The 72089-nt window shown below is 42.9% G+C and overlaps 1 long non-coding RNA gene across 5 annotated transcripts; it reads left to right on the top strand.

Moving 5' to 3' along the window:
* Positions 1-20858: 20858 nt before the first annotated feature.
* LOC148222307 (uncharacterized) lies at positions 20859-64134 on the top strand. 5 transcript variants are annotated; one of them, XR_015806182.1, is made up of 8 exons: positions 22907-23024; positions 49456-49567; positions 51494-51586; positions 52789-52859; positions 54252-54314; positions 55144-55294; positions 58603-58670; positions 61754-64134. It is a non-coding gene; the product is annotated as an uncharacterized LOC148222307 (long non-coding RNA). The 5 variants fall into 5 exon arrangements; XR_015806181.1 differs by having other exon boundaries at positions 59737-64134; XR_015806180.1 differs by lacking the exon at positions 22907-23024 and adding an exon at positions 20859-21205 and having other exon boundaries at positions 58603-64134.
* The last annotated feature ends 7955 nt before the right edge of the window (positions 64135-72089 follow it).

Genomic DNA, 72089 nt, shown 5'->3' with positions numbered 1-72089 from the left:
TGTGGAAGTAAAAAGCATGATACAGGTCTCATTATTGGAAAGCAAAGGTCTTTCCTTTCTCCTCAAACTCAGATGGATAAAAATCAATCTTCAGCAGGACTTGTCCTGCAGCACTGAGGGACAGCTGTGAGAATCTAATAGGGCTTCTGGGCTGAGGGAAGGCAAGAAGATGTACTCCTCCATCAAAAGGGAGATAAAATCTTCCCAGCTGCTTGTTTCAATCTGCCATTGATACCCTGGTCTTGCCTGGATTTAGTACAAGACAACCAGCAGTAAGCTGGGTATAGTCTGGATCTGTTGCTGCCTTGTACATGCAATTTCAGCCAGTTAAAAATGTGAGGCTTCCAGAATTTAATTCCTTTTAATGGCCCTAGTGAAAACACATGTGATGTGAGTGGCTCCATCTATTTCAGCACAGGACAAGTGGTAGATGCAGCAGTAATATTTCATGGTATCATAGGAGCAGTGGATGTTCCCTTCTGTCACTCTTGGGTATCCCTGACTCAGATTTCCTGCACCCTGTAATTTTGTGTCAGGTGTGAACCTGGGAGAGGCACTGCAGTGCTGGTCCAAGCAACACTTGGTTTTTGGCAACAGAAAAAGATTTGGAGAGCACACTGATCCTTCTTTATGCAGATCTGAGCATGGCTGCTAAGCAGAATTGTGCTTTATATCTGGATTTTGAGCATGCTGATAGCAGGGGTCTTTAGGTGTCTCTTGTTTATATTCCCTATTAAAGTGCTTCAGGTATGAAAATCAGAAAATAATTCTGATATCAACATTTGAATTGAAGATCCACAGACCATATATTTCAATCCATCTTTGCTCATATTTTTCTTGTTATTGTCACAATTCCCACATTTCTTCTCTAAGTACTTTTAGAAGACCCACAGCTTCTCTTGATTCAGCAAGAAGCCACTTACTCATCTCATGAGCATCACAGATTCTCACTGTGTTTGTTTATCAGTGTGTTTTCAGTGTCTCTTGATCCTTTTGGCTGTCCAAATGTTTGTTTGGAATTATTCATAACATTAGGGAGTCAGTCTGCTTCATTCCAGTTCTAGGACATAAAATCGCTCTGGTCAAGACCCCTTCAGGACTGGGAGCTGCATTCAGGCTGCAGCTCATCAAAGCACAGGGATGCACTGAAATTTCCTTGCTCCATTGGTCCTCCAGTTCAGGGAAATTGTTAAATTGGAATGAGAATTGTTATCAAATAAAAGAGACTACCAGTGATGAAACCCAGAAGGGTTTCTTTAAATGCAGTTCTAGCAAACTGATAATTCAAGCTTCTAATTGTTAGCAAAACAATAGGAAGTCTATAAGCTGGATATTTGCCAGCAGGGGCCACTTCTGGAAACTCTTTGCTTTCTACCCTTCATCTTCTGCATTGAGATGAGGGAGAGAGTTATGTCAACATTTGGAGATAATCTTTTTATATGGGTTTACATAAGAGGATAAGAAAAAGTCTGAGAAAATTGTTCCCTTTTGTAGGTGTTGTACTGAAAAAAAGTAAAAATATGGAAAGTTAATATTTGAGAATAATAAAACAATAAAGGAAATAGACTTAAAAGGAAGGGCACAGAACCTGGAAAAGCACTGCCCACACAGGAGCAGTTTATGTTGTGCCACTCCTGTATGAATGCACAGGTTTGTGGAGTACTTCTCTTCAGCCAAATGTGGGAGAAACATCAGCAACCAATCTCAAAAGGAGCAGACTTAACAAACATTATTAAACTTGAATTGCAAGGAGCACCAGGGCAGAGTTTAATCACTCCTGTATTTCTGATAAATAAGTGTGCACTAATTGCTTTGGAGGTGGATCTGAATGGTGCCCTGTGCCCATGGGGTTGTGTCTGTGTGGGCAGGACGGGCAGGGCAGTGGGGCAGGGCAGCAGTTGCTGCCATCCTGCTGCTCCGGGTGCCCCAGGAACAGAATTTGGCAAAAGAAGAGTTCCCTGTTGGGTTAGTGAGCCTCTGCAGGTGGCAGGGCTGCAGCAAGGACTGGGATGGTGCCCAGAAGAGCCGGGAGGGCACATCTGGGGCTATGGGCTGTGACACCAACACCAACACCTGAGGTCCCAGCCCATGAGGCCTGCCCCACACAGGTCATTTCACACTCTCTTCTTGGATTACTTTGCAATCACTTGTGGGTTTTTTCCCTGATTTCATAGTAAAAGAGTTATTTTAACTCACTATTTCCTCAGTTATGACTCACTGTTGTTCTCCCATGGCTTCCCCTATTTGCATTTTACAGTTCTTACTCTGATTACAATTTGAACCTTGCAGAAGTGCTTTAAGCAGTATCTGTTTTACTCATGGTGTTTCACAGTGCTGCAGACATTCAGGTATCTTCTGCTGACTTTAGCAAACGTCCTGTGTGGTTTACCTTTGCCTAAAAACTGAATAGAATCAGTGCTCATTCTTTGCCTTCCCCTCCCTCAAAGCTCTAGCAGATGATGGTTAAATTATTGCAAATCTTTCAGTCTGGTAGCCCAAGGCACAGGACAGCAAATGAAAAGGCCAAGAAAGTATCTGTGAATAGATTTTCTAGTTTAAATTTTCAACCAAGAGCTGCAGTGAATTTTTCAAACTATCTTTAATATTGTAGACTTCTGTCATATTTTTGCCATCCCGACATTGTAAATTGACGTATTTTATTGGCCTGACACAACAATAAATAATACAATTCAGTTTTATTTAATGATTTCTGGTTTCAGTGGTAGAGAAGCTTTGCCAATTTTAAATTATGTCTTGGAGTAAATTTAAAATTAATGAAATTTAAAGCTGTGATTTGTTTAAGGATCCAGAACATTCATTCTTTCATCTATTCATCAAGCTCTTTAATTACCTAGTATGCATGAAACCTGTATTATGTCTTATTATTGAGAGATTAATTTTATGAAAACCTCAGAGTGATACATCATTAGAGTGACTCTTGGATAATGTATAGTCTAACCTTTTCTGTTAATCCCACCACAGAAGAAGAGAGGGAAGCTGACAACTCCTCTGCAGTGTTTTATTCCTCCTGTTCCCCTGCAGTATTATCAGCTGCTGGCAGAGTGTCTCTGCTTCCCTGCTCATTTGCAGCCCTCACTGGTGTGCAGCTGCCAGTCACACTCAGCTCGGGTCCAGGGATGTGCCAGGGGTGTGGGAGCAGATCCTGGGGGTGTTTGCTGCTGCAGAGGATGGGGCAAGGCTGGGGGAGACTGCCCCAGGGATTGGGAGTGTGTGCTCCTGGGGCTGAGGCACGGCAGAGGCTGGAGTCTGTCCTGTGGGGAGGGGAGAGCAATTCCCTGCACTCAGCAAGTCCTGCTGAGAGCTCCAGGAGCCACGAGGCAGCTCTCACAGGGGTGAGGCTGGAAATGTTTCCCTTGGAGGTCAGAAATTCCACTCTGTGCCCCCTCTCTGCTGCAAAGAATTCCTGCCTGGCAGCTGCAGTTGTCCAAGCGCAGGTGGGCGAGAGCCACAGGATCCAAAGACAGAGCAGTGAGCCCACGGCAGGCTGGACACCCTCCCTTGTCATGCCTTGGCTCCTGCTCAGTGCCTCAGTCCCAGGAGGGTCTCCTGCTGTGCCCACACCTGGCCGGGGACAGGGACAGGGACAGGGACAGGGACAGTGAGCAGAGCAGGCCTGCATTGACCCTGCAGCCCCTTCAGGGCACCAGCTGAGCCCTGTCCTGTCCATGGCTGTGTGAGCTCTGTCCTGTCCATGGCTGTGTGAGCCCTGTCCTGTCCTGTCCTGTCCATGGCTGTGTGAGCTCTGTCCTGTCCATGGCTGTGTGGGCTCTGTCCTGTCCATGGCTGTGTGAGCCCTGTCCTGTCCATGGCTGTGTGAGCCCTGTCCTGCCCATGGCTGTGTGAGCCCTGTCCTGCCCATGGCTGTGTGGGCTCTGTCCTGTCCATGGCTGTGTGAGCCCTGTCCTGTCCTGTCCATGGCTGTGTGGGCTCTGTCCTGTCCATGGCTGTGTGAACTCTGTCCTGTCCTGTCCATGCTGTGTGAACTCTGTCCTGTCCTGTCCATGGCTGTGTGAGCCCTGTCCTGTCCTGTCCATGGCTGTGTGGGCTCTGTCCTGTCCATGGCTGTGTGAACTCTGTCCTGTCCTGTCCATGCTGTGTGAACTCTGTCCTGTCCTGTCCATGGTGTGTGAGCCCTGTCCTGTCCATGGCTGTGTGAGCCCTGTCCTGTCCATGGCTGTGTGAGCTCTGTCCTGTCCTGTCCTGTCCATGGCTGTGTGGGCTCTGTCCTGTCCTGTCCTGTCCTGTCCATGGCAGTGTGAGCTCTGTCCTGTCCTGTCCTGTCCATGGCTGTGTGAGCCCTGTCCTGTCCATGGCTGTGTGGGCTCTGTCCTGTCCTGTCCTGTCCATGGCTGTGTGGGCTCTGTCCTGTCCTGTCCATGGCTGTGTGAACTCTGTCCTGTCCATGGCTGTGTGGGCTCTGTCCTGTCCTGTCCTGTCCATGGCTGTGTGAGCTCTGTCCTGTCCATGGCTGTGTGAGCTCTGTCCTGTCCATGGCTGTGTGGGCTCTCTCCTGTCCTGTCCATGGCTGTGTGAGCCCTGTCCTGTCCATGGCTGTGTGGGCTCTCTCCTGTCCTGTCCATGGCTGTGTGAGCTCTGTCCTGTCCATGGCTGTGTGAGCCTTGTCTGGCTTGGCTGGGACTCCTCAGGAACTCCAGAGGGGCAGGGCTGTGGGCACAAGGGCAAAGAAGGATGTTCTGCTGTTGCAAGAAATTATCATGAAATTGTGTCCAATAATTTGTATTCCTCAGGTATGTTTTACCTTCTCATGCTGTGACCTCTTTTCATTGCTGCCAAAAAGAAATTATTTTTCCATTTTTTTTCCCAGTGCTTCCATGCCAGGCTAATTCTCTGTTCACTTGAAAGCTAATATATCCACTTTTCGTATTAATATTTGTGAGAGTAATATTAGGAATGTTTTATTTCATTATCTCACAGCTGAGGACTGTAGTCACACTGGGTTATAAAGCAGCTAATTACAGAGTTAGTGACTTTACAGTGTGCCATGCCTGCAGTGCAGTTTGTCAGAGTTTCTGAGAATTTCTAACAAGAAAATAGTTTGCAGGGTACTTTGTGAATCTAGTCTGAGAAATGTTGCATATGCAGCATCTTTGCAATGCTCTACATCTCCTAATCAAAACTCTTTCACCTCTAAGGGCATTTGAATTTCATGGAGAACTTGATAAATTCAGATTATTTGACATATGTACTTTTCCCTGTCGTTGCTTGTTAAATCAAAAATATTTAGGATACTGCAGAGTAACAGAATATTTGAGTGTAGTGATCCCTTCTGCTACTCCTCCTCTGGGTTTGAAGTTATCGCTACCTCATAGTAATTGTGGAGTTGTGAAGCTATAATTAAAGCTTCAGATGAGGAACAATGAATAAAAGGGACAGCTCTTTCCCCTATTCAGCCTGCATTAAAATAATTTGAATTAATGAGAAAGAAAAAAGGGGGGAAATGCCCAATCCATATGCACGTGTGCAGCCTTTTAGCTGTAATGTTCTCCAAAACCTGGTCTCTGCTCAGAAGGAACTTGTAACAGCAGCTTTGGTTTGGGATTTACAGAAAGCTCCCTCTGGGCAGTGTGGCATTGCATGGAGCACGCTTTCCATTTCAGACACAAATCTATATTTTAGAGACCACAGGTGGCAATGGATTCAGTTTCAGTGCCTGGATTAACCAGCTCTGCAGAGGTCTGGAGCCCACTTACCTGGCAGAACTTGGAGAGTTTTAGCGTTTTGATAAAACTCTCTCTGGCCACTTAAGCAGCATACAGACTGAAAGCAGCTCAGAGGATTTCCCTGCACTCAGGAAGTCCTGTGGGTAACTTCAGCAGCTACCAGGCAGCTCTCACAGGCATCAGCTTGGAAATGGTTCTCTTAGAGTTCAGAAACTGCACTCTGTGTCCCCCCTGTGAAAGGAATTCCTGATCCCCTCCTGGCTTTGTCCTGGAGGTTATGGATAGAAAACACTCCATGTGCACATGAGGCCAAACGTGGTTTCTGTCCTGCACAGAAATTCCCACCGTGTGCTGTGTCACTGTGTTTCCCTGCTGGAGCTTTGTTTTATTGGTGGAAATGGATTTACATCCCCTGTGTTTCTCACCTGAGTGGGGTCCCTGCAGTTCTGGAACCTGGAGGATCCCTCAGGCAGTGGGAATTTCCAGCAGTCACTCCCCTCCTGGAGTTTCCCATCCCAAAGGGCAGGGCAGGGGGCACAGGAGGGAAGTGATTTCCCTTTGGGCATGTAGCTCAGGTTAGAATTAAATCCACACTTTTCCAGCCCCATCCCTTACCTTGCTCACTCCAGACCTTCCCTGAGGTTCATGAGCTGAACTTGTGCATTACAACTGTCTGCTCTTCACCATTAATGAGCGTGCTCTTAAAGGGATCAGGAAAAAACACTTCTAGCAATAAATAAATCTTGCACAGATAATACACAAACACACACACATATATATATTTTGATATCTCACATTCTTTTAAATAACACATACTTTATTTTTCACTCAAGAAAAAAAGTCTTTTAGCATTATTAGGAAAAGCACTTTTTTTTTTCCTCCCCAGTGATTACAGGAGATGGGTGAGCCTGGAGTGATTCTGTTTTATTGAATCTTCCCAGTACCTGTCAGCAGTGGAAATGCCTGATTTAATGGGTCAGAATTGGCTCCAGCAGAAATTTTTGCATTGTGCATGTTTGAAAAATACCAGAGCCAGAAGTAACTTTAAAAATCTGTAGTTTGTGCTGGTTTTAACCTGTGAGTGAGGAGATGTGTCCAGCCACCTAACATCGTGGGAAGGGCAGGGTTTGTGAATACAGGGTTTGTATTCTAGCACATTCCATTTTATTAAACAAAATTGTACTTTCTGTCTACCCAGAAATGCCTCCCAGGAGATGCTATAGAGAAAATCTGTAATTCAAAGTGACTGTTTCATGTTATTCTCTTTCAGCACTTTTTCTCCTTATAAATTGTCAGCAACCAATATATGCTTTTTATTTTTCTCTGAATCATGTCAACTAACAAATCTTAATCTGCATCTGCAAATTAAAGGCAGAAGAAATCATTTACAAGTGCTTGGTTTACCTAAATTGAATTGCACTAGGTCTTTTGATTGAGCTTATAAAGTCGTGGTTGGCGTTCCAAGACCATAAAACTTCTTAGCTGACTTCCATCATTAATATCTGGTGTTTCTGAATTATGATTTTTTTTTTTGCAAGTGCTCTAGTATTTAATCAAAATTTTCAGTTTCTGTAGACATTTCGTTGGCAGATTTGTTTCTTAGAGCATTCATGAGATGTAAATGCAAGAGAGGTGAGCCTAGACTGCCTAAATGCAATTCAGGCTTCAAAGAAATATCACCAGACTCTTTTCCCCCTTTTCATCCATAATTTGCAGTTTGGGCAGTGAAAGGCAGGAGCCTCAGGTGCCGTGTGCTGCTCACATCTCCCAAGCCTGGGTCACCATCCTGGCACTGGCACTGCCCTGAGCTGGCTGATGTCACAGTGCCGTGTGCCAGGCTGATGGCTCAGCCCTGTGCCTGCGCTGTTGGCAGAGCCCACAGGTCACAAATTCGGGCTGTGTGTTGGTTTGCAGGGAAACATTCCAGGGTTTGGTTTCCTCCGTGCCCGAGGTCCGTGGCACAGCCCATGCAGTGCTGGCTCTTTTGGGAGCTCCCCTGCCCTGCTCTGGCTCCACACCTGCCTTTGTCTGTGCTGCCTCTTTGTGCACCTTCCTTTAAATCGAGATTTGGAGGTCGCCTTTATGCAGATGAACAAAATGAGAAAGGAAAAGGTTACTCTGCAGGGAAGGGTTTGCTGCAGTCAGTAAGGGAGGTTTTTTCAGCTCCCAAAATACACTGAAGTCTGAGGGAGGATGGTGCAAAACAATTTAACATCAGAGGATTTTCAGAGATAGTTCAGCTAAAGCACTCTTGAGGTACAATTGTAAAGGGGATGATGCAGTGCTAAATATACAAAATGCAACATTCTATTTTTGTTATAATTAACTGTAACCAGTTCTTATTTAAATCAGCCTGCCAGTCATAATTAGCCAGTACTTTAAATGTTTTGCTCAATGCTGTAGAGCAGAAACAATTTTTATACTAAAATAATAATGAAAGTTCTGTAGGAAGGTAGACCATACCCATTACAAGGCTCACCCGTGTGCCCTGTTCCTGACAGGTGTTTTGTGCCATGGGGATGGGATACAGGTTGGATTTGTGCCAGGGGAGCACCGAGACTGCTCTCTGCAGACATGGAGACATTTATTTAACACCTCCAGTTCTCCTGGGAGAGGAGCCAGGGCCACCTTTCTGCAGCAGGCAAAGAACACTTCCTTGGACTCAAAATTGTTACTTCTCAGTGTAAAGTTGCACACGAGCTTTCTGCTTGCCTCACTTTCTAGCCCTTGCTGGGTGCAGTTATTTTAGTGGCACAGCATCTAATTTGGCTCTGTGTTTTTTTATTCTTAGAACTCTGATATTTGTGGAAGGTGCAAGGGATGTTGGAGATTGTGTCAGTGCTGTGCAGGAAGGAAGTTTGATGATGAGCTATATTATGTATGGCTCACTAGATAGTAGTAAACATTCCTCTTTGTCACTGTGCTTGGGGATTATCAAAGGGTGTTGTGTTCCTAGTTAGAATTTTTCCGGATTAATGAAACAGATCACAGATCACTGCATAGCAACGTGCCTGAAGTCTGTGAAATGTTTTCTGAATAAGGATTGGATCAGGCCCATTGAGAATAAAAAGTGCTGGAAAGAACACGGTGTTATTTTACAGACCCTGCATTCGGTTGTTTTCTCGCAGTGGCCTCACAGCCTCTCTAATTAGAAACTTGAGGTTTCTTCAGTCTGCTCTGTCTCTCTCCTCTCTAACAACACACAGCAACATCCAAATCCTCATTGCTACTCAGGCACTCCTGGCTGTCCTTGACAGGGGCAGCTTTGTTTGAATATGGGCTGGTTCAAATGAAATTAGGAATACTTCAGGTTTCAGAGCTTCCTGTGGAGATTTACGGTCCATGCATGTCCATGCTGGGATTGCACATCAGTCTTGAGCCAAGGACTGCCACCCATCCATGCAATTTGAGTGTCAGAAGCCAAGGGAATATTTCAGACAGTTTCAAATGTCTACCAAAACCCTAGGAGGTTCTGTAGCTTAATAGGTAATTTTAGTTTTGGTCACAACTTCCATAAAAATGTGAGAAAAATGTGCATCTCGTGGCCAAGTATGAGCAGCCAGAGAACAAGTCTCCATTATGAGTGAGATCCCTTTCACAGGTTCAGAATTTAGAGACAAAAATACCTGCAAAAGCTTGGGAGTCTCTGTTCTCATCTCTTCCCAATCAAGGGAATGGAAGCTGGGGCCAGGAGCCTGCTGTGAGCTCTGGAAATCTCTAACTTTCCTGCCTGTGGCAAGTATTATGAATCTGTCAATAAAGTTATTTTAATGCCTGACAAATAATCCTTGCTTAAAGTTCTTTGCAGTCCCATTTCTTTGGCTGGAAGGTTTACTTGTCCTCTGGTTTTGGGGCACAATAAATCTGAAATCAGATCTCTGAGATGAGCCTGCACAAAAAGATGTTATAAACGCATTCATTTGGCCTTTTATTCTCAGAAAGTGTTAATATCTGATTCTGGTTTAACTCAGAATGTCTTGAATTGTTACTGTTCCCAATAGCTGAGAAATCCCAGATCCTCTTGCAAATGACATTTTATATTTTACATTTCTCAAATATGAGGGTTGTTGCTTCTTCTACTTGGTCCTGAGAAGGTCTCAGTCTCTTAAAAATGTTCTCTTGCTTACACACATGAGTAATGAACGTGGGGGTTTTATGGGAGGTGCCTTGGAATCCTTTTGTAGGGGCAAGGCTCTAAGGAATACAAATGTCACTTCTGTTCCATTGTTAAAATGCTGACTGAGTTGAAGTGCCTTAATCATGGAGATTTTGGACTGAGTCAGACTGTGAGAGATCCTCCTGCAGGCCCAACACAAACATGAATTTACCTTGTACCCTCTGCTGTCTGTGCTGCCCAGTGAAGCTGCTTTGCTGTTGAGATGAGTAGGTTTGAAGTGTTTGATTCACCAGAGTATTGTAACTGATGAGATGCTGAAGGTGTGCACAGGCCACATAATTATATTTTGACTCACAGGATGGAAATCCAGGTGGTTATTCAAGAGCCTCACATTTTTGCATCAGGGTAAAGGTGAAACAACTTCATTAAAATTATTCTCCCAGTTGCATCTTCTATTACCTTTTTCTTATTTTTTCCTTTTTTTTTTTTTTTTTTTTTAATGTTAAGTTTCTGGGCTACATAATCATATCCAGGGTATTATCCTCCTTCAGGGATGAAGGATAATGGGATATTAAAGGAAGCCCAGGTTCTCCAAACATCTTAGTTTTGCTGATAAAGGTTGGCTGTATTTTATGTGCTGTTACAGCAAGAAACATGAGCTGCTCTAGGGAATGTGTTTGTCTCTGTGGTCCTAACAAGTGCATTCCGTTAAATTTTATACAAAGTTCATTCCTGTTTCAATACAGGCAGAGGCAAAATTGAGAACCTGCAGGTCACATTTGAATAATTGCCCTGCTTGCCTTGTACCTAAAGCTGAGTTGTGATTGTGCTACCATTGTAGTCTTGGGGCATGAAAGCCTTCCAAGTGATAGCCAATGGAACACTCCTTATTCCATTTTAAAAACAGGCTTGTTTTACTAATTTAATTTCTTATTTATTCCTGAGTGTAGCAGAAAGAAACAGTGGAATTTGTATCTGTGACAGTCTGAGCCAGTTGCCAAGGGCCCTACAGCTTAGAACATCTCCAGAGCTTTGCATGGAATGAGTCAGAACTGTGTTAATGGCAGAACTGACTTTGCACTCAAACCAAAAATATACAGATGATAGGGGATTTAGTATTCTATTTTATTTCGTTGATAATTTACCACTTATGTCTCCTTGTTTTGTTTTGGTTCTGTTGCTAGCTTGTTTTTGGTTTGTTGTTGTTTTTTTTCCTTCAATTGAATGAGTTTCCTGACAGCATTTGATAGGATGGATGAAAATCCAGGGCTATATCATCACTTGGATCTGGTCAGTTGGCATAGCTGCATTTTGTACCAGCTGGGGTTCTGCCTTTCAATTTGGAACAAGTTTTGTACCCTGGTCCTCTTCTTTCTATTTGGACACAAACCAGTAAAACTGGCACAGAGTTTCCCTCCCTTTTCTATTTCTGTTTTGCCTAGTTTCTAAACTTGCTGGAGGAGACAACATCCTTTCTCTTTCCAGAATGAACCTGGCAAATAATTTATAAATAAACAAAGAAATACCAGTAATGGAGTAGAAGGAAAGGAGTGCTATCCATTATTTATGTACATAATTAAATGGAATCCATGGTTATTTGAGAGCAGAAAGACAAAATTTCACCGTGGGTGTATTATGTACATAAATGCTGAAGCACTTCATGGTGGTCTTATATGAGAGTGCTGCTTCCATTTTCTCTCCAGAAATTACATTTTGTTCCGTCAGGCAGCTCTCAGTTTGCAGCTATTGCTGCACACACTGCAATTCCTGCTCAGGTTTGTCAGGAATTCAGCAATTATTGGTCAGGGGACTGCTTTTGGGTTTTTTTTTGTATGTCATTATCCTGTACATCCAAACCCAGATTTGGTGGCACACATCACCTCTCTGTGGGACACATGGGAGGCTTTGCTGCCTTGGACATCCCTGTTTATTTTATGGGATGGAGAAACTGAAGCATTAACCATATTTGCTCAATTAAGTTATTGAGCCACTGCTCCTCCACTATGTTGTTTAATCTCCCAGTGAGGGCTGAAGCTGCTGATTCACACACACCAAAAGAATATTTTTGTTTATTTCAGTTTTGGCATTGATATCAAATATGTTACATTATTTTCCCGTAGTTCTCATTTTCTCTTTAATCCATATTTTTATGTTGTGCCATGTTGCCCAGAATAATAAGAGAGTCGTTTCACACATAGGAGAACCTGGAAAAAAACCAAATTAATTGAGTTGCCTTAATTGAACAAGGAGATGCTTAGAGTTAAAACATAAGGAGCTGAACTTGGAGTTCTTAATGTGGTCTGGAAAATGAAGCTGTGCTCCCAAGTGAATAGGCTAGTAAGTTTTATGAACTATTATTTTTGTTTCCCCAGACTGTTTTCTGTGAAATTCAGCAATCCAGTTCTCCACAGGATAATGCAGTGTGAAGCATATGGAAAATCATTTTGTTTTTCGGTGCCACTCAGTTTACCTCATTCCCATGGAGCTCCTGCCAACTGGTCTGGAGCTGTTAAATCCTTGCTAAAGCATGGCTCTAGTCCTGAAGGGAGGCTGTGTCCCAAAGTGTGCCCTGGCTTTGGGGCCAGGCACTGGCATGGAGGGAGCCCTGCAGGGCACTGGGAGGCTCAGCCCAGCATGGAAAATGCCCAGCAAAACCCTCAGCCAGGCCCTGGTAATGAGCTGGGAGTGGTGCTGTGCCAGAGCATTCCAGAGAAATGCCAGCTGTCCCAGCTGCTCCTCTCTCTCTCTGTTCCAGGAGAGGCTCCCCTTTCTAGATATTTCCCAGTGTATACCTAAACCTCTTCCCAGCTTACTCTAGGTGATGGGAAAATACTGCATAGTAAGTTAGAATTTTGAAATCTGTAGTTAAATACTAAAAATATAAAAAGATACTTCAGACAAGTTCAGTGACCATTTTAACTTTCGGAGTTCATTGCATTGTGCTTAGCACTACCTGTTATAAGAAAAAAAGAAAATACTTTTTCTGCCAAGGAAAGATATGTAATCAATATTTGTGTTGTACAGCAATCATCAAAATCCATGGGTGTTGCCAGAAATAAACCTCAGAATTTAATGAGATCTGTCAGGAAAATTAAATTCAGCAATGATTTGCCCAAAGGAAACCACAGTCTACCACCAGGTTTTACATGTGTGAGTCTCCTCAGCTTTGGAGCAGAGGCATAGCAAGGTCCATATTTCCCTGTCCTGTTTTGAATGCTTTTCCTTTGTCCAAGGCAGCTTTCCCAGGGACTGGCAGGGAAACAGGGCCCTGTTCTGAGTGCTGGCTGGTCACCCACGCCGTGATCCAAAAGCCCTGGCTGGCTCCTACCAGCCACTGTCAGAACAGACACCACCAAGGCTGCACTTGCCTCGTGGGGCTGGACTTTTGGGGTGACCTTCGGTTTGCAAACCACACAGAGGAAATCCCACATTGCCCTGGTGTGCTGGACACACCTTTGGGTCCCAGAGGGAGCACACCCAGCTCCCAGAAAGCTCTGGGTGTGGGCTGTGTGTGAGGATTAGATCAGGTTTTCTGCACTGACCTCTATCTCCATCAAGGGATCTGTGAGAGGACACAAAAGTTTCCTGGTAATTATAGACGTTCCGATTATTCACCTGGCTGAGGTGTGGGACATCAAAACATTATGAACAAGCATCCCAAATCATCTTTTCCCATGCAGTCAGGATTTCTGGGTTGAAAGGAGCAGTATGCCCACCCATCTATGGCTGTGATGGTGTTATTCCAGGAGATAACCTATCCTAAAGCCAGGAGAAGGAATGCCCTAAACAGGGCAGAGGAAAATGTTTGTTTGTTGGAGGAGAGAGGGAATGGCTGGAGGAAGCAAAGCAAGCCTGGAGTTCTAATGCTAGATTTTATCAATTCATAAAGTTTAATTACTTATACTTGTGGTACCTCTGAAGAGAAAGGGAATCCAGGTTAATCTTCACAAGATATGCAATAGAAATTATTTATTAAAATAAGGCCCATTACTGTGATTATCAGACACATTTTTAATTAAATCTAAAGTTGTGTCAGCAGAAATTATTACTTATATGATCTCAAAATGTTTGGGCTTGTTCATCTTTCTAAGCTTTGCTTCTCTTCCATAAAGATCATGAACTCGGCTTAATTAGAAGGAGTAGTTATAATGTCAGAGCAAATTAATTTCAGTCAAGCAAAGGGGCCCTTGGAGGATGCCCACCTGTAGCTGGGAAATCCTGGCTCTGGTGCTGTCATTACCTGGGAATGGGATTTGCATGGATCCATGGCAGGAGCAGCCCGGGGTGGGTGCAGGGACTGTGACCCCACCAAAGGGCAGCACACGACGTTCATTCCCAACACGTTTCCCACCTCTAAAAAGCTTCTTGGCTTTAAAGAGGCCTTGGGAGCTCTGGAAGCTGGTTTGTGTGCAGGGCCTCTCCCAGGGAATTGCACTGTTGTCTCTCAGGGATGCCTCTGTCATATATTTAGTTTGCAAGTAGAAAAGATTTCAGCTTTTTAGCTGTTACCGTGTGGCGGGAAGAACACAGTAACAAACTTCCTCCGTGCAGGAGAAGAGAAGGAAAAAAAGCCCTTTATTTCAAACCTGGTCCTACTTTTTATAATAGACGTTGTAGGACAAAGCACTAGCTTATTGGTGCAGAGAAAGTAACACCTCTTTTCCAGACTTTGTCACGTGTCCAGCAGGTGTTCGTCTTTGTTTTTCATTCTTCCCTTATGTTTACATTAGGGAAAAGCAGCTAGCTTGGGGAAGAGCCCTAGCTGAGCCTGAGAAAGTTGGACTGAAAAAATCCTCACAAGAGGTTTTTCTGGGCCTGGCAGACACATTTAGCTACTCTCTTTAGCTTTTTAGGGACTCTATTTTTAGCTACTCTTCCAACAGAGCCAAAATTCTCAGTTGTGTAAGCAGATCAGTTGATCTGAGCACCCATTTTTACATTAGAATCTCTGTTAGGTCCCAAGCACAAGAGATTACTTTTATTTCCATGGATTTCATTCAATGTTAGCTTTAAATGTCTGCCTTTTTTTTTGTTTTTGAGTCCCTTTCTTTTTGATGCTACTACACTAACTTTGTATGTAAAATAGCAGAGCAATTTTACATCCTAAAAGGAATTTATTTGCATAAAAATAAACACAGTAACTTTTTTTAGGTGTTGAAACATAAAATAAAAATATCGGTTAATAGTAAATCATTGCTTAAAAATGCATCTTGTCCCAAAATTCTCGGCTACTCAATGTTCTTAAGAGGTTGTAATGAGTTGAATTCATTGGTTAAATTAAAATGCTTTTTCTCATATTCAGTAAATGCAGTGTGTGTGCAATTGAACAAAAATAAAATTGAAATTTACATTTTCATCAAATGAATAACCACATGCTGAGGATTGCTCGACTGCAATTTATGATTATGCAAATGAAACAGGTTTTGCAACTAGGATACGTACAATGAATGGGAGTTCCATTATTAAGTATCAAAAAGCCATTAACCTTGAAAATTATATACAATTGACATGAACATTTCTAAAATACGTCTAAAACCTGCTAATGTTCCCCCTCTGCTCCCCTATGTATAGGGACTGTATATTAGATTTAGCAAAATAACTCAGAGTGAATAATTTATTAAATGATCTCTGCCACTTTTTTGTTGGTGAGCTCTCTGTGACAACTTGCTGGGTCCTTTATTTAAATCAGGAAATGCTGCTGATTAATTCCTCATCTGCTGACGAGAGCACGAGTTCCCCAAGCTGTTCATAACCGGGATCTGCTGTTCCAGGGTCCCGGCGGGGCAGCGGGCAGGGTGCTGAGGCTTTGGCAGCTCCCCAGGTGACAGGTTTCCTTGCTGGGAGCGCTGCCCTGGCTGCTGCCCGGGAACTGCTGGATGCCCCTAAATCAGATTTTCCTCTTGCTCAGTGGCAGAAGCACCAGAAGTGCAGGGAGAACACAACGTCCTGGAACACGCTGCTGGCCCAGCCTCTGCCTTGGGGTGGGCAAAGCAGAGCAAACAGGGCAGAGCTTAAAGCCTCGAGACAATTTTCCACGGATTTCCTGAAAGATGGTGCCTTCCTGAGAGGATTTTTGGCCAGTGTAGAGGAACCCCCTCTGTGGCACAGGCAGAGTGGGGGTGTTGGGGGTACAGCCCCAGTCCCAGGGCAGGTTTGGCAGCTGCTGGGGGGCTGCAGAGCTCAGGTCCTGCATGCTCCAGCTGCTGCATTCCAGAAACATTATCAGGAAACCTCCAAGGCTCCCAGTGCCCTGCTGTGGATTGCCAAAGCTGAAAAGAAAAATACACATCACCGAGTGGTCAAAAAATAGAATATTTCCATAGGCTGGTTCTCAAGTGTTAGCTCAAAGCTGGTCTGTTCTTTCCATGACTATTTCATGGCTCTGTGGAAGTGTTTCAGCTGTAGTATCTGTGTCAGTTATGCAGAAGGGTTTTATATCCTGGGTTGGTTTTGCCATAGGAGGAGTTCACAGGATGATACACAACATGAAAGATTTGTTGGTAGGAGATCACCTTTTGTCTGTTATCCACAATATTTAATTTGCCATAATTTCTGAGATTTCTTTTCCTCACATGCCCAGAGCTATCAGAGGAAAATGCTTATAATCTTTTATTGAAAATAAATCGGAATAATTCTGAACGTGGCCCTCATCCTCCTAAACCCAGGACCCTTTTGGCTGCTCTTTTCTTCCCTTGTCTCTGTAAGAAAGTGAATGTGTTTCCTTGCCCAGGTCTCACTTTTAGAGTGGAGTTTGCATCTAAACCAAAAAATGCTAGCATAGAGCGTTGCAATGAAATGAAATACAGATTAAAGTAGATGGAAGCGTCACAACTGGGAAGGAGGACAGGAGGAGCTGGAAATCTGTGTATGTTCAGTTCAGTGTAGGATTAGACACTGATATTTGGAGGATTCTAAAGTAGAAAATTGAGAGTACAAGTGATTCCATTGGCAAAGCAGACAAGTTTTGTTACAGACTTGGAAAAACCTGCAGCAGAAAGGGACATATAGATATTTAATTGTAATTTTTCAATATTACTTTTGACCACAGGAAATAGTCTTGTGACTTCTACTGAGGGAGGCTGAAGCAGCTCAACTCCCAAGAGCTGGTTTAGGCTGCAGCCTTAAATAATTTTCTACATTCAAGTGGAAAAGGGGGATCTTGTGTTACTGTTGAACTAGAAAATGATGGCCTGTGTTCATAAATATTACAGAGGAATCTACTTAAAATGCAGTTACCCAAATTTTTCCCCCAAACTGCTGGGATGTTTTGAGCTGTGCAGTTTGACCTGAAGGGGGGATGCAGGTGCATCCTGTAGGGTGAGAAAACCTTTTGCTTTTTTGTTTTAAGGTGGTTTAATGTTTTTATTCTATATGAAGGGTTGAATTAGAGAACTTTAAATTTAATTTAAAATTTCATTTCATTTCATTTTAATTTAAAGAGTTTTTTCCCCACTAACATATTTGCTGTATATTGCAGTGCTGCAAGGCCATTCAGTATCTGCTTGGGGTGAGCTCTTGGACACCATCAGCCTTTCCAGGTGGAATTGAAAACCTTCTCCTCACATTGCTTCTTCTACCACAAGGATGCAGCTGAGAGCTCCTGGGTGCCACTGTTTACTTGGAAACACAAAAGAAAGTGGCTCTTTGCTCACACTGGCTCTTGCTTTCATCACAAACTACTGAGACATCTTGGAAAAACAGCATTACTCTTTGGTGCTTTTTAACTCCTGCAAAAATCTGTCACAGAATAGATCATGACTGAGCATTTCATGTGCTGCTCCTGCTAAGTTTGCCAAGGAACAACAGAAAGCCAGATATGGGTCTTATTTTTCATAACTCTCTGCAAACACCCCTGAATTAATCTCAGGAAATAGCAGAAATGCTAATATCTACTCTTTGTGCATCTCACAGAACAGATTTAGGACACTCTTTTGAAGGATGTATAGAAAGCCAGCACTTGCCATAAGTTAAAAGCATCCTTTTTGACACCTCCAGAAGACATTTCTCAAAGCACTGAGCAGTGATTGGACTTATAATTCATGACCATGTCTGGATATGTTCAAAGGAAACAGTGCAGGCAGGCACAGCCTCCCCCTGCATGTCCGGGTGCTGTGCCAGGGTTTGTGTGGGACCAGGGCACCCTCCCAAACCTGCCCTAACAGCTCTCAAAGTCTGGCCAAGTGGCATCTTTCAAAGTGGCATCTTTCTGACATCATCTGCCTGCTGTGGTGTTCATCCTCTCTTCCCTGAGCGTAGCAGTCAGCAGTGACTTTGGTACCACTCCCTTATTTTAGGGTATCACACGTTAGTGAGGCTGATACCTCACTGGGAATAAACTCATTTTCCTCTGCTGGCAAATACCACCCAAGGGTTTGCTCAGGGCTCCTGTTTCCTGTGAATAAGGAGTGAGAAACTTTTTAAAACATGAAAACATAGAGGCTGAAGCAGAAAATGCTAGCTGTGAAGTAGCCTTGCTTGGTGCTTTCCTCATACAACAAGAAGCCTTATTAAAAGACAAAAAATAACTAAAAACCCCTCCATGAGGTACAGGTCTGTGAAGAGCTTTTATTATCTGTAAGTCTTCAGCCACTAGATGGTGGGAAAGTTGCAATCTGAGAGGACTCAGGGACCTGATGTGCCCTCCCAGGGTTAACCCACAGCAGGCAGGAGGGAACACAGCACTTCTTACATCATGAAATTTCCCCGTGAGCTGGCATCTGGATTGTGGCACTGCTTGTACATCTCCATCCGAATCAGCTTTGTGCTGGAGAGCCTTGTCCGTGTTTCCAGGGCAGCTGGCGTGAAAAGAATCCCCTTCAGGAGCCAATTTCAGTGAAGAAACTGAAACAAATTATCAAGAGGTGAGTTCATGCTAAATTCAAAAGTACCACAGCCACAGTGCTGGCAGTGCCTGTTCCAAAGCTGACTCTGGTGTGCTGCAACCCCCTGTGCCATTGAACAACTGAGAGAACCCCTGGAACACTTCAATACAGAGTGCTCTGAGTAATTTTCCTCTCAGTTGTTTCCATGGCTGATAGCATGAAGAGGAAGTGTGCAGTATTCCCAAAAATATTGTGTGCCCAGGGCTGAAGCTTTCTTCCACAGTGCTCTGAAATTTGCTGAGCTGTTTTTTTTGTGTGGACATTTGTGGAGGAAATGGTTTGATTTGAAAATGTCTTTACCAGGTTTGTGACTCCCTGCTCTGCTCTGAAGGACAGCTCCATAAATTCTCCTGGCTCTGGGATCCCTCGCCAGGATCTCTGCTGGAGTGGCAGATTCATCACCTCCCTTTTTGATCTTGGAAATGAACTGAAGTCCCATCTTCCAATGCAAATGGCTGTGATAGCAGCCCTTAATGATTGAGGTAACTCCAGAGCAGGCTTTGGGAGCATCAGATGATGGCAATGCCTTTGATTTATGTGCCACCTTTCATTCCCAGCCATCTCAAAGCACCTATAATTTCTGGCAAACCTGTGCTGAGTTAATGGGTTATTTCAGAGTCTATTCAGCAATAACTGCTAAGTGCTCAGAAGGAAGACTGATTGATGGGTGAGATGGCCCAGAACTTTAATTATCTTAATGAACAATTTTTGAACTTAACAGAAAGTCTAGCACTAACACAAGTGGAGCCATGAACTTTAATTCCACCACTCATTCCATTAAACCCTGAGCCCAGTGGTAATTTAAAGCCTTCTCTCTTGCTCTTTGTGTGTTTTGCAGAGTCCACTGAGGCACAGCTGACACAGAACCACTTCTGCTCTGGAACATCCCACATCTGCAGAGAGCTCCACGACCCTGTGACAAACAGCTCCAGACCCTGAGGAAGCTGCTAAAAAAATTTGATATGCAATGAGTCAAGTTTACCAAGAGCAAACAAATATTTAAAGTATTCAGAATAGTTCTGGGAGAATTATTAACAAGCAGATATTAAAGACTCTGGTTCAACACCTGCTCTGTTGTTTTGCTATGATAGGAAACAGAAGTGGTAAATAGCTGAACCAGGGCAGCAGGCAGCAGGAAAACAGAATGAAAGGCAAACAGATTGTTGTTGAGAAGATAGTTTTGGAATGATTTTAGTGTGAAAGTTCTTTTAAAATTAGTAATTGTGATCACACATACATTGTCTGTGTCATCTACACCTCCTTGTACTCTTCTTACGCCTCTCTGTTATTGTACTTTTAAACCTTAATCATTTTTCCACAGAAATGAAATTGTTATTAGCATCTGTTGTGTCTGCATAATTACTGTTCCTGTTAAAAGGCTTATTTCTATTATTTCTAGATCCTTTCCACAAATCCTTGCATGGGTAATTAGGATATGTTGCAAATACTGATGTTAAGAAAAGGATCAGAAATTTTCAGCCTGAACCAACAATTTCCTTCTGATGACTCATACTACAGGGGATACGATAAAAATATTAATATTAGAAAAAAAATAATAATTCCAAGCTGTGTTTTACTGTATGTGTTGCCAAGGAGATCCAGCTCTGTGAGTGACTTTAGGACCAGGACTCCTTGTACCAACTACAGCACAAATGTCAAGAATGTGATAAATTTTTTCGGCTAGAAAAAATTTCAATATAGCTTGTTCCACCTGTATTTTCATCCTGGAGATTGAGGAGGGGTCAGAAAAGGCACCCGAGGGCGGGGGCTTGTGCCAAGAGCCCTTTTTGAGCAATAGGGAGAGTTGAGTTGTGGAGGGTGAAGTCACTGAGTGTCCACACGTGGCTTCCTGCACGTTTTGCCCGTGGGGAGCAGAGGGGCACATCCCAGAGTGGCCTGTACACAAACATGTCCCTGTCCCCTCTTGCACACGGCATTCCAAGCCTGGGGACAGGGCTGGGGTGCTGTGGGCAGTGCTGGGGGGATGGCCATGGCTGAGCCTGCAGGAGCTGCCCTGGGCAATCCTCCCCCTCCATGGAGCCTGCAGCTGGCTGTGCACAGCCTCTGCCTCCCACAGCTCTGCCCAAAGCCCTCCCAAGGGCTGCTCTCCTGTTCTCAGCCCTCATTCTGAGAGCTGAATTATCCTGCACAGATGTTTGCTGCTCTTTCTGCCTCTGCCAGCAGAAGGAAGCTGGACTGCCTCTTGCATTTATTCCCAAGAAAAAATGGATGGAGAATTTTGAAGCCCCTTTCAGCCAGGTTTAACCAGCTCCACAGTGTTCCCCTCACAGACCTGATGTAGGTCATCTCTGAGAGCTTCAGGAGTGGTTTGGAGCCTTTCCATTCCCTCCAGCTCCCAGCCCTGCTGGGCCAATTCCCCATATCCCAAAGGGGGGTTGTGGAACCACAGCTTCACTGGTGCAGCACAAGCTCTGGCAACTGGAGCTGAAGGAGGTGGAAAAGGGAGACTTGAGCATCACCAGGAGCTGAACAAGGCAGCAAAGGTGAGTGTCAGGCCTCTGGTGTCCAGCTTGGGCTCCATGAGCTTTGGAGTGTGGAATTCAGCCTTCAAATGTTGCATTCTCCTAAAACTTCAGATGTTCAAAAGTAACTCTTTGGCTGACAGGTGTCCCAGTACAGATAATTCTGTCGTCTCCTCCTGCTGTTTGTTGGTGTCTGCAGGCATGAACCTGTGGTCTGTCCTTTTGGTTTTGTGACATTTTCCTCCTCTCCTCAGCTCAGAGCAAAAAGGTCTTGCCACATTGGACAAATGTCCTTTTCTAAAATTCATTTTTCCTCAGCCATGTGACCACAATGATCTCATACTTTGAGAGGCTAGGCTGTGTGAAAACTTGAGAGAGACAAAAAATCAGTTTCTGGAAGAACTGTTAAAAGATATCAATTTTTCACAACTATAATAGAACCTCATAATTAATTTAAATGGAATTTGTTTTCCATAACACAGATTTTTTGGTGTAAAGTACGTCCTGTGAGAGAAGCAAGAGAAAACAAACTCTGTTATTTTTGATTACCTTTGTGTTTTGTTTTTTATTCATTATGTTAATTTTATGCTAATAACCTTCTTACATTAAGGTTCACTTTATACTGCATAAACTGACAAATCGAGCAATATTTATTAAGCATAAATATTAAAAACATTATAAAGACTTATAGGCTTCTAATTATTATGCTAATTTATCCCTAAATTATTCTTGTATTACCACCCTACAGTTCACTGTGGAACATGACACAAAAATGGTAAAAAATTCCAAAATTCTATTTCTTATGCTATTAATGAATCACATAGGAAGGCTGTCAATGAATTAAAAAAATACCAGTTATAGCATTGTGGAGGTGGAGATATAGAATTCATTTCTTCTGGTGAGCTGTTGAGCCTTTGTTTATATTATCATAAATACCAAGGAAATCCAAAGTGCTTTTTTGTCTTTAAAGTACAGGAAATCCCAATATATTGCATGGAAATTCCCCCTATTGATGCAATTCTTGGCATTTCATTTCAGAGTGTGTGTTTGTTGGTGTGTGTTCAGATGGTGCAAGGCTGTGAGTTTTGGCCTCTCCTGATTTTGTGTTCCATCCCCAGGGGCAGATGGGCCCCAGATGTCAGATATCACATTTATTCTGGGGGCAAAACCCCTCCAGTGTGTGGAAGGACTGATTCTCTCTTCTTTTTCCACCCAAATACGTGACTTTTTTTTCCCCCAGAAGTTCTTTTTTTTTTTTTTTTTTAGATAAACATTCCTCGGGTTTTCTGTTGGTTTTATTTATTTGGTTTTGTTTTGTTTTCGATGTCTTAAATGTGAGCACTACAGATAGCAACAAAAATGTTTTTATGGCAGCTGATTTTTCAGTTAACTCTCTACTTGTACCGACTACAATGGAGCAGGCTTGGTGTTAACAGGATCCTTAATGCTCTACAGCTAAATTCACTGCATGTCTTTTTGTAGGAGTCATTAACAATTGGAATAAAAGTGGTCTAAAGGTATGAACTGAGTGTCCCAAGCACAGGACTGGCTCCCTCCTGGGGAGGTTCCATACCTGGGAGCTGTGGGGAGTCACTGCTCTGTGAAGAACAGCTTTGATTCACTCCAAAAAGCCCCTGCCAGTCACTCTGGACTGGGGGACTGTGTGCAGTGCATTATTATTAAGTGTCTTTTTAAAATGGAAACAAATTACTCAGCTGGGATATCGTGCTCTTGCACAGACAGCTGCTCAGCTGACAATCACATCTTTAAAATGATATTAGAGTGCAAAATCAGTGCTGTGAAGGAGGGAAGGGCAGAGATGTGTCTCATCAGACAACAGGTAAGGATTACCCAGAACAGCAGCAAAGTTAAACAGGGCTGAGGTTGATGGGGCTGCAGAAATGTGAGAGGCCAGGCTGAGCAAGGAGGGGCACAGAATTTATGGGAGAAAGAGGAAAGGAAAAGCTTCTCTTGCTTTCTTCTCTCAGAGTCTTCAGGGAAATAGCTTGATTGATTCGCAGCTTTTCATTCCTTCGTTTGTTTGTTTATGTGAGTGAGGGGATGTGCTGTGTAAGGATGGCTGGGACTCACTTGTGGAGGCAAAGGTAGATCCAGGTTTGTCCTTTGGGCACGTTTAAAGTGCAATACAGAGCTGTGTGTGCATGTGGAAAGGAGCTGGTTTGGAGTGCTGGAAACTCGGGTGCAGGGAGGTTCTGTCCCTCAGTGCCAGTGTCCACACCAGGGCATTTCTGCTCCCTGTGGCACTCTGGAAGTGTCAGAGGCTGCAGAGGAGCTGCCCCCCTTCCCTGCCCCTGTGCTCACCTGTGCCTGGAATGTCACACAGCACACACAGAGCCTCACTGGCCCCAGAGCTGAGCATGGCACAAGAGTCTGAGGCACAAAGGTGCCTTTAGACACAACTGCCTGTGTGTGGCTCAGTAGACAAAGAGAAATATATAAGAAAGTGTAGCCAGATGTATTGCTCAGCTGTGTCTGCTTTGCTTGTTTTAGCTGTTCTGTGCTAATAGTTTGAAAATACAAACAAGTTTCTGGTGAAAAGGATTTTTTAAAATTTAAAATCAGTATCTATTTTTGACCTGTGTAAGAATCCAAATAAAAGCCACTTTGTTGTTTTTGATGTTATGACTCCCAATTAAGTGTTTAACAAGAAAAATATTCCTGCTGGGAACATTCAATATCAATTTTCAGTAACTAGCTGCAGTGTGAAATCTTGGTTTCTCTGCAGAGAACCAGCTTTTTTGTCTGGCCCAGCCAGGTATTGATCCCTGTCTCCATCAGGGGAAGTCACCCTGACCTTTCCTCTCCAATCCTCAGCATCCCTGCTTGGCCCTGTTTATAATGAAGTGCAGGGACAGAGCCATGGTGCAATGGGCACATCCCTGTCCCTGGAGTGCTGCTGCCCACTCCCACACTCATGTGAGACTTTTGTATAAACCTGCCCTAAATCAAGAGGAGAAAACGCTTTTAAAGTGGATTGAGCATTAATTTTGGACATGCCTTGACTTACAAATTACAGCATGGAGGAGTTCCCTTTTCAGGGGTGTCCTCAACCAACACTGTGGTTTTTAGCAAGATTTTTGTACTTCTTAAAAGTACACCTGAGTGCTGGTGCTTGGGAGACAACCTTAATTCCACAGGTATAGCAAACTTATCCTAAAACACTGCAGCAGCATGGAGAGAGGAGATTAAGTTCATCTCTCTGATGGTGAATCTGCTATGTGCAGAATTCTCTTCTGTTTTGTAAATATATCAGGAAAGCTGATGTTTTTCCAATCTGAATTAGTGTGTGCATAATTAAATAATCTCTGTCTATATGTGTGTGAGAGAGAGGGAGGAAAGAAAAAGGGATATTTTCTCCCTTTTTACTCTTTGCACCACTTGGCCACACAGATGAAAACAACCTACAGCACAAAGTAATTGTGAAATCAATCAGTAATCCAACAACCCTGAGCTCTGGAGTAACCTCCTAGGAAGGGGAAAAGAAAGAAGAACACGATATATTAAACACAAATCCTAAAAGATAGGTAGTGTGCCAAAGAGGTTATTGCATTCAGGAGGCTTGATAAGGATGATTTAGCAGGGTGGAGAGATCACCTCTGCAGATCAGAGAGGGAAAGGACCACGAGGAGATAAAAGCAGGAATGCACAATGAAGAGATAAGTGAACCTTATCTTCTTTGCACTTACCTCATGATTGTTAACATTTTGTCTTCTTTCCATAATCAACTTCCCAAACCCTCAGATGCAGAGCACCCTGACCTTTGGTCTCTTCTGTAGTCCAGTAAAACCAGGACAAAACTAATGGAACCATTGGTGCAATTCAGCTCTTCTTTGTTTAACAACAAACAAGTAACTAATACAATTTTAGACTAAATATTTGGGAGTCCAGTTGTAAATTGTGATAAATTCCAAATCCTTCTTTTGTTTCTGCAGGCAGATATTGAGCACAACACTTGTAAATGTATTTCTGCCTCAGACCCTGGGCTGGGGGCTGTGGACTCACAGTATTGGCTCCTTCAGAAGTTCTCTTGAATTTGGACCCCATCTGGATGCCAGTTCTGAAAGGATGTCTTGTGCCTACCTACAGAGGAAAAGCTGCCTTTCAGAGGAATTGGCTGTTTCTGTTGCTAGAAAAGTCTGTAATTGCCTTGGTCAAAAAAGGGCTTTTTCCAACTCCAAAGCAGATGCCATATGCCATAAATTGCATATTTCACATCACCTTTGCTTACAACATCCTAGAGTCCTAGAGTTTTTAGGGATTTTTTTAAGGAGATATTTTATGAATTTTGCTGTCTGATAAAAATTCCAAGGGAATTTTCTTTTCTTTTCTTTTCTTTTCTTTTCTTTTCTTTTCTTTTCTTTTCTTTTCTTTTCTTTTCTTTTCTTTTCTTTTCTTTTCTTTTCTTTTCTTTTCTTTTCTTTTCTTTTCTTTTCTTTTCTTTTCTTTTCTTTTCTTTTCTTTTCTTTCTTTTCTTCTTGGGAACAGTTTCTAATTATTACTGTTCTTCAGGAAATGCTTTACCAGAAAAATAATTGCAGTCTCCTGTTTGTGTATTTTAAACATTTATTGGGTGCCTGTAGTTTAAAAGTATAGTGGGGCAGAAAATAACCATTTGGAGAATATTGATAAATCAGACAGGTCTGACTTAAAGAATCAGAATTCTGTTGTGCTTAAATGCAGTAACTGCCTGGAGCTTCATTCTGGGATGAAATTGGTCATATATAGAAGAGAAATTAATGCATTTTTTATAAATACAACTTGTAGCCACAGGCCTTTAATTAAAATGTATAGAAGCATTTTATTAGGCAGTAAATATCTGTATCAGTGTTCAAGTGGGAAGTGCTGTCACATAAGAAATGAAGTGCAAGGCCTGGGCAGGTTGGTGGAGAGGATAGTAAATAGGATGCTGAGGGTATGGGTTTGATTTAATGAATCATTTCTGTTGTACCCACAACTTCATTCCTTCATCTTAATGACAGCACAAACATTTCCATCCACTTCATTTAATTTCATCTTTTTCACTCTCATCTCAGATATTTATATGTTTGCATGGCCTCATCATGATAATGTCCAGCTGCCCCCAAACAGAAATATCCTTTACAATTTCTCTTGCTTTCTTCTCTCAGAGTCTTCAGGGAAATAGCTTGATTGATTTGCAGCTTTTCATTCCTTCGTTTGGTTGTTTATGTGAGTGAGGGGATGTGCTGTGTAAGGATGGCTGGGACTCACTTATGGAGGCAAAGGTAGATCCAGGTTTGTCCTTTGGGCATGTTTAAAGTGCAATACAGAGCTGTGTGTGCATGTGGAAAGGAGCTGGTTTGGAGTGCTGGAAACTCGGGTGCAGGGAGGTTCTGTCCCTCAGTGCCAGTGTCCACACCAGGGCATTCTGCTCCCTGTGGCAGCCTGAGAGTCTGGGATTTTGGATTCATGTCCCAGGCTTCAGTGCCAGACAGTAGCTCAGAAAGTTAAGCACCACTGTCCATTTTTATACAAATTCCATAAGGCAAAACCCAAAAAAGATTTGTAAAAAAATGCTGTATCTGAATCTGCCACATCTCTCTTGTTTACAGGAATTCTTTCTTGTGCTACTTAACTCTGAGGCCAAAAAAACAAACTAAAAAAAGAACAAGCCCTGGACAGTTCCTTGTCCAGAACAAGCCTTTTGAAAAGTTCCTCTTCATTTTTTCCCCTTCCAGTTAAATCTGGTTCCAGTGATCATATGGACAAAGCAGGAGAGCTGGGCACATCCCAAGGCTGGGCCTGCCAGGTTCAGAGCTGTCCTAAAGACCTCAGGGAATGTTTCAAACTTCCCAGTCCTGCCTTTGCACTGGTGTGAGAGCATCCCATCCATTGCTGCAAAATTCCTGGGAAGCTCCCTGCTAAGACAGATGGCAAAGCAATGTGGGAAAAGCTGGAATGCTGATAGGTTCTGTGCCTGAGTGGAAAAGGAGCCATTAAACGTTTCTGTCATCCCACAGTTGGTTTTTCTGGACTGAAATGCCTTGAAATACCCCAGCCTTGGTGACATCCCAGGCACCAGCTGGGACAGTCCCCACAGACCCTGACCCTGGGAGCTGGGATTAAGAGCATCAAACAACCTTCTCAGAAGCTGAATCTACTCTTCTTTAGCCTCTGGGGGTCACAGGAGGCTCTGGCTGTGCTTGAGGGCACTCGTGCACTTTTGCACTCAGGTTTCACAGTGCTCCTGTGAGCCCCTTCTGCCTCCTCCCCAGACTTTAGCCCACCAGGCCTGGGAATTTGCTCTGTGAGAGCAGCCCCATTTCAGAATCTTTCTTCAAATAATCTTTTTGAGACACATGAAGGAGATTTATTTAAACAGGGAGGTAAAAACAAGGCCTAGTAATAAACACACAGAAGCCCTCCCTGCTTTTAATTTCCTTCCTCACAGAAATGTTTTCATATTGGGTTTCTTTTTCACTAATTTTCTTTGCCTAGACCTTGCAGATGTCCAGCTGGCAGGTGTGTTCTGGTCAGGCTTTAGAGCTCCTTGTGAACAGAGCTGAGGGCTCAGTGCCCTGCCTGCCCTGGGGATGGGCAGGGCTGCCCTGAACACCACTGTGGGCACTCACAGGGGGAAAATATCATTGACAGCTGAATTTTCCACAAGTATTTCACTGAGCAAAATGGCCATGATTGTTTCTCCCCTGAGCAGCTGTGATTCTCTTTCTAGAAGACAGCAGTTATGAAATTATTCCAATGTGTGTGAATTGGTGCTTGTTCTGCCACTCTCACTGGATTTAGTGGGGTTGAACTAACAGAAGGAGCAAAACTGCTCCTTAATCATCTCTCTTTCACAATTAGCAGGGCAATAAAAGCAGTGAGTGTGTGTTATCCCTGCTCTGTGCTGTGACTGTCAGTGGGAGCAGCACTGCTGGAATCTCTTCCCACCACCAGCACAGGGACCTCTGGGTGTGCAAGAAGCAGCTCTAATGAGCCACATTCCAGCAATCCCCAGCTGGAAAACGGTTCCTACCTGGGGAAATTACACTTGGATGCAGATGGATAGTACTGCTAATGACAGCATCTTATTGATAAAAGCACATTTCTCCTAAAAAAACGAAGCGGGAAAAGCCTTTAGTTTCATCTCCTGCACGATGAGAAGGTTGCCAGGTTGGCAGCCCAGCAGTGAGGCCAGGAGGAGCAGCCCCTCCAGGTGTGAGGAGCAGCAGTGTCACTGAGGTGGCTGCTGGCCAGGCAGCTGGATCTCAGTGCCATGGCATGGGAGGGATGGAATGGACTGACCAGGGAGCAAGGAATTCCACGGGGCTGCAGCATGGAAACGCTGCCCAGGGGGATGCTCAGGGCTACCACAAAGGACCTTCAAAAACCCAAAATGACTTTGCAGAAATGAATGGCTCTGGGCTGGCATGTTCAGGACCGAAGGGCTGACAGAACCAGAAATGATGCTCTTAACAGAAAAATGAGACTGTGGCTTCTCTGCCAAAGCCTAGGGATCTAAGGCTTTGTCTGCTGCATACTAAAGAATGGAAAAAAGGCTTTGGGAGAGGAAAAGAGATCTCAAAAAGGGAGAAAAATAAACAGAAATACGACTGATATTTACATTGTGATCTTCCTGATTATTTGCTGTGCTATTGCATAAGTTTATTTACTGAATGCTGTCTTTTATCAAATAGATTGTTTCATTTCTTCTTGAGAGTTGGTTTCTTTTGCTATTTAAGCAAGCAGCCCACAGGAATGCCTTCTCAAGCATTCAAGTTACTTTGCAGACAGTGCTTGAGGCCTTCAGCAGTGTTTGTTTAGAATGGGCTGATTCCCTTTCTGCTCATTGCAGGGCTCTGCTTACAGGCAATGCTTTATCCAATCCTAATGACAAACACAGGGAGGAGGTTTAAGTCCCCATCTGCAGCAGAATGACTTTTATTTGTTTAACTGGCAGCATGTGGTAATTTCCTTTCCTTCTTCAGTAACCACACGATGCAACCCCACCAGAGAAGTGGTGGTGTGTGTCTGGCACAGATGAGTTTGTGCCTTTAGGATGCACCTGAGCAGCAGATGCAGATCCCTCTGCCACAAACCCACCATACAGAGATTTGGACTCCCTTTCCTTCCCGTGCTCCCTTTTGCTTTCAGTCTGGTAACAGCTCATTCCTGCACCTATGCAAAGAGCAATTAAAAACCAATATGGACACACTGGCAAACCAGGCTTGTACCTTGGCAGTGACAGCATGAAGTCAAAGCTACCCTGGAGGCTGATAACCTCTCTCCAATGTCTGTACTACAGCTATTTCCAGCTGGGTGGAAACCCCTCCCTTTCTGACAGTTGCCATCTGCAGTGTCTAGTTTTGGGTTTCAGATCTGTCCCATCCTGTCCTGTCCTACTTTTGACAGATTCCTTTACTGCAGTTCAGCCATCCTTGGCAACTTCAACAGCTGCAGGTAGATTTTCCCTCCCTGGCTCTGCTAATGCAGAGGAAGAAGGGTGACAGCTTTAGCTGATGGCATCATTTAGTTTGGCAGGGGACTCTAGAGGTCACCCAGACTTACTAAAAGTGGATCCAGCCAGACAGGTTTGCTTGAGGCTTTTCCAGTCATGTTTTAGTAACTCCAGGGATGGACACTCCACAGCCTCTCTGAGTCCCTTATGATAATTTCCCCCTCCTCGCAGTAAATTAAAACTTCCTGAGTTGAAGGTTGGATTCAAATTATAAAACAAGTTTTCTGAAGTCATTCAGCTCCAACAGCTGGTTTTCTTTCAAATAACAAGAACTGATGTTGCCCATTTTTCATGAGAGAGGGCAACTGTGCCATCACGTTTATCAAAAAAGTCTTTGGCATCTAATGAAACCTTCTCTGTAAGAGTTGGCTGCCTGGGAGGCTCTTTGGAGGGCTTTGCAAAGGTCATAGCCTCAATCCTCAGCTTCAAGGAGAATGTCAGAAGGCTTTACAGGGTCATTTTATATCCAGCAAAACAGGAGATCATATGGCTACATAGTTTTAACTTGTCTTGGGCAAATATTTTCTCTAAGCTGCAAAAATGTTGTATTTATACTTTTAATGTATGCTGTATTATTAAGCTCTGACATTAAACACCTTCATGCCAGTCTGGAGGCACTGAACTTTGCTAATCATACAGGAAAACAAGGGAAGGGGAAACCTGGCAGGTCTTACAGAACATTTCTTCCTCGCTGTTAACTCCAGAGGTCCCTTCCAACCTTGGCCATTCCTTAATGCTGAACTGATCAAAACTCTCAGCAGGCAAAACTGAAGGCATGGAAGCTCCTTGATTCTAAACTACAATGGATAATCTGTGCTTTACACAGCACAGGGACCAGGACTCCCAATTACATCCCCTGCTTCTTTAACAGGCAAAGGAATGGTGCCAACAGAGACACCCAGTTTTGATGCAAAACCATGCAGGGGAAGCCCTACCCAAAAAATCCCCACAGAGCAAACCAGCCAGAAACCCCAGCAGAAATATGAAAATGTCCCTTTCCTGGAGTATCCCAAAAGTGCTCTCCCCAAGAGAAGAGCCTGCTGTGGTGGAGACAATTCCATCCTTCTACCGATGTCTGGGACCTGCCAGGCAAGTTAAGCATTTACAAACTCCAGAGAATTATATAGAATATGGCAAAATATGTTTAACTGCATTGGATAGCAAATTCCTGGAAAAATGAAGTATTGTTCAGCTTGAGACTGCTTGAGCCTGCCAAATAAATTCAGCTGGGAAAAGATGTTGAGGTCAAAATCAAGGGAAAAATGCAACAAGTCAGCATTTAGGGCACTCCAGCATTTATTGCTCAACCCACCAGACTCACAGGATATTGCTTTCAGTGCTCTGAAACCCTTCTGTTAAAATGGTTTCACTGTATCAATTTCACTCTAAAGGAACAATCAGAGTTCTGGGACCTATTTCTACCCCTATGGGGTTTTTTGCTAATTGTTCTTCAAGTCCAGCCTGGTCTACCTTGCTCTTGGCTTAGTCTGGATCTCGACAATAAAGCTTGCAGGTACCTAATGAGAACGGAATACTCAAGTTATAGTTTCTCCTCCAGTAAATGTTTGATTTCCTAAGAAAAATGGAAATATTATAATTCCTTAAAGTTGCAAAAATGATGATTAGAACCCTTTTGTGAAGGTGGAAGCTCTCCTCAGGCATTCAGCATTCAGCCTCCTCAGGCAGAGAGAAGAATTGTCATTAGATTGGTTTGAGTTGTGAATCTATCTCATTTTAAAATAATCCTTCAAGATGAGTCATGCTTAGTTCAACTCCCAGTGTAACTGAACTCCACAAGAAGGAAAAAAGAAACCCAGCAATAACTCCCACTTCTTTCTTCCTCCTCTTCCTCGTTCTCAATGCCCTGTCCAGCTTTGGCAGAGCACTTCTGCCAGCCAGTGGCTGCAGCTTCTCCCAGCTGGGCTGCCAAAGACAAGTGTGCAATTAGCCTTTGACTCCTGGGCTAATTGACCTCTAGCCTGTGTCTTTTCAGCTAATTAGAGAGGCAGCCAAGCTGTTAAAGTAACAGGGAGGCTTTGGGCACTGATGTCAAAGGACAATTTTCCCAATTTCCCACTCCCCCATTGCTGTCACCCATCCTGGCCCTGCAGCAGGAACGGGAGCTCCTTGACATGAGCTGGGCACTAGGAAAGGCTTCTGACTCAGCAATTCTGGCATTTCATTTCCTGCTACTTCCTAACTCTTCTAGGTTTCTACCTCTCTAGACAACCAAAATATTGTATTGGAGTATTTTATTTCTAATGGCTATTTTTCTTAAGAAATGCTGTTTGATTGGCATGGATTTCATCTGTCAGGCAACTAAACCCAACACGGGTAAATCACACAGCCCTGCTCAATCAATAGAGTGATAAAGGCAAAGTATCAGCATTGTTCAAAAGATGGGATTTTCATCCTAATGGCTCAGCCTGCTCAGCAATTCTCTTTTGGTTTTGCCAGATGTAAGGGCATAACCTTGAACAGGAGAAAAGCCTTTTCAGTCGTGTGAAAAACAGGTGCACATGAAGGCAGCATTGCAATTTTTGTTGTTATCAGGAGGGGTTTTTCTCTTGAGCCTCTCTTGAATGTCACAAAAAATTAAAAGCTGAAAGAGTTACTCTAGTCAGTCCTAGTCAGGATTGTTTACATAGACATTAACAGAAAAAGAACAATTAGTTTCCATTATTGCAATTTGCCACAAATGAGCAGAGGTCTTATTTTGCATGGTTAATTCAGGTGCTGCTCGAGTGCCCTGGGCTGGAGATATCTTTGAATTTCATGGCTTTAGGTGGACTCTCCTGGCAGTCAGTGGTACAATATCAGAGCATGTTCAAGCATGATACATGGTTTATTTGCACCCTGAAAGTGTCCTGGTGACGTGTGAATTAGTTGAAGAAGATCTGGTGGGAGATGGTGTTCAAGAGCTGGGTTTGTGCAGTGTGGGGTATGTTCAGTTGCCATGGTTATTCCAGGAAAATAGGTGTACAGTTAGTTGAGTCCCTGCATAGTTCAACTTGCACAATAAATAAAAAAATATGGGCATAAAACTTCTCATGTGAAACAAAATCTTTATAATCTGAGGGTTCATGATAATAATTGAAACTGGAATATATATTAGGCACAGATACACAGGAGTAGTGGCAGCTAAGGCAACAGTATTCATCTTTTTTACATAAATAGCAAAGCAGGTCAGAAATGCAAAACAGGTCAGAAATAAATGAGTTTCTAGAAGCTGAAGTGATGATGTGATAATCTGCAGTTTGGAAATGATCTTGTGACATTCAGAGCTACGAATAATGAACTTGGCTCTTTTTCACCTCTCTTTTTTTTTTCTATCACTGGAAGAGGCAGCAGGAGGAAGGTCCAAAGCAGCAGAAAAGTGACCACTAAGGCTGTGCAAATTAGCTAGAACCAGATTTAGTTGTTCAGCTGAAGGTAATTTCTCACATGAGCTCTCAAATCTTTACTGACTGTTTGTATTTCTCTTTAGGCACTGAATAATTTGGAAACAGAATGTGAGTAATGCCTTAAGGGGAATTAAGTCTGTCTAGTTATTTCTTCCTGCACAAAGATAACATTACCTTTACTAGGCTGTCTGAAAAAATGTGTTAGCATGAAATTTATATCCCTATGAGCCCTTATTTATAATGCCTGGTCATCTCCTGTGGTCCAAAGCAGTAAGGGAACCTGTTAAATAGCAGGAGAGGGACAACCTTCATCCTCTGCTTCCTCTCCATTTCAATATTTAACTGTTCCAAGTGTTTATGAGAGTGGAAGCTGAAGTCTCACAGGCGAGACAAAAACTTGAGTTCTTCTGCTTTATAGGAAACTTGGTTTTCAGAAATGATGCTTTTATTCTGATTTTGGAGAGTTGGACTCAGCAGCAAAGCAATGTCTGAAATTACAGCACCCTATTCTTGTGTTATAAAACAAAGGCATATCTATGAATAACTACAGCCAGAATTTGCCTTGTACACATGGAAATGGGGGATTTATGAGTCTGATCCACCACAGAGAGCAGTGTTGAAGTGAAGGTATGAAAACACACAAACACTTTGTTCAGATGGTGAAAAACAAGTTACACAAGCAGCATTAACTTTGTTCCTGTTTATTTTTTTTATGCAGTGGTATGCATAAAATAAGCCAAAAATAAAATTTGCCTCAAAGGTGGAATAGATTGTTAAATTCACCACAAGTAATAGTATGGCCGAGCTTCATAATGTCAAGGCTTTTTCTTTTAGCATTGGACATTTCAAACAGATGCAGCATCTCGAGTATCAGATGGTGTAGAACAGCCATCAAAAATCAGTGTTCCAAGACTGGGTGTGTGAAAGGGAATATGGTGGGCATTGGATGCTGTGTGACTGCAGTGCACTGGAATGCACTGAGTGCTGTCCAGGGATTTCAAATCCAATATCCATTCCAAAGGCAGAGGTCCATGTGTGAGTTCTGGTGATAATGTGGATAATGATTCTGTCAAGTCAAATGCACTTGCTGACCGATATAAATGAGTTATGGGGGCCCTTTGAATAATGTGCTGGTGATGAGCCATAAATCACAGTGCAATCCCCACTCCATCTGCAGAGGGAGGCCTGCAATGCTTTACTGGTAGCCCTCAAGTTGGTACACATATTAGCATGAAAAATAACGAGTCTGCCAACTTTAAGCAGTGGTTTGCTTTGGATAAACACACTGAGAATTTGGGCAGGCTGCTAAAGAGGTCTGACAGATTTGTTTATCATATGAATAATACCTCATTTATTGTGTTGGAACAACTGACAGTCCCTTATCAATGATAGCAGGTCAGGGATGAGCACTGTACAATCTAACAAGTATCCTGCTCAGCTGGCATTTTATTAATATAATAATTATCTATTAATTGAACAAATGCAGCGTTCAGGATCTTGGTCACAAACATAGAGGATTCTGTTCTTGCTGAAGACACAAATGAAGCAAAAGGGTGACCTCTCTGTCAAAGGGTTTGCAGTTCGAATCCAGCCAGGATGAGGCAGTGGACAGACAGACAGACAGACAAGGGGAAAACTGAAGAAAGAATGAAGCACTTTGGTCTGTGAGATAGGCAGCGGGCTCAGGATCCCAGCAAACTGATCATTGCCAGGGTGTGGGACATATATTGAGAAAGTAAGAAAATTACAGCCTGAAAAATACTCAGGCTGGAGCTTTTCAGCTCTGTTCTCAGCCAATGAGCTGGTCCAGCTCAAGGCTAGGGAGAATTTCTCCCAGGGTGATAATTTGGTCAAAATAAAAAGGAATTAAGAACAAGATAGAACACCTGTTGGGGTACGTGACCAGGCCCTAAGCATGGGGTGTCTTCTCTCTGAACCAATCACCTTTTCTCTACTCTTGGGGTTGCGAGTCATGCTATAAAACCAAGTGTGTTTCTGAATAAACTTGTCTCTTTCTTCCTGTCATGACAGACCACCATGTAGCTGTGCATCTTATTTCTGCCGCACTTAAAGGGTTAAAACCCCTTTCCACGGCTACACCAGGAATTTGTCAGCAGTGCAGCCAAGAAAATGCCAAAGCAGCTTTTGAGGGGCTGGTGCATTGCTGGGGCAGAGGGGATGGAGGCTCCTCTTGGCTGGGGGTGGGAGGAGCCCCACGGGCAATTTTCAGCCTCACTTCTTAAGGATCAGTGTCTCACCCTGAGTGTGGGCAGGGGTAGGGAAGGTTGGGTATCCACTTGGCTAACTCGAGCTGAAGTTAAGAAAATGATGAGATTATAAGAAATATCAGGTTCCAGAGATGTTCTGGATGCAGACTGGGAGCAGCCAAGGCTGTTTGATGGCACCACGAGGGAAAGGCTGAAGCAGGCAGGGCTCCAGACCAGCAAGCCAAGCTTCTGCTTTATTAAACACCAGAGAATCCAAGCACACAATTTAAATCCATAAAATGCAGGGTTCACTGGTTCCAGTGCTCATGCTATTGCTTGTTCCTGTTATTAATTTTCCCACTGGCACTTACTCCAGTGTAGTTTCGTGGCTGTACAAGATGTGTTTCATCTGTAGCCAAGCTGTGGAAACCTCAACTTTCTATTTATTCCTTATTTTTTGGTATCACATAGACAAAAATGCATTTCCATTAAAGTCAATTTTGCCATGAGGCAAAAGTAGTTCCATCTTTCCTGCCTCTTCCCATCTTATTTTCCCAAACTGTAACTTTGTTCAAGAGAAAAGGTAGCAATAAAATGCTCTGACAATAATCACACCCTTGTGTTTTAGTACTTGGCTCTGTGGTATTCTGAAAAATAAGGTGTTGATACAGACAGCATATAAATATTCCTGCAAATAAGTTTTGTTTTAAAATACCTGTTGTTATCTTTCCATGTCTGCTTTTATTATGAAAAAATGCAAAAGATTTCTGTTGCTTGTGAGGTTTCTACATTGAGAAAATTACCAACCAGGCACTGTAATTTCTGTAGGAGAGCAACAAATAAGACTGCTTCATATTGTTTAGACAATTTGATTACTCTTACTCAGGATTTCAGAATGTGGTAATCTACGTGTTGCTTTACCTTGAGTGCTCAACCATCCTCCACAGATTTATACAAACAAATGAGATGTCAACTTGAAATGTTCCAGATTTAGATGTCCTGAGGCTCCATGTTCCTGCTCTTCGTTACAAACACTCTGTGAAGCTCCCCAGCAACCTGTGTGTGCTGTTACAGTTCTGGCTAAACACTCGTTGTCTCTAAACTTGAGGTGAGACCACTCAACTTCTCTACAACAGTAGAACTTCATAAGAAAAATGGTCTTAACATGAACCAATTACACAAAACCACCCACGGTGCTTTTTTTTTTTTTTTTTTTTTTTTTGGCTTCTGGAGAAAAACACAAATTTAGCTAATACAATCTGTTCTCACAAAAAAAGTCCTTGGTCCTTCCTCCCAAGGGAAATGTGAATTAGAGACCAAGCAGTGAAATCAATGGCTGCATATCCCAGCATTGCAGGGGAACATGCAGCTGGGGGGCTGGGATGATGCTGTTGTGCAGCTGGAACATATCTCTGTCAAAAGAGCCCAGTGTTCACAGCAGGTGATGCAGGGAAACCTGGCCTGGGAACATACAGAGAGCACCTAGAGACAGCAGCAAAGAACAAACAGGATTTTATTATTTGTCTGTCATGGTAGGAAGATCCCCTGTTTGCTGTGAAAGCTGTTCATGTCAATACATGAATGTATTTAACTTCTTGGAGCCAGGTTTGTGTTCTTCATCTCTTTCCTGAAGGAATGGGGCAGTGGGTTTCATCCAAAAACTAATAGAATTCTTGCTTTTTTAGGCAGAGCTCCTGAGCTCTTTTTGAATCTAAAACAGAGAAGAATTCATGACATGGGGCTCCAAGCCCAGTCTACTTGTAGTACATCTTGTCTGTGTGAAAACAAGTGGGATGGTTCAAATGCCAGTTACCAGTTGGATAAGATTAGTTTTTCAATTCTAATTGCAGGCCAAAGGAAGGAATGTATGTTGTTCATTCAACTTCTCTTTCATGCTGACAGATACTTGGAATTCTAACCACGTGACAGAGCTTTGTGTTAAAATTGTCTTTTGTCCAGTGTAAATTGTGGTATAATTCCAGAAGTACCTGCATTTCCTGGGATATCACTGAAATGAGATGTTGCTGCCTGCCCACTGAAGCCTCAGTACTGAATAAACACTCAGAAAAGCTGTATAAGCTCTTGATTTTAATGCACACTTGACCTCTTTGTCTCCAGAAATGAATTCTATCGAGTTTAGATTTCTGTGTCCTTTCCTTTCATCCATCTAATTAACCAGTCCAAGCTTCAACTTCTTAACTTCAACACTGCACAACAGATTGGAAGAGGATTTCTGTGCAGACTGTGGGGATGAGTGGTGATCACATATTCTCAAGGTCAGACAATGGAATAACAAATCAGGAATATCCATATTTTATTGAGCAGACCCAGAACGCTGCTGCTAAAATGCCAATGGACTTACATGGCAGTTACCAAAGTTTTGGTTTGTTCTGTTCTTTGGAGTGAAAATTTTTGTGTAAGTTTTTGTTTTGTTTTGTTTTGTTTTGTTTTGTTTTTTTAACAGAATGCACTATTTCTAGTGTTGCAGAAAGGGGAAAACTTTGAACTTCCCAAGGTGCTTGCCAGTCCCTTTGCTGAGGTCCCTGAGCCCAGCAGCCCTGTGTCCCAGTGCCCTGTGCCCAGGCTGACTCCATCCCAAACTGGTGCTGCCTGTGCTCTGCCCCACGCCCTGGGCGAGGATGCTCAGCAGGATCAGTCCAGGGAATCAGGAACAGACAGGAATTCCAGGGCTGATGTGGTGTTAGCTGTGCCTCAGGCCACACTGCTCTGATCCCCTGTGTCTGATCCCCAGGTGTCCCCCTGCTCCCACCTGTCTGTGTCACACGCCAGGGACAGCCTGTCCAAGGGAACAGCACAGGAGCAGTTCTGGGACAGGAACAGCTCTGGGATAGGAACAGTTCTGGGATAGGAACAGCTTTGGGACAGGAACAGTTTTGGGACAGGAACAGCTCTGGGACAGGAGCAGTTCTGGGACAGGAACAGCTCTGGGACAGGAACAGTTCTGGGACAGGAACAGCTCTGGGACAGGAACAGTTCTGGGACAGGAACAGTTCTGGGACAGGAACAGCTCTGGGACAGGAACAGCTCTGGGACAGGAACAGTTCTGGGACAGGAACAGCTCTGGGACAGGAGCAGCTCTGGGACAGGAACAGTTCTGGGACAGGAGCAGTTCTGGGACAGGAGCAGCTCTGGGACAGGAACAGCTCTGGGACAGGAACAGCTCTGGGATGTTGATCCCAAGCCGCCTGTCCTGGTGGAGCAGCGAGGGCAGCTCCAGGGGCAGGGGGGCTCAGGAGGCCTCGTAATGAGGCTGGAACACAGAGGTTGTAAATACAGGAGTAAATCAGAAGAGAGATGGAAGTTAAAGACCAAAGCAAAGAGCAGGGAGTGAGGGAGAATGGGAAGAGAGCATGGAAAACAAGCTACGAGGAATGGATATGAAGGAGTTGGGGAGTGTCAATCTATGATAAATAAACAGGGTTCAAGACACATTGAAATGGAGAAATCATTAATTCCACATTTCCTCCATGCAATGCAAATGTGCACAGACCTGTGTGCAAGACATTTTGCCATCGTGTTGCCTCTCAGGACACCGTGCCTGGGACAGGATGGGAATTATCCAGGAGGAGTTCAGAGGCTTCATGGCACATTAGGTCAATTACTATGCACAGCCTTGCATTTCCTCCTCCAAATTAATAAACAGCACATTCGTTTCTTTTCTGCTAATTGAATGTTTAACTTGTTTGTCTAAGGCCAGGGATAGGTCAGGAGGAGGTTATGGATGGATATTGCTCGTTTTCTCCAGAGCCCTGAGCCATCACTGGGTTTCAGATTTCCTCCAGCCTGTCTCATTGCCATACAATTTTGCAGACAGATGAAAGAGTTTCTTTCATTATGAAAACAAAAGGGCAAGTAAGGAGTTAGGGAAACTGATAATTATATACAAACTTTTTCCCCAAGGGCAAAGGAAAAAAAAATCAATGTGTTGCAGTTTTTTTTCAATATAATTAGTAACTTAATGATGAGATAATTAGTATACATATTTTCTTTTCAGAACTTAACTGTGGAAGGAGTTTATAGCTAGAAGATACTTTCTTTTTATATCATTCTTATGGCTGGCTAGGGCATGTGAACAATGGGAAATGAGGAAATGACTTAGCACGGTTAAAAAAATTAGATAATTTGGGACATACTTCTCAGCTGCTTTATTTGTGAGCTTGTTTTGCTATTTTTCCTTGAATTTCTTGTTTGCTTAGGTTGAAAATTCTGGAAGGATAACAGCCAAGCTGTGATTATAATGACTTCTGTAGCAATTCAGCAACTACCTCTGAAACTTCCAAGTGATTTTGGTGCTGAGGTTGGAGATTGTTATCACTTGGGACACCTGCAGGAGTCTTGTCTTGTTATACATCCCCAGTGGTCACTAGACAGAGAGTGACTCCTTTGGCCAGCAGAATGTGAATTTGGCCCACAGAATATGAAGGAAGTTCACATCATTCTCTCTTTATGGAGCACATGTGTAACTGCAGCTCAATGCCAGGCAAGCTGTGTCAGGTAGAGGCAAACCAGCTGCCCCCAGGGGTTTTATAAGAGATGGGATGGGTGTGCTCTGAAACAGGGGGACAGCAGTGGAAGCTTCTCTGAGATACATTTCATGTGGAGACCCCTGGGTGACGCCTGTGGTGCTGAGAAAGCCTCTCAGGGACAGCGAGCAGAGACTTGGCTGAACGCGATTTCCTGCCACAAGCTGCCCTGGCTCGGAGCCCCCTGACCCCTGGGGCACCATGCAAAGGGAATTTCGAGCTGGTGCTGACAGCTTTGCCCTCCTTGGAGGGGGATGAGCTGGGTGTCTGTGCTGCAGAGCCTGCTGGTGTCCAGGCTTGTCTGTTCCCTGGATAATCCTCCCCATGAGCTGCCCAAGGAGAGGGAATCACCCCCATGGTGCCCAGGGCTCTGGGTCTGGTACAGGGATCTCCTTGGAGCCAGCCCTGCTCCTGCTTCTGGCCCTGTGCTGAGCATGGAGACTAAGCCACTGTGAGCCAGCTTGGAGTTATGAACCCTTTCCTATCCTCTTTCCTTTCCCAGCCCCTCTCTGCCAATATTGTTTCTTGGCTTCCCTGGCAGTGTGTGAGGCTCTGCTGCCACCTTGCCAGCTCCAGGTTCCCTGATCCCCTCCTGCACCCATTCCACCAGCTCTGCTTGGTCTTCTGCAACTTTCCCTCTGACCATTAGAAACTCATCCCTTCTCCTTTCTTGCACAAGGCAAGGCAGTTTTTTTTAAATCCCTCCTCAACTTAGACATAATTCATCAGCCCCCTTAGAAAATTCAGCCCCTCCTAAGCCTGGGCTGATTCAGGATGAGCATCCTTTGGGATTTTTCCCATCATGGGTACAGCTTCTGGAAGTGAAATGTGTTGAAACACATAAGGCAATAATTAGAGAAGTTCCTTTCAAAGGGAAATTCAGCAAGATATGAAGGCCAGAGTTGCTTTCAGAGGTTGGATTTTCAGGATGTGTACCGTTTCTGATGGGGCAGAATCCCCCTGAAAGCTTCAGTGACATTTAAATGAAGTAGTAGATGAAGGGTCACTCCTCTGACTCAAAAGCTGATGAAAAGCACAATGATAAATGGACATTTTGTGCACTCCAGTAAGGCTACAGTGAGGATATTTCATTTAGACAGGAAGAAAACACCAGATAGTCTATGAGCTAAACAGTGATTTCTTGAATGTTCTTTTCTACAGGAGAGTGGGTTTATGACTTAAATTAATTCATTTCATGAAGGGCAATGATAATTGAGACCTCTTTGTATATTTTATATAGTGTGAATACTAATGTAATTAAATGCTTAAAATTAAGACTAGATAAAAACTTGATCTGACAGTAGTAACTCTGTAAAGACAAATTGCAATGCACACAGCCACTGTAAGAATCTGTGATTTATTTATACAGCCATTTATAATGCTCTAAATAGCAGCATGCCAATTATTATGGAAATAAATTGGGCTTATATTAGCATGTCTGAGGTGATCATTGATCCCAAATAGCATTATTTGAAGACTAGTAGAGAGAATAATGAGGGAATAACACGCTGCCCTGGGGCTGTCCCATGCATTTCAAAATGGAAAGTGAGACTGGCATATTTTGGGTTTTATTGATTTTATCGAGAAACAAACAGAAAAGCTGCCTCGCTTTTCATCAGTAAGATTTTCTTGTTCTTGTCACAAGCAAATAGCTTCTTTCATCACTGCCAACACCAAGAATGTCTCTTGGAGGGGCAGGGAAGAGAGAGGGGAAAGGCAAATCTTTCTTGTTCTGAAAGGGCTTTCACTCCTTCCAAAGATGGAGATGGACTTTGGTGGAAATTCTTCTTCAAAACCTAAAGAAATTTACTGAGGAATCATTGAAAAAACACAGGTTCTTTTCAGGTTTTGTTTTTAATTATTGTTTTTGTTCAAAATTCCTGAAATAGAGGGGAAAGACTTGCTGCTTGTGAATTTTATTTACTCTTTTTTGATGCTAAGAACTGATTCTGATAATTACTTTGATAAGTAAAGTTCACAGCTACTTCTGATTCTGGGATAGTGTTGGAATAAATGTGGTGTTTTAAAAGATCTTGAATTATATCCTGTATAATAAAAAGGATGAATATATGCATCAGATTTTGATGGAAATATTAGACTGTAAACTAAACAGGTGGGGCTGTGATAGCCCCCCTTCTTTTTCAAGTTTTGGTTTAAATTTCAATATTGGAAACCCAATAGCAATGAAATAAAACTAGAGTTCAGTTTATTCCTGATGAAATGAACTATAGAATTCAACAGTGATATTCTTGAATGCAATCAGGCAAGGTACCACGAGTGAGATACCTGCAGAATATGTCCAATAATAGGAATGTGTCCCAGCTGTCTGAAGGAAGTGATGAAGCAGCTGCAGCTCTTCCTGAAGGGAAGAGAAGCAGCCAGAAATTCTGAGGAAAAAAATTAAGCAAATAGAATCAATTTTTAAAAATTGTTGGTCCCCTCCATATGAGCTGAAATGCTCCCAACTGGTTAATGAAAGGGCACATTTGCCTTTGAGGTTTGAGGGGAGGCCTCAAAACTGCATCAAAATGGAATTTAGCAGCTTGTGGTGTCAGCCACATCTTAGCCCAAAGGAAAGGTGCTCAATTAGTGAGCACCTCCTGGAGCACCCCTGGGCACAGCTGGGTCTCAGGAGACTGGCCAGAGAACTGGGAATGACCTGAATTATCAATTCCTGGGTGGGAGAACACCACTGAGCTGCTCCCAAGGCCTGGGCATTCCCCCAGCTCTGGTGTGTGAGCAGCCACGGGGCACTAAGGAACGAGATTGTGGGGATCAAAAATGTTGTTCTTGGCTCCCAGGGAAAAACCACCTGTGAGATGCCATCTCTCAAAGTCAGGCCCAGCCACTCAGAGCCCTGCCAGCCTCCTGAAGGACTTCACATTCCCTCTGGAATTGCACTGCTCACGTTGTCTTTAAAGCTTTGGGCAGTGAAGTCCCCCAGGGCTGTAACAATTGGCTGCTGAAGTGATACCTGGAGAGGCTGCCTGGAACAGAGGCTGGACAGAGTTAAAGGAATAAAGCAGGGATTTATTAAAAGCCCTTTAAAGGATTCACCTTGGGCAGTACAAGAACCTGGCCATGGCTACACCCAAGATGGACCCAAGATGGACCCTGGGTCAGGAGTGTTCACACTTTTATCTATTTTGGTCCATTCCCATCTCGGGGTTCATTGTCCAATCCCAGCTCCAGGTTCTGTAGTCTCATCCTCCCAGATTCTCTCCTCAACTCACTGCTGTTTGCACTTTTTGGGGCTGAAGCTGCAGCTGTCCTTGGTTGTGGGGCTGGCAAAGGATTGTTTTGTGTGCCTGAGCTGGGAGGAGAACTTGGAACACTTTGTATGGATTTCAGAGTCACACACCAATGCAGTGCAGAATCTGAAAAACATGAAAGCTAAAACTTAAGGCATCATAAGCACTTCCTAGGGAGCTGTGCTTAACTTAATTTTTATTTGATGACAGTTCCTTACCCCTCTTGTTGCCTCAGTGAGGACTCTCTTGAACAATTCACAATTGGTCTGACTTCATTGACAAGCAAGAAGGGAAGAGACAGTCTTTGAAAGACTGTATTTTTTTGAAATAATTATCATGATTTGGCTGATGCTAGTCAAGTTTGCCCTGACATGTTGATAATATCAGTTCATGGAAATTAAAACACAAGGGAAATTTTCCTCTCCCCTTAATTTTCTCAGTAGACCTGTGGGCGGGACATCAAAACTCTGAAATTTTCAGAGTCCCAGTTTCCTGCAATGAAAGTTGTTAGAGTGGGAGCAGAAATCCCATTTTGGGGCCCCTTTGTTTTTAAATAACTCTTTAATTGTGATTTGCCAAGAACTGAGCTGAGACTTCATGGTTTTATCTGCTTCAGCCCAGCTGAGGAGATGTGATAAATGCAACCTGTTAAACACCACAATGAGACACTGAGAGCTGCAGGAGGCAAAGACTGAAATGATAGGCTGTAATCAGAGGCGAAGGGAGATGGAGTGCCACACAAATACCTCTGAGAAATTTGTTAAACAAACTCAAGCTCTTGTATAATTAGATGACAAGATTTATTTTAAACTATGAGGTATGAGTGTGACAGCACTATAATTTGTCTTAAATAATTTCTTCACACTCAACAAGACACGGTCTTCAGAGTTCAGTCCCTCTATGCATTTCTTAAAAATAAAACCCAACACTTTTTACACCTAAATTGAGTATGGAAACGGAAATAAAGCTTGCTGAAAGGCAGGTTTGAAATTTCCTTTCAAGATTAAAGAGATTACTTGATTTAGCGAAGTAATTACTCATGCTTTGCTATCTGATTTCCTCTAAAATAATTTTGTTGACAGCTCCTGCTCACTTTTTTTCGTTGTGAAGGGATGTGTGTGCACAGAGGAGCTGAAACCTTTGGGGACAGGGCATGTCTCTCTGGTTCTGCCTTCCCTGCCTGTGTAACCCGTTGCTGTCCAGAAGAGACAGGGCAGGGTGGAAGTCCCTGCCTTTACAGCTGAAGGGAAACCATTTAGAAGTGTTCCAGGTGCTGCCCTTCCCATTTTGCCTGTTCTGAAAGGAGGGATGGAGGATGCTGCTCTACCTGGTGTCCTAAACTCTGCCATGCTACGAACAGTATTGTCAAAAATTTGGTCAAAAATCCCTGTTTGCCACATCACTTGATTTCCCGTGCTTTTTCCAAGTTTGTTTTCCAGGGATATTTTGAGATAGCCATGCCTTGGGCTCTGGCCCTTGCCTGGACCCCAGCAGTGGCAGAGGCCCAGGAGGAGATGTCTGTGTCACACTGGGCATGGTTGCACTGGTCCTTTACAGTGCCTGACTCTGGGGACAATGCAGGGAACACACCCAGGCAGATGGGGTTTTGTTTCCATGGCTCTAAATTGCTTCCCACAAATATTTGTGCCAGTCTGCAGAGTGCTCATGGCAAGGTGAGTCAGTGTGGCCGCAGCAAACAGCTCTAAAGACCAGAGGGAATATTTGTGGTAACATTCATGCAGCCTAATTACAACATGTGCCTACATTATCCATGACATTTTGAGCTCTCCTGGTTCATTTTCTGTTGTTTCCAGGTCCTAGTGCAAAAGCACTTGCTGGCAGCACAGAGCTCCTGTTTTCAGGGATCCATCTGCCATTTGGAATTGTTTGATCAGACATCGAGTCAAAGACCCTTCTTTGTGTGCCAGCTTTTTTCCCTCTGCAAGCTATGATGTGCTTTTCCTTTTCTCTCATCCTCTGAGTGCTTTCATTCTTGCCACAGGGTCTTTTAAAAACTCTGCATCCATCACTGACATGTCATGAGGAATTGGAAATTTCATTCAAAGGGAAGATAATCAGCCTTATGTTGCTTGCTTATGCTTTTGGTGTGCTTTATCCTAACTAGGCAGAGCTTTTCTGAGCCACTGGTGATCCCAAAGGAAATCAGCTGATTCTTTCTGGTGACATAGCTGGGTAGCCTTCCTGACAAAAGAAAGCATCCCTGCTCTGTAGCTGAGCTCTCTGGAGGTAATGCTCATCCTCCAGAGCTGGAGCTGTTCTATATTCATGGAGCTTTGAATTCATTAACTGTGAATCTGTTGTCTTGTCAAGTCTCTCCTAAGAAATGTTAAAATTCAGCCAGATGTCTGGTGTTATCTCCCCCTTAAAAAAAAAGAATTCAGAGGAAATCTTTAATCTGTGAAGCTGATAGTCAGCGAAGTTCAGTCCGTTCCCGTACCTGGCACTTCTTGTGGCTCTGAACAGAATTATCGTGGGGGGGTCAGGGCATTTCACTCGGCAAGCTTTTCACTCATAAAATGGTTTGGAGGATGTCTGTCACAGTTTATTGGTTAAACCCATGACTACATGACAGATTTGCTAGTTCTGTGAGGCTGCTATTCTGTCACTCTCGATGGTGGAGTGATACAACTTCTGTGTGCTCTTAGCAGAACATCAAGACTCCAAATTTCTGACTTTGGTTGCTCTGGATAGAGGTGTGCATTGGTAGATCTTGCTGTTCCCGCTCTCAGAACTTACAGCTAAGGGATAAAATTGTGATAATGATGTTGGTAGCCTGGGAGTCTGACTCCAGTTTTACATTAACACTCTTGCAAGCTCAAGAGCCTTTTCTTCATGTTTGTGACAGTGAAGCCAGCAGCTCTTGGACCCCTCACTGAAGCTAGAAACATCTTCTCTTCACCAACATGCCCCAAAGCTTTGGACTTCCCCCAGTTTGCTCAGGGTTTGTTGCACCACTGTGTGTGTGGGGAGTCCTTGGCTCTGGGGACAGTGTTCTCAGCCTGCTCCTGCAGCTCAAGGACAGCCAAAGAGCCCCTGGAGTTCCCTGCCAGCTTCTCTGGCATTTCTAAATGGGAAACAACAAAGGAAGTTTTCTTGGTGTTCTGTTCTTTTTAGTGGGGTTTTTGTCAGACATTCTTTATCCAGAATCTAAGTAAAAAATTATGCATGATGCAAAATCTCAGCATTTCAAAATGCTGGCATTTCCTCTTGACAATAATCTTATTTGCATCTTGGTTCCAACTGAAAGAAGGGAAATTTAGGTTAGATGTTGGGAAGAAATGCTGTCCTGTGAGGGTGGGGAGGCCCTGGCACACGTTTCCCATCCCTGGAAGTGTCCCAGGCCAGGTTGGACATTGGGGTTTGGAGCAGCTGGGACAGTGGAAGGTGTCCCTGCCCATGGCAGGGGAGGGATGGGCTTTCAGGTCCTTTCCAACTGAAACTCTTCTGTGATTCCATGATTGCATCTGTGTCAGTATAACCAGCACGTCTCAGGTGCAGACTGGAAACTCCTGCATTCCAGAGCTCCTGAAATCCCATGGCTTTACCATGACACTTCAATTTTCTTGCAAGAGAACCTTTGTCTGAGGGCCAATAGTGGTTAAATGACTAGGCAAGATTTCCTTAGGAAATCCTTAGGAAATCCTGTTCCTCCAGAGCCTTTTGAGATGTTAATCTTCAACCTATTTCCTTATTTTGGACTCCAGGCAGACACTGTAAAAGCAGACTAGGATACCTCACTTCAAAAGACATTTTCAACACCAGTGGTTGCTTATTGATTCAGCTGTTCATAAATCATTTAGAGATCCTCCTGCTGAACACAGCTCTCAGACAGGATCCCTGATGTTACTAAACTCAGCTGTACAAGCCCTCCCAGGCAATCCACCCCAACAATGCCTTGTTTGATCAAGCGTCTGCTTTAGGGGCTTTTTTAGCATGAAACCTTTATGTGTTTTCAACAGAGTTTAGGTAGAGAATCCTAGATTGGTGTTTTGAAGTAAAGGTGGCATTCTATTTTTACTGCAAACTACAAAACAAAATCAGCCAGTGTTTAAAAGAGTGAGGTAGCGTGCCAAAAAAAACCAGCTAACACAAAAGCCTGGTAACTTGGGAAATGCAAGATATGCAACCTTAATTCAGACACCCAGCTTCTGAATTATGAAATACAAGGATAGATGATGTGCAGAGGAAAGCTGCTGCTTATCCTTAGTTCTGCCACTCCTGACTTCCGAATGCTTCAATTTGCAGCATTAGCAATTCCCTCTTCTTGAACCATCTTATCTGTGATTCTCCACAAACTCCAAAAAGTTGTCTACATTTGGATAACATTTCCAGCTTCTCCATAAATTAACTTATGTAAAACATCAGGCCTCTACTGTGAAGGAGAGTCTCAATAAAATGGCAAAATTTGCCATGGTAAGAACAGTGTGTTTCCCATATAAACTACTCTCTAAAAAAAGCTGAATATTTTTTGCTGAAATTTAAGAGAAGCCTGAGGCAGACATCAGCCTGGAATGGAAAATGTCAGTCAGAGCAATTCAAGTGGAGAAACCTATAAGCAACCAAGGCAGAGTCTTGTGGCAGGGAGTGTCTGGGCAGTGTTGGCCGCACATCAGAGCCAGTGTCAGCGCCCTTGAAAAGGTGTTTTGTAGGTGTAGGAGAAGAGATTACAGGTGAACTTGCCCCTAAATCACAGTTGTACTCATTACCAAAGAAGAGGAATAGCCTTGCCCTTAAGGGGTCATAGGTGTGACTGATAAAGATAAGTGTGATAAAAGGGGTGGGCTGGCAGAGGGCCTGGAGGAACAGGGCTTGGAGAAGGTAGAGGAGCTCTGAGGAAAGGAGGAGCAATCCAGAGGCAGAGAAGAATGAAACAAGGAAGAGAGCTGCTGCAGTAAAAGATGTGCTGTGGGGCCAGTCTGGGTCTGGTGGCATCAGAGCTGCTGCGGCTGGAACCTGCAGTCAGAGCTGAGCTGGGTGAAAGCTGTGCTCAGTGTGTGCAAACCAACACTTGCAGACACAGGCCAGCAGTCAGTCTGCAGCTCGACCCTGCAGTGGGAGCCTGCTGAAGTCAGAGGATGGCTAAGCTGTAAAGAAGAATAAACCAGGACCCTTTTCATGTTGTTGAATCGGAGTCTGTCTGGCTCGTTTCTACCCCCAACAGGAGCTCTGCTGCAGCAGTGTTTCAGCCCAGGGAAGGCTAAACCAGGACCTTGTCAGCTGCTGGAGTGTCCCCTGTGCTCAGGGGAGGGATTAGCAGCTCCATTCCCTACAGGATCCTGCAGCAGGGAGCCTTGCACGGCTTCGGGGGGGTGGGGGGAGCAGCGCCTGTGCTGAGCATCTGGGATGGACTGGAAGTGACTGGACAACAAGGAGCAGCAAAAGGGTGGATAATCAGTGACAGCAGGGACTTCTGGGGATGCTCAAGGTGCCACGGAAGCAGCACTACAAAAACATCTCTGTTTCTTTAATGGGAAACTAAAGAGTAATATTGAACAGTCTTTTAATCAGAGAGAGCTTGTGCAGTCTATAAGGAGACACTCTTATTTGATGAGTTGTACCCTACAAACAGAATCCCAGGATCCCTGAGGCTGGAAAAGCCCTCCCAGCCCATGGTGTCCCAGCTGTGCCCCATCCCCACCTTGTCCCCAGCCCAGAGCTCTGAGTGCCACCTCCAGCCCTTCCTGGGACACCTCCAGGGATGGGCACTCCAAACCTCCCTGGGCAGCCCCTGCCAATCCCTGCCCACCCTTTCCATGGGGAAATTCCTGCTGCTGTCCACCCTGAGCCTCCCCTGCCCAGCCTGAGGCCGTTCCCTCTTCTCCTGTCCCTGTTCCCTGGAGCAGATCCCAAATCCCCCCGGCTGTCCCCTCCTGTCAGGAGATTCCTTCCTGTGAGTGTGGGTAGGTGATGAAAAGTTTTATGGCACTGCTCAGGTATCACTTCTGCTTATTCTGTCTTTCAAAAAAATATTTTGAGAAATAGTTATTTTCATTTAACTTCGCATATGGAAAATGCAGAATGAGAGAAAATGGCAGAGTATTTACTTTTTACCCTATAGATATTGCAAGTTTAAAGGACCAAAAAGCAATTAAAAGCTGTTCCAGAGAAGCCTTGTTACCTGTGCTGTGTCTACGCTCCTCAAGACACTGAGCCCAAAATTATCATTGTCTCTACACTGAGCAAGTAGAAAGCATGACTTGCTGTCAGCCTGGGTCTTGTTCATGCCCCTAATCATCTTCTGCTATCTGAGGTGGAAACGTGACAGCCCAGTGCAAGTTTCAGAAACATTTAGAAAATAAATGTAATTGTGGGGAGCTGAAATAAATAAGTGTCTTTTCTTCCCACAGCCTTCCCAGAGACACTTCTCCCTTCTGGATAATCACCTCCGTGCCCAGAACTGCACTGTGCATGGGAATGAACCCAGATATTTCATCATCTCGAGGTGTTTCCTCTGGAGAGGTGATAAATATTTTATGGCTGAGTACTTTTTAGCACCAAAGTCTAATTTTTAGTATTGCTGTCAGTGTTAGATCTTCCTAAAATAGAGGGAAAAAATGTCTTTAAATAGTCTGTTAACTCCAGTTAGTTATTAGGTTTTGGAGCAGCTTTTATCACCTGGCAGTGACACCTTCCCACCTTTACCAACACAGGAGCTGTTCCTGTCTCACTGCAGGTGCTCTCCTGAGTAACACCACTGTGGAGCTGGGTCTGTGCAAGGGCCAGGGAGAGCTTTATATCCTGCTGCCTCCCGTGCTTGGAAAGCATAAATGCACCAGCAAATGTCTTTATCTGTGCCCACCTGGGCAATGCCATGTTCGGGTGGTTACAGCCCTGTGAGTGCTGCCACAGAAAAGTGATGTGATGCAGAATGCAAATCCCAAACTCTCCGAGTACACACCATGCTTCTCAATTCTAATTGTTACTTAACCAACATGCATGTGGCTTTTTTTAAAATTCTTTATTATCATCTTAATCTGGTAAGTCAAAATTAAAGAGAGAAAATTGAAACGGCTGGTCTGTAAAACCAACAGATGACAAAAAAAAAAAAGGAGATATTTTGTGCAGTATGTCATTAAGGGATTGTTCATAAATCTTGTCTTTAAGCAGATTCACTGATCAGGCTCAGTTTGTACTTGTGACTGTGCAAGTTTACCTTTTTTTCCCCCATTTTTTTTAATGCCTCACAACTTGGAGTATCCCAAGTGAAATATTTGCAGACTCTGGAAGTGCTGTTAAATAGAACTGTGCCCCCACCTCTGTAATAATATTCAGTGCTCGGAATAATCCATCTCCCTCCTTTGTAGCTACATTTTGTAGAGAGCTGGGGCTTCAGGGATGTTTCTCTTTAGCCATCACTCGACCAGGAAACAAGCTCTGTTTATCCAAAAATGTTCTGCTGCTTTTGATTAATGCCCAGAGTTGGGTCTGTCCCTGACCTACAATAAGGTCTGGTTAAACACAGCTTAAATTCAGTGCCTGTGTTTCCTTTTGGGTTGGTTTGTTTGTTTTGTTCCCCCTCCCCCTGTGAAGTAGAAGAAGGCTGGAGTTTATACTCAGGATTATATTTCCTGAAAGCGTAGCTTTTGAGATATTTACATTGTGTGCAGAAGACTTAAAATTAAATTTTTTTGTTTTTAAGCCTGTGCTTTGTGGTTGGGTCTAATAAGTGATTGAGCTGCATTTTTGAGGCTGTAAAAATGAACCAGAAACCAGCCTAAAATACAACTTTATCTTTGTAGGATATTTTCTCCTCAACAATTAACTTTGCCATAGTGTTTATTTGCAATGCATTTTTGAAGCTCTCCTTGCAGCCAGGCATTTCTAACTCCCAGGATGGGGAATTCTGAGGCTGTGCAGGGTAATGTCAATGTTGTTTCCGAGGCACTCTAAATGCTGTGGAAGATAACTCCAGCAGATATTAGTTTCCCACTGTGCTCAGTTGTTCCACAGCAGCTAATTAAAAGGCAGTTGTCAAGCACATAAGACAAGCAATGCTTGTTGGAGTCCTTAGCAAGCTGAAAAATAATCTAATAACCCCAGAATTAATTTAGGCTCAAATGTTTTTGTTGCAAATGGTTAATAGGATGATGGTTGAACTGGTGAGCTCAGACACTTTTCTACATGAAGTAGCACATGACCAGTTTAACTTTTCTCCCATGTAATAAAATTATACAAATCTGAATTATGCACATGTTCCCAAGTTCCTAGACTTCATTAAATACTAGGGGATTAAAAACTTGTATAAATTAATCAATGTGCTATAATCCTAAAAATTATAAAATGAGCCCTTGAGGAAGTAATGTAATACTGGGTTTTTAATTAGCACGCCAGCAGAGATTCATTGTTCTCTAATGTAAGTCATGTGTTTATTAACTGTATTATCAGCTGCAAGAGGCAAACCCCACAGTGCTGCTGCTCTTTGGGAGTGGGTGCTGATGGATTTGGGTTCAAATTGCACATCTGCTTCTGCTCACACAGGTGATTACATACTTAATATTTATCTTTACTTTCAGGAGTAAATCACTCTCTGAAGATTTCTGTTAAAATCCCCCTAAACAATTCTTGTTGAAGCCAGAGACCCTGCTGATAGTAGGGCTCGAATATTGGTGCCATGTGGTCTGAAAATGTCAATTTGGTTTCTAGAGCCAGCATTAGGTACAGTGAGGTTTGAGAAGTGCTTCTGCTGCCTGGAATAAAGCACAAAACCTTTCCCAACACTGTTAAAATGATAATTCAAAAACAAGTTTTTAGCTGAAAACCTTCATGATGAACAACATGATGACATGCACAGGTGATACTGTATTTCTGCAATTTTTATAAGGTTACTTGAATTGTTCACCTATCAAATATTGTCCCGGTAGAAGAGCAATTGTTTAGGTGATTTCCCCCTGGGTTCTGCCCCATTGGAGCCCTCCTCCCTGACCTTTTAGCCCTATGCTTTATTTATTTATTGTGCCTACCATGTATGGTGCAAAACAAAGTGTCCTTGCTAGGCAAGGCTAAACAGAACTTCAAGGGTATTAGTAAGGGTTTGTTAAACTATGGGAGAGGACAGGAAAAGTATTAAAAGTTATAACCATGTATTAACAGTCTACAAAGGTACAAATATGTGAAAAATATATAAAAAGTGAAAAATCTTTAGACTTCACTTCCTGTATCATTTGATGTACCTTATGCTTTCAAGACACAAACACTTTTTCATATAAAACTATATTTGAAAGTCTTCATTCATATTCTCCCTTCAGCTTCATCCTACAGGCAGTTGTCATGGTCATGGTTATGGGAATAAAAAGTGCTCCCTCCTATTACACAGGGCTGCTCCTGATAATGTTCAACATCAGTGAATCATCCAAGCTTTTATTCTCTTTTTCCAGACCTGTCAATAAACGGAGTGACAAAATTTGGTGATGCTAACCTTCAGGTGTCAGTGACCACAGGAAAAAACAAATAGCAGCAAATTTCACTGTTGTTCACATGAAAACATAAAACCACTTTGATTTTCCAAAGGTTATTTTGAAAAACAGTACATGGCCAACAAACAAAACACCTTGAAGAATATCTATGGCACAAAAACTGCTAGGTGACAAATTAATGGGGGAGGATTTTCAGACAGATTTATAAATTCATCCTTTCCAGTTTCAAAATAGAGCTCACTTTTTTTCTTTTTTGCTAATCTAAAGCTTGAGTCCAGACATTCCACTCCACTCCAGGTGAACCAGCCTGGGCTGTGTTCTGCACCTGACTGGCCAAGGTAAAACCTCTGAACGTCCCTGATGCATGTGCCAGTGTTTCCTGAGCAATTCTGAACCTGCTTCTCTTCCAGAATGCTCCCTTGGTGCACTTATTTCCCCTTAGAGTTTATGATTGATTAGAGAATTGGGTTGTCTAAACCATGTGCTTTGGTGTTGTGGGAATCCCACTTTGTAAATTTACCTTAATCTGGATCAGAGAATTTAATTTCCAAGCACCTGTGGCTTTGTGCAGGGCAGGATGAGTGCAATGCTGGAAACCTGCACACAGTGGGGTTGGCAGTGGGATTAACCTGGGCTGGACAGGGAGCATTGCCTGAGACTGCCCCTCATTTCAGAGGGGAAAACAAAAAAACCAAAAAACAAACAAACAACAAACAAACAACAACAAAACCAACAACAACAAAAAACAAACAAAAAAAAAAAAAAGAAAAAAAAAGAGGAAATTTAACTCCATCTTTGGCAAATTTCCCCAACATTCTCTGTGCTCGTGGAAACAAACAAGGAAGAGCAGAGATCTGAGCATCTTTCCATGTAATTCCTGTGGAGCTGCTGGAAGAGAGACAAGTTTCCTGTGCAGAACATGATGGCAACAAAGACTGTGGCCCTTTTGTTTCCACTCTTAGTTTTTTGTTTTTCGAAATCTAAAGAAAAAAATTTCAATGAAATTTGAATAGTCCACCAGTATCCAAGACTTTTCCATGCATTATTTATTGTCCCAGTCCTCAGCTGGAGTAAATAAGCCTGCTCACACTGCTGCTGGCTGTGGGTTTGCTCAGTTGCATCCTCCATCTGGGCAGTGAAGCCATGGTTTCAAAATAAAGAAGCATTTCTCTTTTTCTTCCTTCCTTTCTTGCTTCCTGTTGGAGCATTAAAATAATTCAGTGTAAGCAAACTATCCCCAGGATATCCAAGAATTCCGTTGTTATGTCTTCTTCTGTTTCTATTTACTTTTGCAGTAAATAACCTTTTGCATTAATAAAGGAAAACATTCACTAGAAGCTTATTTCTGATTCCTCCAAATTTCTAGAATTACATTGCATTATGAAAGACAGCTACTTAGACATTCTTCCCTTTTCAATAGGATTTTCAGCAATTAAAAAAAAATTCTAATGCTGTTTATATTTTATTCAGAGAGGCTAATATTCATATTAGGTCTCTTTTATGTTCAAATACTTCAGGGGCTAAGGCAGCACTGAGGTTTGAACTACAGAACTAGATTTGGAATATAAAAATGCCCCTCTTATTATGTAAGTGATTGCTAGGAGAGCACTGGAAGGAAAACCCAAATTACGATTTTTGGTTTTCTAAATTCCAAAATAGCCTCACTCTACTGTTTTTATATGAACATGAAACATTGCTTCTGGGCTCCTCACTTGTATTCCGTGTTTCAGGTCAATGCATTTTGAAGCAGATGGAGCAGTAATTCATGAAAAATAGTGTTTAGGAAAGAAAAGGTAAGTCAATTTTACAGACCCTGTAATGTCTGTGAATGTCTGACTTGCACTGGATTGGGAAAGGGTCAGAGCTGCTCCACAGCTGTCTACCTTATGTATAGGGAAAAAGGGAACACCACAGCTGCCAGATCCCAGACTCTACACCCCTCCTCTGTGCATTTCCTGATTTTTCCTCCATCTAATGGATCAATATTTGTAAATTCAATGAAATATCTTGGTTTTAACAACATTTCATGGGCTCTTCCCACCTTTTAGCCCTTGCTTAAAATCCTGTAAACTGCTGAAAGGTGCAGTCCATGGAACAGCAATGACAAGGAGGAGGGGCAGAATGGTCCCACCACCCATGGGTGTCTGTCTGAGGTTGTGTCTCTGAATGCTCACAGCTTCTGACAGCTGGAGAGGAACAGAAATGCCTGAATTCCATCTGCCCTGTCCATACAGGTGGAATTCCAGGTGCTAAAGAGCCCCCATATTAGATTACCACCAGTGCCTGAAAAACACAAATGACTGAAAGTAATTTATAAGAAGGAACTTTGTCTTTCACAATTCATGAAGAAAAATTGTTTAGAATGAGCAGCTCTTTGATTTGAAATTTAATTCCCTCAGTTCTACCCAGCTTGCTCCCAGCATAAAAGTATTGGAGAACATTCCATGAGCATTTAGAGCAGTGCCTGTCCAGCACTCAATCTGCTGCTATTTCTTTATCTTCCTTTTAAATGTCTCTTCACGATGAAGGTCTGTGAACAGAAGTGTAGCAAACCTTCAGAAAAAATATTGCTTTACTTAGTATTTGTTATTTCTTTCTTCATGAAATGACTTGGAATCTGAGGTGTGGACGTGCAGAACTTTTTTGGGACACACGTGCTGCCAACAGAGGCTGGAGTTGTAAGGGACAGATGATGACTGCAGCATCCTCTGCCTTCTGTGGGAAGTCTGGGTGGGAGAGGTACCTCAAGGAGCAGCTTAAGGAAGCTCCACAGGTAAATGGAGCCTTGCACTCCCTTCCACTGCCTTCCTTTCCTTCCACTGCCTTCCATTCCCTTCCATTCCCTTCCATTCCCTTCCACTGCCTTCCATTCCCTTCCACTGCCTTCCATTCCCTTCCACTGCCTTCCATTGCCTTCCACTTCCTTCCATTCCCTTCCATTTCCTTCCATTCCCTTCCTTTCCTTCCACTGCCTTCCACTGCCTTCCATTCCCTTCCATTCCCTTCCACTGCCTTCCATTGCCTTCCATTGCCTTCCACTGCCTTCCACTGCCTTCCATTCCCTTCCATTCCCTTCCATTCTCTTCCTTTCCCTTCCTTTCCTTCCATTCCCTTCCATTCCCTTCCACTGCCTTCCTTTCCTTCCATTCCCTTCCATTCCCTTCCATTCCCTTCCATTCCCTTCCATTCTCTTCCTTTCCCTTCCTTTCCTTCCATTCCCTTCCATTCCCTTCCATTCCCTTCCACTGCCTTCCTTTCCTTCCATTCCCTTCCACTCCTTTCCATTCCCTTCCACTCCCAGTGAGCTCTCAGCTGGGACAGGATGTGGGAAAGTTTTTTTAGCAGACTTCAAAAACCTGCTTGCAATTCCTGCCTGCACCCCTCACCCAGTGAATAATTTGACTCCCTGGCTATCTTCCAAGCCAATAACGATGACCAAATTATTTTGAACGTGCAGATGGCAATGAAAGGGCACCAGGTGCTGTTTTATTGTAATAAAGATGTGCAAACCTTTGCATCACACCAGGTTATTTATCCACATGAATCATCAGGATGCTCAGCTTCCTCCCCTGCTTTAGTAAATGTTGAATAAGAGGCATCAGCTGTTTCCAGAGTGTGCCCTTCTGTATGTGCCACAGATATTTTGCTTTGGGCTTCTCTTCCCCACTCTGACCCACAGAGGCATTCAGGGGATCTTCTCTTTGATTTAAATGATTACTGAGCAATTGGAAGCCCAGATGTTCAGTGCCTTTATTGCTGAGTGTTAGCCTATAAAAGAGAGCAGGCAGTTAGTATGTGAAGGGAGGGTTTTACAGCATATAAATGTTATTTGGTACATTAAGTGACATTATTTACATCCAATTTCGCTCTCTAAGGTGGCAACCTGAGGCAGTAACTTACCATGATGGAAAAATAGCATTAGCTCTCCCATGTACCTCGTGTCTGATTTACAGAGGCAGAGAAACAAAACAGGCAGACATAAAAGGAGAGCAGGATAATATTGGTAACCAGGTAAGAGTACCCTGCTACCCCAGCAGATCTCTGATTGCCAAGTTTTCTGTAGGATTAGGGCAATAGCTCTGTTATGTTGTCTCTAGGAAAGACTTGAAAGTCAACAGCAAAATCACAAAATTTGCTCTTGCAGCCCTCAAACAAGATCAGGATTTGGTGAGATCACAGGAAGAAAATTTCCATTTCTTTCAATTGTCACGCTGATGTATGAGAAAGAACTTGAGCACTTGACATTGATTCAATATCACTCAACTCTGCAGTAACTGGAATTTCTTTTTGTGAGAGAAAAAATTAAACTGCTGCCTTCAGTGGTTTAAAAATGGAGGTGAAGGACTTTCTGATCAGGGCAGACACAGCAAGGGATGGCACAGCTCATAAACTGTTTAATATTCAAGTAAAACTTACATCTGCCTCCTTTGATCCCTGCTCGAGTGTCTGAAACCTGCAGGAATCAAATACATAAATTGATTTTTCTCTTTTTTTTTGTAAATTCCTGTCACCTTTTGGCAACCTGAGCTGGCATTAACCATTGAAGGCCATGGTGAAGCTCTTCCTAGTAAAAGAAGTGGCCTTCCACTAGGAAATGTAAATTTGCCAGTACCAGAACTAAAAAAAATACTGTCAGCAAAACCCATCTGTGGTGGACAGGGCCCATGCAATCAAGCCCTCTGCAATACTTTTGTTATTGCAGCTGCTGGTTTATTCTGTTGGTGCATATTATGCTTTTTTGAGCATGTCAGTGCTTGTGCAGGTTTCATCTGTTTTTGTTCAGAGCACAGAGCACCTGCAGACACCTCAGCTGTGGTTCTCCAGCCTGGCTTTGTCAGGGAGCACACTGCTGCTGCTAAAGGATTTTAATAAGGCAGAAGTGACAACCCCAGTGAGGCTGTGGGGAAAGCTGAGGGCAGAGCTGGGGGTGGGCAGGGTTAATAATGGCTGGAGTATTCCTTACAAATACATCAAACACATGTGAAACCCAGCTTAAACTGCAGTGATGGTTTTAACTCATGAGATCAGAGAGTTTCTGACTCACACATGGAGCAGCCATCCTGCTCTCAGTCCAGCACTGCCACAATCACTGCCATTGTTTTTCCCCCATGGAAAGGAAGGCTGAGGGATGATCCATTACCAGTCACAGCACGTTGCTCTCACTGATTGGAAAGCAGTCACACACCACCAAGCATTTATTCTGTTTACTGAGATGTAACACCGAGGAACAGCAATTCACACCTGCAGTGAAGTTGTTACACCTCCCATTTCTTTTCTTTATTCTATTTTTATCCTTCTTCATGTTTCCTGTTTCATTTTTCCTTTTTTTTTTTTTTAATCTTCTCTGTCTCTCCTTCCCTCCCTGCTATGATGGGTGTCAGTGTCAGCCCTGACACTTCTCTTAAACCTGGAATAAAGGATAAATGGTCAGTGGCACTTTCTCAGCTCTCCAAGGAGCATTACCCTGGCTGGAACTGATGATTTTCTGTTGGACAATCAGTTTAAACACCTCTGGCTTATAGATGAAGTATACACACAAATTATGTGTATATATTCATATGTATAGTTCAGACCAAATCACATCAAGCTGTGACATTTAAAGAGGAGAGCTTCTTTCTTATCCATGGGCTGTTATGTAATATCAGGATATCTTCCAAAACCAAACCTGTGACTGAAGTCTAGTGAGGGACAATAGCATGAATTAATCCTTCTCTCTGAGTCACTGGTTTAGTCAGAGGATCATCACATCACAGAATATTTAACACTGGTTTTGAAAAATATCTGTTCCAGTCAAGACCAGTCACAGCCTGAAAGTACTGAGGTGTTTCAGTAATCTTGGAGCAGTCCTTGGAAAGAAAGAAATAAATAGGGCAAGTGAAATAACTCTGAGGCAGCAGGAGCTTCTGTGTGAGCATTCCATGACTATTTTACTTTGTTTGTAAGGGCCATACCCTAAATACATAAATTGAGGACAGAAACATCCCACTTGCCCAATACTTATCACAGACCAACCCCAGAGTTTTCAGATGATTGTTCTTACATCTCCAAACAGGAGACTTACCAATATAATGTCTCTCACAGGAACAGGTGGGCACAGAAATTAAATTGCTAAAAAAATTTAAAGGTGGAAATCAACAGAGAACTGGATGGTAAGTAAATATTACATTTGAATTGGTCTTAAGTGTTAAATAATGGATGTGTGTGTATGTAGACTATTCAAATGTTTTTGATTTCTTATGCTGAAGATTAAAATTTCCATTAGTATTCCACCTCTTCAGTTTTGCCTGGGGACTCCTAATTATATTTTTGAAATTGCAACCAAATAAAAACTTATCAAAAAAGAAACAACCAGATAACACAATAAGGAGCTTTTTACCCTGTTCTTCTTCCCTGCATTCACTGTTTAGCTCTCTGTACAGGCCTTGACTGCAGACTCACCTTCCTTAGCTCCTGCATCTCCCCATCATTTTTACTGCTGAGCCCCTCTCAAGGTGGTTCTGAGCAGTTCCACCAAAATTGGTGTCCTGAAATGCTGCTGAGGAAGCCTCAGGACCAAAACAACAGAGATTATCTTGGGTTTCATCTAAACTTCCATAAAGTTCCACGCTCAGTGAAGAGAGGATTATCTAACTAATGACCAGGTTCTACTCCATAAACCAAGGCACTCAATTGCTTTTGAGAAAATGTTGTTGATATTTCACCTGTAATACTTTCTGCTGGTGAGGCCATTTGAAATGCAGTTTTATGCAGTTGCTAACGTGCCTGAGCAGTGTGGGAAGGTGGGAATGTGCTGACAGGGCCCAAAACTCCAGGTCTATTCTGTTTTCAGAAGTGTTTTCTGGTGAAAAGGCAAAAGTCCTGCTGGGAGGGGGGTGCTGCATGGTGATGTTGGCTGCTCTCGTGCTTGCCCTGTGCAGTTGCATGGATATTCCAAAAATGATTACTTTTTTTGTTGTGCTTAATGGAGAATTTGCTATAAAGCCCTAAAGCATAAGGGTTAAGCTTCTTTTAAGTCTGAGTCTACTAAATGAGTCTCAGATCCAGAGCATGTCTGGGAGCCAGTGACTGCCCAGTGCTGAGGAGGCTGAGACAGCTGCTACAGCCTCATGGCACTTGCCAGGAATAAAAATATATGTAAAGGCAGTGGGCATAACTGTAGGCCTCAAAGCACTACTGAACTTTCTTTATAGCTTATTCCTACAATCTTAATTGCAGTAAATTTCACTGAACTGAAAGCACCTTCCAAGGGCCTGCCTCTGCTTCCCTCACGTGAGCTTTAAATTGTGTTTTTATAATTAAGCTATAAATTTTAAAGCTATTTTAACTGCACTTTTCAATATGCCACAGGTTGTCCACTTGTTGTAGCTGGGGTTTGATGGTTGTAGATCATTTTCTCTGCTGTGCTGCATGAAGAAAAGCTGTTCCCAGGGCAGGAAAACCTTTCTGGGCAAATGGCACCTCTGGGTCTCTCCATAGGGGGTACAATAAATGTTTCTGATCCATATGCCACACAAAAAAAAAAGAAAAAAGAAAAAAAGGGAAAGGAAAAAAGAAAAAAGAAAAAAAAAGTTTTAATAGTGAAGTGACAGAATATAAGTGTAATCTGAGAAATGCTATGTTTTCTGAGATTATTGGTATGATAACATCAATAATAAACTTGTGCTGGTGAGGTTGGCCACCCTAATGCCACATTGAGATTATTACAGGAGTTTCCAGCTACAATATTAACTATTTGAGGGGTTTTCTAAGGCAGGAATTAAAGATCACCCACCAACACATAAATGATTACTCTGGAAAGCAGGGAACCTTTAACGGAGATATAGAAAATAAGATATAAAACTGGCCACTAAATAAGGAAATAATGTATTTTAGAATATGAAAATGTTTTGAAGTAAATAACCCTGGCTATAATGAAGATTACCTGGATTTTTGCTCTGTTATATCAAAAGTAGGTAAAATTTTTAGTCAAAACATGGAGAAATTACCCTGTGCCTTTATAATGCTGTGGCAGGGTTTTGAATGGGTTTAGTTAATGTCCATGCCTGGGTTTTCTGGGTGAGAAAAACACGGCCCTGTTTAATCTGCTTTGATTGCTCTGATTTTCTTTTAGTTAGAGAAACGGATGTGCTGCAAAAATGAAGTTTTGTTTTGCTTTTACCATTGTCTTTTGTTATTACAAATGAGGTTACAAAGTGCTCTTTGACTTGAAGCTGTTGGTCCGGGCTTGCTGGGGCTGGGCCAGGGCAGTGGCTGTGGCACAGAGCAGGAGGGTGGCACTGGCATTCCAGTCCTGGGGCTTTATGGAGCCCTGTTTGGGGACAGCTGGGACAGACCAGCTCGCCCAGTTCCAGCATCGCAGACACCTCCAGTAATTTGCTGCTGTGAATACCTCAGGAGAGTCACTGTGTGCTCTGCTGAATTAAATACCTTGAGCTAAGCAAACACAGGGAGACTGCCCTGACTTAAAACTTAATTCAGCTCTGAACCTGTGCACTTGGGTCTCCTGCTTCATTTCACTGAAGTGTGTTTGTGTTTAATATTTGTTGGAAAGGATTGCACAGTGTGTTCAGTATTTCTTTCTCCTGGTTTTCATGCACAGAAGCCTCTGTGTGTGTTTTAATTCTAACCCACAGTCAGATGTCATGGAAGCCAACTCAGCATAAAATCCTTGTGATTCCTGAGCTTTGCTGGGGCAAAACATGTGTTAACCGTGGCACAGCCAATCTTCCACCAGAGAAAGAATTAAATTAACAATTTATAATATATATAATACATATACTATATATAATCGATATATATTATATATCTTATATCTTATATCTTATATCTTATATCTTATATATTATATATTATATATTATATATTATATATTATATATTATATATTATATATTATATATTATAGATAATTTATTATTATTACTACTATTATTATGTTTGGACCACTTCTTAGAAATGTGTACAAGCAAAGCATAACACTCCAGAGAAAGCAATAATTTCTGTTTCTGAGAGCACACATATTGCTCTGATTGACTTGGGGTTACAGACACACACTGGAAACAGGACACGTGTTCACAGTATTTCCTCAGCACTTTCAGCTCCTTCCAGCCTTTTCCCTTCCCTTTACAGCAGTGTAGAGTACACAGGCTCAGGTTTTTTGTTTTTTAGTTTGTCTTGTGTGAAGGACATTTTCTCAGTCAGCCTTATTTGGTAGAATTCATCTTTTCCTCCAGATTCCACAGGCATCTCATAGAGCCAAGACATTGTAAAGGACCCAGGCACTTACCATTAAAATCATGGATGCTCCCAGATTTTCCTTGAGAATGAATGGCTTCCAGCAGCACAGGACTAATGAATCTCTGTTCTGGTGTGAGCCCCATTTCCAGGATGTCTCTGCTGCAGGAACATTGACACCCATGCTTGTTCATACAAAGGATGCTCATGCCTTGCCCTTTGATCCTTCTCCACTGTTTCTCCTCATTTCTGGTTATATTCGTCTCTAAAGAAAATTCCAGTGGTTGTTGGATTGGTTTTATTTGCTCCAAACTACTTCCCTCAGTATCCAGGTGACTGGTGGTGTTATCTTATTCTCTTTAAGAACTTCTCACATTGTCACCTCGATTGTTAGGACTTCACCTCCCTCCTCCGGTGACTCCGAAGCTCTGCTGGATGGGGACTTTTTTACCAAAAAGTCAGGCTCTGAGAGAGAAGGGAAGGCATTTCATCATTCACCGTTTCATGATTTTGGTATCAATATGAATGTGATTGCATGAAACACTCCAAATTCCAGTGCCACGATGTTGCAGGGGCTGCTGCTGCTTCAGGCTGGATTACACACCCAAAGAGCTTCTGGAGATCTTATTAGTCCCCAGATGAAATCTGTGTTGCTGTCACATGTGTAAGTACCAGAGTGTATTCTCATGGACAGGCAGTCTCTGTCCTAACCCAAAGCCTGGCTCTGGCGTGGTAGGAGCAATTCCTTGTCCAGCCAATGCCTGGAAACCCTGGAAGCTGCTGTTTGCCACCTTCAGTCAATGTGGCTCGTGGGCCAAAGCAGTGCCAGAGTGGCTCTGTGCCAGTCCCAGGGGCAGAGGAGCACTGGCCCTGGACAGAGCTCTCTGTGGGGCTGCTCCATGGCTTTGGGCTCCTGGCTGGGGCTGAGCCATGGGGCAGCTGCAGCCCTGGCTGTGCCCTCCCAGTGTGGCACCAGAGCTGTCCCCTCCCGGGCACAGGGACTGCCAGGGACTGCACACAGGCTGGGAGTGCTGCGGGTGACATCCGTGCAGGGTCAGAAACGCCTCTGCTTGCATGCTCTGTCCTCTGTGCCTGCTCATTATCAGCCTGCATTGTATTCCTGCCTTCAGTGAGTAGGTTGAGTAATTTCTAATCTGTGTGTTTGGACCAAGAAATATAAATTTGAGCTTCACTGTAAGCTTACAGTATTTTAAATTCCTTCCAAGCTACCTTTGGCCTTGACTGCACAATGTATTTACTGAGGCAAAAACAAGAGGATGGTAATTTTCAGCGGAGCACACCTGCAATAATGGCTCACAGCATTTAATTTTTCCCTTGGTTTCCTGGTAGACTTTGTTTTGACACCTGCAAACAACCTTTTCCAAATCAAAGCGAGCTCTTTCTCTCCATGTCATGCTGCCACCCAAGTCGAGCTGACAAAGTCCAACTAGGAAACAGAGCAATTACAAACACAGTTTCCTCTGGTGCCTGTGCTGTTTTTAGCTTTGCTGCTCTCCCAAGAAGAAACCTGTGCCTAATGTTTCCAGCTTAGCATGCAAAATTAATAAAATCTGACAATTACACTGAACAACATACAATGCAAGTTAAGGGATCCTTTTTGATGTGATTGAACTTGAAGATATTAAATTGGCTCCTTCTTCTTACACTATTTTCTGGTTTAGCACAAAGATCATAAAATGTGTATGTGGAGTGATAAACGATAATTGGCTCTAGGCAGCCTTTTCTCACAGAGACAAAAGAACAGTTGTTATTGCTGTACTCCTTTCAATAAATACACTTGTAAGCTGCGGCTCAGCTGGGCTGCCCTGGGAAGAGGCAGCCTTTCGTGAGGAACATAAAAGAGATCAAATTTATAAGTGGGCATGTAGACTGAGGAGAAGGGTATTTTATATATTAAGGACATATAAAGAGTATTATCTGTGCTCACACGGTGCCAAGAAATATCTTACCAGGAGAAATGCAGTCTGAAATGAATCCTGTACCATGCTAGAGAAAACCATGGGTTTACCATAGATGTAAATCAGGTCCTGATCCAGTCTATAGAGGGTTTGGGAATTAATTCCTTATTCCTATAAGATTGTCTGATGCTGCTTGGGCTCACTTTGGATTCCAAGTCTTAGACTACAATATTCCATTTGTTCCCTTGCTTTCCATTTGTCTTCATGGGAAGGATTTACTTAATTTTCAATATATTGATCATGAAACCTCATCAGCCAACTTCCTTCTCTACTCTTGAAGTGTCACGTGTGTCTGACAGTGACATTTTCCAGGATGATGGATAGCACAAGACGAAAAGGCTTAATTTAAGGAAAAATGTCTTTCTTTATTGTTTCCTTTCCTTCGCATAACCAAGAATAAAAACCAGTTGTTCCTTAAATTAGATTTGTTGCTTGTATTTTTTTGGTGTGTGTTTTTGTTTACTTCATGACACAGAATAAAACATTCCAGTGCTATTGCAAACAGAATTTCAACCATTATCTAGAGTTTCTGGGGCTTATTCCATAATTTCTAGATGATCCAATTTGATGCAGCATGGTTTAGATTACACCAGACTCTGAAATGGGTCTGGGATCACTCATCATGCTGTTTGGAGTTCTTATATTTCCAGATTATTTATCATTCTCACTGGTAAGTGGGAAGGAAGAGGAAGATATGGGATATATTTTTTTACAAGGTGTTTTCCACAGAGATAAAAATATTGCAAAATTATATCAACGTTCCATTACTTCAATTAACTAATTTTGTTCATGGCTTGTCTTCTTGCAGCAGGAGCTAAAAGCAGGAGTGAATAACCTTTAAGAAATTGCTGTACCATTCCTTTGGAAAAGCAGGGCTTGTTGCAAAGGGTGTGCAGCTGCCAGCCTGATTTAGTGACTAATACCTGTTTGGACAGAGGCTCCACGAGGCTGCAGAAGAACCTTGGGAGTATCTTTTAAAATTGACTGGGAGTCTTCATGAAGTCAAGGTCCCCTGCCCTTGGCCTTGCTTCTGTTGAGTCCAGCAGTCGAGGAACGAGTCCTGAGCCCTGGCAGAGTTACAGCTTTACTGAGCCTGCTGAGCAGAGCTTTGTTAAACCCTGGTGAGCAGAGCTTTGTTAAACTCTGGTGAGGAGAGCTTTGCTGAGACTGGTGAGCAGAGCTTTGTTAAACCCTGGTGAGCAGAGCTTTGCTGAGACTGGTGAGCAGAGCTTTGTTAAACCCTGGTGAGCAGAGCTTTGCTGAGACTGGTGAGCAGAGCTTTACTGAGCCCTGATGAGCAGAGCTTTGATGAACCCTGGTGAGCAGAGCTTTACTGAGCCCTGATGAGCAGAGCTTTGATGAACCCTGGTGAGCAGAGCTTCGCTAAACCCTGGTGAGCAGAGCTTTACTGAGGCTGGTGAGCAGAGCTTTGCTGAGCCTGGTGAGCACAGTTTTACTGAAGGAATATGTTCAGCTGACTTTGGGCCTGGCCTAGGCATTTTGGAGCCCTGCACAAGCACAGTTTGGTGCCTGTGCTCCCCAGACTCCCTGCAGGAATGGTGCTCTGCTGCTTCCAGTTCCATTTGCATTCAGCCAAGGGCAGCCAGGCCCCGTGAATGGGGTTGGTTCCTCTTCAGATCAAAAGCAAGCTGGATCTTTTTAGGCTGCCCATGGGATTTGGTGGTGTAATATGGGAATACCTCATCGTGTTCCTGTCCTGGCAGCTCTGGCAGGGCTGGGGCTGGCCAGCAGGTGATCCTGGAGGATAACACACCTGGGCAGCCCCTGGCACCCCTGGGCATGAGGGGACACAGGCACACAGAGCTGGGCTGGCCCAGCAAAGCTGATGTGTTTGCCATGCTCTGCGTGGTCTTGGCTTGGTTTTGTTCATGCCAATGTAGGCTCCTCTGAACAGCACAAAGAATCTGCAAAACCTTTGGTGAAAACCAACCAGCTTTCACATTAAATGGTTAAGAATCGAAATAATAACTAAATAATAATAAAAATATTGTATGAACACTTAAGCCATAAGCACTGACCCCTGGCTATTAAGAAAAAAAAGCATAAATATTTATTTGAGAAAACTGCTATAGGGCAGGAAGGAAAATCTCTAATGTTTGATAAAGCTTGAATCAAGTTCAACAGATTGCTCATGTCCAAGCAGCTCTGTGGCTGAGCATGAGGCCAAGGCTGAAGGAACAGAGCTGAATCACCTGGCATGGTCAGCTGGAACCCTCTGAGTCACACACCTGCACTTACTGTTAAATAAAGGACACAACAAATGACTGGGCAAGTAAAGCAAGACAGAAATCAAATTAACTGCCCGGGTTTGTCTGATGGATAACTGGGTTGTTTTTAAGATACTGAGGCACTTTATGCACTCCAATATAAAATGGCAGAGATCTTTTAAAAAGTGTCCTTTGGCTTATGCTGAGTATTTTTTAAAGCAAAAATAAATGACAACTTTCTAATTTTAAAAAAGACTCAGAATTCCTTTTGCTGAAATGTTACATCATTCTGTTCCTTTTTGCTGTTCTTCATGTTATGATTTTTCAATATTTTTTCCTTTTAAACTATTATCACAAACTTTTACAATGTTAGGCACAACATATTACTTCATAATGTCATTAATTAGCAGAAGTTTAATAGCTGCCAATAATCATAACGTGCTTACTTTTGACTACTGGGACCCCATCTGTTCTGCTACTTTAGACCTAAATGAAAATTATGTAGTGCATTACTGAGACTTTTTACACGTGGGATGTGCTGGGAATATTTATATACTTGAATTTATTTTTTTTTTTAATAAAACAGCTTTCATTGATGAAAAACTGAAATTACTGAATTTTTTCAGTAATATGCAAAATACCATTTTTCTTCCGTTTTATTCTCCTGATAGTCAATATTGTTACTAAGCTTGGGTTTGTTCCTGAATGGTAGCCTGGTGATTAACACTGTTCTGTGCATCCTGGTTGTGTTCATGTCCCTGCTGCAATTGGTCAGTGCTCTCTTCCCTCAAAAAAAAAAAAAAAAAAAAGGTAGCTTTTAACAGCTACAGATATTTGAAGGCTCATTTTTAATTCTGCATGTGGAGGTGACCCCTCTGACTCTATTGTTCCTCCAGAGTTTACAGGGGTTTTTCCCAACCTTTGTGAATATCTGTGTGGATTGAAAAGAAAACCCAACGTGAAATCTTTCTTTCCTGTTTATTCTGCCAAGTCTGAGAGCCTTTGAGTAAGGCAGCACTCTGTGGAGGTTATCTGCACTTAGTGTGCACATTAAATATTCCCAAATGGGGCAGGAATGGGAGGGTCAGTGCCTTTGACCCTGTGTCTTCACTCTGCCCCTGTCCACTCAGAACCTCGGCTCCACTTCACTTGAGGGTTTCTAGAACAAACAGCTGCCTGCAAAAAAGTTCCCAAAGTGATAAAAATAGGAGCATGTCCTTTCCAATGCAGATCTGCAGCATTACTCACCTAAATGTGAAATGTTTCAGAGGCCTGTGGAGGTTATTACGACACAGCACGTCCAGGGCTCTGTTCTAGCAGGCACATCCCAGCTCCCAGTGTCAGGGGAAAGTTGTGTTTGCTATGGATGTGTCCCTGCAAAGAAAACACTGCCAGCTCTCAATTGCTGCTGATTTGGTAGAGGAATGTGTTGTGGAAGAGAAGGCAGAAACTGGGAAGAGAGGAAAAAAAAGAGATTAATGTTGAGTCATGTGTTGTGTATGGGCAGGCAGCTGCAGCTGGGCCTTGAACTGGATATTTGGATAACTGCAGACTGGGCAATTTTTAGCTCCTGCTTAGACATGCAAACAAAGATTTCAAAACTTCAACTGAGAACAAGAATTGGAGGCCCAGAACCTGTTTACTTTGTTATTGAATGGAATCTCAACTTCTCAAAACATGGCTGCCCTATCTGAATGGGTTTTTAAAATCCCCTTCTTGTACATTTAATTTGAAAATATGTACTAATAATGGGAAGAGCCTTTTTGTGCTGCATCCTGTGTGACATTGGAAATTGTGCAGAAAAGCTTTGTGGTACTAAAGGGAAATGTTGAGAAGGTGTCAGTCTGTACCCTCTGAGGCCTCTGCCACGTTTTATAAACCCATGGCAGTGCCCAGCATTCCTTTCCAGGTGTGCTGGTTGCTGCAGGTGTCCTTCTAAGGTGCTGCTATCTCACCTTGCTTGGGGTCAGTGTGATGCTCAAACCAGGCTGTGCCTCTGCCCAGCTTATCTCCTTTTAAGCTTGTTTTTAATTACCCTTTTGTCATGTGTTTGAAGACCTGTAGGCATGAGCTATGGATAGAATTCAATTTTTTTTCCCCAGAGAGATGTCAGCATGGAGCTCCTGCCCGGACCTGAGAGCTGCAATGTGTCCTCCTCCCTGCCAGTGCACAGCTTTTGAGAGCCTTCTTTTCAGGAGAGTGGACAAAATGGGCTCTCCGAGGCACTTGGAAGATTCCAGCATCTTTTTATCTGAAACAAGGACATAAAAAGCAGCTGGGCATAAAATATAGCTGAACAGATGAGATACACAGTCTGTTTTCTCCTAAGTAAAAATAGATTGCTGTTCATTTTGAGCCTGTATGATGCAATAAGAGTTCACTTGCAGTGTAACTATATCTTATGCTCCAGAGGAGTTACAAAGATGAGGATGCTGCAGTTACTCACCTCCTTTGCCATTGTGATTCCAAGAGGTGTCAAGGGAAAGAGCAATGTATGTGCTATGTTATTATCGACATCCTTTTTCAGTGCTTCACAAGATTTTCTTCTGTAGTAGACTTTATGTCATGAAATACATAAATATTCCTGATCTCAAATAAGAACTCAAATCATCCCTGCAAAGATCATATAAAAAACCACAACTAGAAATCCCAGTAATATAAATTTTTAAACCATTTTGCTCAACTACCAAAGTGTTAGGCTTAGCAGATGTCTTCTTTTCAATTTCTGTAAACATTTACAGTCCTCTAAGGTAGGTGAACACTTAACATTAGTTAAGATTTTGGTACTTGCAGCCATAAATTATTTGTGACTTCTGTAAATATCTTTATACGTCAAGAAATGCTGCCAAGTGAACACTGGTCAGGTATTCAGAAACACCTTGGATGAAAAGAGACTGCTTTAAGGTTTGGTTTGGTTTGGTGGTTTTTTGTTTGTTTGTTTTTCTATTCTCATATGACCTAAACTAAGTCTTCTCCTTTGAAGGGATGCTGTCTGTGACATCTGCCTTAAATATACCTTTCATGGCTGGGAGACAAATTTCATTTTGTGAAGTCACAAACTGTTCTTCACTTCCCTGAGTCATCCCTGAAATAACTAAATTTGGGTCAAGCCCTTCCTCCAGCTTTGCCTGCTGCTGAGGCTCCATGTGCTGCTTGCTCCTTTCTCTCTTTCCAGGTCTGTGTTTTCCACATGAAGGTGGGAAAAGAAGCTGGAGATCTCATCAGAAAGGGGAGCTTTTGCTTTCTCCCAGCAGAACTTGGGAATCCCAGCGTGCCAGCAATGAGTTTTAGAGGTGAAGGGAACATTTTCCAAATGCCTTTTGCCTATAAAGGTGTGTTGCAAAGCACATGCCCTTTTTACTGCCTTTAATTGCTGCCTTTTTGGAGCTGCAGAATTAAACTTGGAAGTAAGAGAAGAGAAAGCTTTAGAGAAGTAGATCAGCAAACAGATGCAACCAATTTTATGAAATATGATTCATAACTTCTAGCTGTAGACTTTCCATTTGTTCACCCTTTTGCTGTTCTGGGTTGGATTCAGAAACTTCCTCTTGAGCCAGAATCTGAATTTAACTATGAAAGTCCTGGGTTATAGAAATTATGATGTTCTGTATATATATAAAGTACCAATTTCAGTCTTTGTGTACCAAACTACAACCCAGAAACATGTGAAATGACAGCAGACAGTTTTGTTTTCCCAGGGAGCCATAAAAATGACCAATTGACACAACAATGTCATGGGCTGCAGCTGGGCATTGAGACACAGAGCAGAGAACATGGCAGCAGCTCTTCAGGATGTCCAACACCTCCATCGAGACTGCACCTCATACTCTTGCAGAGTTTTATACAGTTTATTGCTCTACTGTTCTTCTCCTAGGCAGTTCCAATCAAACCGTGCTGAAATTCCATTCAAGGAAATTCTGTCAGGATAATGAAGAACACCACATCACTTCACTTTCCTCCAGCTGAAAGTGAGAAGTTGTACTTTGTATTTTGCTGGCTGAGAGTATACAAAAGGAGAATAATTTTGGTCAAAAACCCCAGCTTGAGTGTTTTTAAACTACACTTGTGCTTGAGGGCAAAACCAAGATTACTTGAGCAGAGCTTTGAAACAGCATATTCCAAACAGAGTAAAGAGTGTATGTGGGGAGGGACACATTGACAATGCAGTGTCGTAATTCGGAATATCTTGGTGTGTAACTGCTGGCCTGGATGTTCCTTGCATTGGCTCTAAATTCAAACATGGCTGGCATTCCTCAAATCCATTTATAATGCCATGAGAAAAAGAAGGGTGCAGCAAAATCAAACACAAGTCCTTGCCTATAAAGATATATGAAGTAGGGGTGGGGGAAATGGCAGTAGTGAGTTTGGACTTGCTTTCAACCATTCTTTGTGTCATCTTCCCAAGGCTTTCCACTGCTGGAACCTCCTCTGTGTGTAGCTGTCATAAAGACATAAAAGAAAATGGGAACTCCCTTCACAGAATTAAAGTCTGACAACTGTTATCCTGAGATCTGTTTTGTTTCATGGATGTTCCAATTAAGTTATTTTTGAAGTTATATTGATGAAATTAGAATGGAGAGATCATTTCTTGGAAGAAAGTGGATTGCTGAGGCAACAGGGAGGTGTCAGGAAGTGAGTTTATGCAATTTTATTAATGTCTCCTTTGGTTAAGAGAAGAAAATACAAATATTGTTTAAATACCACAACTCTTTTTCTAATGAACACCTATATAAACCAGACTAGTATGTTCTACATTTTCTCCCAGTTCATCTGTAGTCCTCTAGTCTTTTCAAATAGCCACAGAGAAACATGGGGACATCAAAATGTCTCTTCTCCCAGGTGGAGAGCCCTGCACTGCTCACCCAGAGGCTCCAGCACATGCAGATCAGCCAGGGTCATCCAGCTCTGTGTATCCAGACCAAAAGATTGCTCTCTGAAGCTGTGGAAGCTCTCTCACCATTTCTGATTTTCTGGTGGCTGTTTGCCATTTCCACATCCAGGGCTGCCTGTTGGAGGCTTGCAGCTTGGCAAGATGAGAAGCAGCAATGGCAGATCCACCCAGCCCCCAAAGTTCACGGCAGGTTTTTCTCAAGTTTTTGATGGTTTGAGTTGGTTTTTCTTGTTCTGTACCAGTTCTTCCACCATCTGTGCAATTCCCATTAATAGTTGTGAGTGATTTGTGTGTCTAATTCTTCATGCAGAGTGTTGAAAATCTACCCTAAAGCTATGAAAAAATAATGGGGAAAGCATGTATAATTGAAAATAGTCTTAATCACTGGAATGTTGAAATCCACATGGCTTGGAAGACTTGAAAGATTTCTTGTTTTAGAAAAGCTGAATTGAAAAGTGCTGTCATTTTCTTTAAATACATTCTTTTGAATAAAATATCAATTCCTGGTGCCAGCAGCAAGCTTCTAAACATGTTCAAGATGACATGATTGATAACAAGAATGCTCTTCTCAAGATGTTTCTAATTTTGTCTCTCTGTATCAAGAACGTTAAACTTCCAACCTGATACATGATATAATACCGAATATTTAAATCAAAGATTAGTATTTTTTTAAAATGTCTACTGGGACTTAATGGAAATCTGAGAGCAGGTTGTTGGCTTCAGAATGTGGATAAATTCCAGAAGCTGCCTCTTGAATACAAATAATTTCCCACTTGATCCTGCAATGGTGGGCACAATCTTGTTGCTATCACAAAACTAGAATCAAATAGTCATAAATGTTCTGTCTCTGTCTCCAAATCTCAAAATTAGGTAAGAAATTTTGGCTTTCATGGCTTCATGGTAAGTCTATATCACAGAGCTTCCAGTTTTTGAAACTTTAATGTCCAGCATCTGATTTGAGATGAGAATCCTCCTTCAGTTTGGGAGCTTTGGCTGTCTCTCATGCCGTGGCAGAATGTCAATAATGTTGTCTTGGCCAGCAAGGATCTTTTTCTACCTGTGGAAGAATGTCCAGTTTGTCCAGGAAAGAAGTGATGCTACAGCCTGTGGAAATAAAGAGTGACCTAAATTATCCCATCTTAACTTTGGGAACCAACCAAAGAACTCTTACTTTGTAATCAGGAAGTATGAAAAGTTCATTTGATATTTTCCTTAATGTGTCTGAATGAGACCAGCT

The sequence above is a fragment of the Sturnus vulgaris genome, chromosome 12 (assembly GCF_052056855.1).
Source record: "Sturnus vulgaris isolate bStuVul1 chromosome 12, bStuVul1.hap1, whole genome shotgun sequence".
Lineage (NCBI taxonomy): Eukaryota > Metazoa > Chordata > Aves > Passeriformes > Sturnidae > Sturnus > Sturnus vulgaris.
Note: the sequence above shows the minus strand (reverse complement) of the source record. Positions and strands in the feature narration are given on the sequence as shown.